Here is a 71,255-nt window from a genome sequence, read left to right on the forward strand (position 1 = left end):
TTTTTTTTTACTTGACCTTTAAACTTGGGCTTTAAACTTGGGATAGGAGTCTGTTTAGAGGGTCCGCTCGAGTTGCGCTTATACCGGAAATGGAGACTATAGGCACAGAAAGCTGAAGCCTGCCATAGCCGAACCTACGCCTCCATGATAGAAAAGAGGTGATGCACGTTATCTTTACTAGCATAATTTGCAAATAGAAACATTATCAATCACTCAATATTTTCCTTGTTCACGTCTTAATTAAATCTGTGCTAATTCTCACGAATGCCTACTCATGCAAATATATTCATGTAGGAGCTTGCCCTTTGATTCCACTACCCTCCAAGTCTGACTCCAAGCTTCATCAGTTTACAGAAGTGCACCTACTCCAAGTACAAATGCAATGAAGAATGAACTATTTATGTATCTTTTGTTTGAGTGAAGAACATGTAATATGTGTTGAACTCAAGGACTTGGTACTGTGATGTGTACTGATCAGTTGTAGATGTCGTCAGCTGCTTTGTGGTGGACCGGCTTGGTCCTGATAAGACTTGTGTTGTGTGTACTCTGGCTGTTCTGTGCATCTATGCCTGCTGTTATGTTTTGAGTCAAAATATGTGATGAACTCCGTACTTTGCTGGTGAGGACTTTATATTAGTAAAGAAGCAATGATCTACTGATGTGTTAAACTATAATTATTGGTGAAATATTTTGCTTGTCTTTATTTTACTGATGCATAGTTCCTTTTTTTTTGCTATTTTTAGTGATATATTCATGATTCATGGTGGGTGTGCCACCTGATATGGATTACTCTTCGGGTACAAATACCCGTGCGGGTACATATGTGGGTAAGTTTTTGTACCCGTGGGTAAGGTTATTGTAGAGGTTAGAATTTCATCCGGTGGGGAAGGTTATTGTAGAGGATAGGTGTGATGTGACAATACCAAGTAAGTATGTGAGATTGGTTTGTTGTCAAAATTTTGGCATGCCAGAGTTTTGGCAAGATAAAAGTTAGAAAAAAAACTTGACAATATTTTGGTAAAATAAATGTAAGAGATGTTGATTACAAATCAAATAGTGGCAAAACTCTTGCATGCCAAAATTTGAGCACCAAATTAATTGGCGATGTATCTTAGTCCAGTGCTTCGGCTGCGTGGCTGGCAGGTCTGGCTTGATGATGGATTTGTTATTACAGTTACTTCGTACACTTCGCGTAGCAGCGTAGGCTCAGTTCCAATAATCTTGCGTACACTAGTCAATTCGTCTTATAAATTCCATACGTACACAAGGAGGAGTCTAACGGGGCTCCTATATAATTTGTGGAAGCTAGATAAGGGTTACAGTTTTAAAGCCTATTTGACCTAAATTAGATGTCTAAATTCAACATTTGAGAAAACTGGACTCAGCATATTTTGAAAAATAGATCAACATTTAGAAACAACTGATTCAACATTTTTCAGAAACATATATCAACATTTTGAAAAAAAAATACTACCTTCAACATTTTTGACAATCTATTTCAACATTTTTGGAGAATAGATTCAACATTTGCTGAAACCTAAATCTAACATTTTAGAAAATAAAAATCCACCATCTCATCTTCTCCGACGTGACGAGAGCGGCTTCTACGGACGGAGGAGGTAGGGGTCGTGCCCGGCGGCGGTGGCGGCGCACGAGGGGGGCCACGGCGGCGGCGGCCGCGCCCAGCATCGGCCCAGGCGGTCGTGGAGGTGGCAAGGCACGAGGGGAGGCAGCCGCAGCGGCGGGGAACAAGGGAGCCACGGCGGCGGTGCTTGTTAGTGGCGCAGGTGGCCACGGAGGCGGGCATGAGGGGACAGCGCCCGGCGCCGGTGGCAGCTGGAGGCGCACGTCAACGAGGGGCCCCTGGCGACAGTGGCATCTAGCAAGGAGACAAAAGCAAGGGGTTGGCGAGAGATGCGTCATCAACGGAGTTGATGACGTAGATGCGAGCACGAATCTCCAAGCACGAATCTCCAGCACCGGAAGTCCAATAACAAACCGGCTTTCGGAAGTTATATAGGAATCCTGGAGTCTAACCGCGGGAGGCCCACCTCACCATAATCGAGAAAAGATCTAACGCCCCTACATTATCCGGTGCTCCCATGCTCCCGGTCGATGTGCACATCGAACGGTGCACATAAAAACAAACCAGCTTTGGATGCACATCGAACGGTGCATCTCATAGACGCAATTGGATGGCGGGTATGATTTCAAAAAACACAAGGGACAAAACGCAAAAGTGCATCTTCGACGGCCACAGCTGCAGCATTCGATGTGCATCAGAAGATCCTCTCTCCGCCATAATCATCTTGCGCAGGCTCAGTTCCAATAATCCGGCCCAAGTTAACATATAGCTGCATCGAACTGGGCCATCTCGAATCTGCGTCTCGCGGCGTATATATTTAACGGGCCAAGTGACCATAAAAGTATTCAGCGAAATGCCGAAATGTCAAAACAACAGCCGGCTAGGCGGCTACGTTCAATATGGGTAGCGTAGCAGTAGCAGCCAAGAGTAAAAGGTTAAAACGCAACAGGGGAAAATAGACGTGGTGCCTCTGCCGCACCCAGAGTTTCGCTTCGTTGCATTGCACGCGCATGTCGCATGAAAAATTCTAGTACAACAAGAATGTGCGAATTTAATGTATCGATCGATTACGTCGAAGAATCTCCTCCTGCCGCTGCTTCCGGATCTACCGATCGTCAGGCACCACTGGCGCTTGACTCGGCGTCCGACGCTTCCCCGCGTCCGGGTCCCGCGCCGACGCCTGCGCCCGCGTTGCCACGCCCCGCCGCGCCGTCGTCTTCAGTCCGCCTCCGCCGCCGAGGAGCCGCCGCCGCCGCGTCATCGCCGTGCAGCTCTAGGAGGACCTTGCCGCACGAGCTGCAGGATGCGAACTCGCCCTCCGCACGGAGGCGGCGGACGGCGCCGCAGTGGCCGCACCAGCACAGCTCCGAGAGTGCCATCGACCCGCCGCGACGCCGGACGTGTCCTGCGGGGATCGACCACTCGCTCACGGGGGTAGTAGATTTATACGACGAGGGGTCAGGGGTGCTACATATTTGGGAAGCGTTCCGTGCGTTTGTGGCGCGGGATCGGGACGCTAGGTCATCTGTGATTGGTTTTCGGCGGCCGAGTATATGGAATGTGCCGCATCGACTTCATGTTCCTTTACATATATACACCACGGACGAGCCAAGGAAACTTGGACGTCATGGGCTCATGGCAGCAGCAGGTTTCTTGGCTGCCCAGCTCCTGTGATTCCTTGCATCCTACCCAATCGAAGATTCAGGTAAAGAAAACAAACGATAAAAGAGTGTCCAAGGCCTGAGGCGTGCTAGCTGCAACTTCACCGGTCATCACGCACCACGAGTAGTGTATTGAATCTTTCGTCTCAACAAATCATCCTCTGTGCATTACCCACATGTTGGCAACTTGTCACTGAGTGCATTTCCATATCTTCAAGAAAATCAATGGTACACCCGGCAATCCTCGAGGATGTTATATATCCTGTTCGTTGGTTACTGCATGGGATATGTGCCATTCTGATGTGCGAGTACCAGAAAAGGTATAAGCAGTACAAGATATATTGTCCTTTTGAAAAGGATTAAAATTGGCATATAAAGGCTGTATCTATACAAGAGTCCCTAACAACTTTGTATGGAAGTGGAGGACTTTTTTGACTCTGTTGTCATATGCACACATGTGCTTCCACAAACTGTGTTGTCTCTCACTGCTCAAGAATACGCCTTCAGTGACCCTAACCCCATTTAGTACCAGTTGTGCAAGTCACGTAATTTTTACGCGTAATATGCGTGTGCGCGGTCCATGGGGTTCGAACCCACGACCTCCAACTTAGCGTGATCCTTCACGTTACCACTCCACCTACACAACACATGTGATGGATGTAGATATGCTTTCCTTTTGAAGTAACCCATGGGAGACCTATGGTACCGGATCGTAACACCATCTGGTACTCAAAGTGACCTGAGGGATATGGGTACCCCATGGGTCCCCACCGACCAGGATATTGGCCGGTCCTGACAAGTGGGCTTGCCCGACCAGACGTGCGGGCCAAGGACGTAAAGATACTTAGAGCACAAGTCAAGGAGGCCGGGTGATTCAAATTAGTCCGGATATTGTGGGATACTTGTTGCAATCCGACTTAAACTGCTTTCCATGTAACAACTGACTAGATTAGATTCAAACCGACTTGTAACCCTAGGTCATCAGCCTATATAAGGCGGCCAAGGGTAACTCCCTAGGGCATCGGAACTCTCCGCGAACCATATCAGCAATACAATCCACCAAAATACACGACGTAGGGTACTACTCTCCGGAGGTCCGAACCTGTCTAAAACCCTCGTGCCCCCTTCGTGTTCTCGTGATTACCTTCGAATTATTGGTTTCGCAATCACCCTCATCTACAAATCAACCATTTGGGTAACCCCCTGGTGGACTGCCAGCCTTATAAATCCAACAGTTGGCGCGCTAGGTAGGGGCGATTGTGAGATCCTCCCCAGCGAGCTCAATGGCATCTCACCCTGGCATCATCTTCCCCGAGAGCATGAAGGACATCCTCGCCAACCCGATCCAGCTTCGCTTCGGGACCATGCCAGCGGATCCCGATTCCGCCGCTTCCTTTGTCGACTCGGCGCCTATCGCCAGCTCGCCGTTCGTAGGATCTGCGCTAGCAGAACAAGACCTCCACCCAAAGACTTCGTGCTGCTCGCCCAGCAGATCGGCAACCTCTCCCTCTCCGAGAGGATTCCCAATATCCTTCCTGTGACCTGCCCACCCACGCCCTCTGACCTGATCGTGGGGCTATAGATTGCATCAGCAACACCATTGTTGAGTGCATTGACCTCTCTGAGATGGCACTACGCCCAACAAAGTCGACGCAGGGTCCTTCCCGCACCCCCTTTGGTTTGGGTGTAACATCCGTAAAATTTACTAACTCAAATCATCCGCTAAAAATTCGTCTTCAAAATCTTTTGACCGTTGAGCTCCCGGAAATCCTTTTCTTCCCGGCGACTTCGCCGTCCTGGCGCCCAACGCCGACAACCATTATTTTCATCCTCCACAAATTTTGCCACGTTTTCCGCATTTTTCGCCGACTCTCCATTTCTTCTCTCTCTCTCTCTTTCTTTTTCCCTTTTTCCTTTTTCTCCTTTTCTTTTCCTTCTCTCTCTTTCTTCCTTCTTCTTCCTTCCTTCCTTCTTCTTCCTTCCTTCTCCTCCTTTCTTCCTGGCTGGCCACACGCCTGCCCCCTAGCACCGGCCCCTCTCCCTAGCCCGCCCGGCGCCCCTGCCGCACGCGCCACGCCCCCCTGCGCTCGCAGCGTCTCCCGCACACCACATCAGCCCTCGACCCCACACACCTCACCCCTGCCCCAGCTCCCCGCGCGCACCAGCGAGACGCGCCGGCCGGCCCCTCCCCCTAGTGTGCCTTCCCATGCCGGCCTTCGCCCTATGCTCCTCGCCGCCCGAGCCTAGCCCCGCCACGCCATCCACGTGGAACTCCACCTCATTAACGCAGATCTCGACCGCCATTAACGCCGCTCACCTGTACGCCATCGTCGTCTTCCCCGGCCACAGCCTATAAAAGGGGGCCATGCTCGGCTGTCCCTCTCTACCACGAGCTTGCCGCCCTCTCCTTGCTCCCCTGCGCGCCTCCCCCAACCGCCGTCGCCCCTCACCTGCGCGCCACCGCAAGGCAGCCCGGCGCCGCCTCCCTGTCCACCACCGGCGCACCCTGTCCCATCGCCACCTGCCCAAGGTGAGGACTAAAAAGGGTCCCACACGACCCCCTCTCCCTTCCCCCACCGTGAGCCTTACCGTCGGCGAGCCTAGGCCGGCCGGCCCCCCATCGGTTTCCCCTCCTCCCCATCTCCATGTCACGGTTCAGGGAAGAAGAAAGGAAAATCCCCCCCAATTTTGATCTAACCCCCAACTCTTCTCTATTCGTGAAACAGCCCTCCCACCTCTCTCAAAGATTCTCTTACAGATAAGGCCTTCCATCTCCCAAAATATTTACAACCAGATCCTGGTTCTTGCAGTTTAGTCCTAAACCTTATTTTAAGCCCCTAATACACGATTATCTCGTCATTTCATGCGCCAAACTTCCTCCAATTAATCCCAAATTCGACCACGGCATCCTCCAATATATTCCCGCCAAGTCATCTCCAAATTCCATGAAAATACTCATTCCTCCTAATTTCTGTTCGCGTTCTCTGTTCGAGCTCAACGGGTAAAATGTTATTCTTCTTTTATTTGTTGTGTGCCCAATTGTGTGTGCCGTAGATCACGGAGTACCCGAGGAGGAGCCTGAGGAGGAGTTTGACCGCAAGCCTGAGCCCAAAGAATAGCACCGCAAGCAAGAACTCCCGGAAGGCTTTGAGGATGGCAAGTCCAATCTCCCCCTTTGATGCATATTTATCCTAATTTTTCAAACACAACCTACTGGCCTGTTTTATAAAATTGCGTATTGTTTTACTGCTAAAACACGGTTGGATAGCCACCCCTTGATTGTTATGATTATTCCTTGATTGTCCTATATTTATCTCTAATTATGATTTGCTCTGTTTGGATGATAATTACTACTAGAATGCTTAGGACCTTGTTACTCAATTCAATCATGACTACAATATGTTTTGTTAAAGAATAAATGTGTGAGTGTTTTAAAAAGGAAAATGGGTTTTCGGAAAATAAAGGAAAGAAATGCTTAGATGAGATGGATGGGTGTTTCTTGTGTGAAATGCCAATAAGTTGGGCTTATAGCTTTGTGGTTGAGCAAGGTTGGGAGATATCCATCTTGTCACAAATTAAGGACTGAGTTGATGTGTCATCTTGCCTAACCCAACCATAGTGCAACCACTCGACTATTGTATGCGGCAACGGCTTAGCATAAATCCCACTAGCTAGTCTATTAGCTATCAGGAGAGCTGGTGAGCAACGGGAGACCATGAAGAAGGAGTAAGAACTGTGTGAACTTAGATCCCGGTTGAGACCTTGTTGGTAGGTCATTAACCCCATGGTTGCTTCTATCTTGGCTAGTCAGACTTAGCTAAGGTGGGTAATGGCTTTGATAGGATCTGCACCGGCACTAAGGTGATCGTGTTGCGGTACCCTACTTGTGGGGAAAGTGTACAACCTCTGCAGAGTTAAAACCTATCCAGGTAGTCGTATCCACGGCATTGGACGAGTTATGGCTTGGTCACATAACTAGTGCTTGGTGATGGATGATTTTCATGGCGTGCGTTGGATTTTGGAAGTGTTCGGCAGTTGTGCCATGAGCTACGGCGGACGGGGAGTCCGGTAGCATTAAAACTTGGATCCTTTGTGTAGGATCAACCCCACTTAATGATTCGGTTACTAAAAGAAATACTTTGCAAAAACTCTTTTGAAAATAAACCCTTGCATGTGTTGAAAATCTAGCTTTATTGCAAATAAACCTTAGCCTTATCCTTGATTTATCCTATGCATATTCTTGATTGTATCCTCCTCCGTGGATGGGGTTGGACTTGTTGAGCATGTTTGTACTCACCCTTGTTTTGTTGCTTCAGAGGAAGACCCGGACTTCATTGCTGAGGATTTCGAGTAGGAGGTCGCTTCCGCACCCAACACTGCCTGTGGTGTTGGCCTTTGCAGAATGCTTCCGCTGTCACTTAGTTCCGATTGCAGCCCAGAGTCTGACTGGATGGCAACTTGGATCTGTATCATTATTGGTTTGTTTCTCCTTTGGGTGTGGCTTGCCCAACCTCTCCTTCGAGAGTTGTACGGTTTATCAACCATCTGTTGGATAAATGTGTTATCAGCCTCCTGGGACTGATATTTGTATCACATTTAGTCTCTACTTATGTGTGGACACTTCAATAGGGAACTCGGCTGTCGTGTTTTCCGCGAAACTCATGCGGTCTCTACAGATCCGATCTGAAGACCCACCCCGACCCGCGCAGTTTTTGGACTATGGCGAGTTCCAAATCCCCCGCATCGTCCGGACTCCGAACCCTTATGGAGACGACATCGAGAGCAACCCCACCACGCCAGATCATGAAGCCTTCGTGGTCTTCGCCAATGATCCACCCATGGATGGCGAAACCACTTCTTAGGAAGAAGGTCGCAACGCCAAGAACCGGGACCGTGCAGTATGATACCAACGGGAGCAAACTGACGCCTAGCAATGCCAACAATCTGCTGCTAACATGGGAGCCGAGGCAGCAGGCAACCAGCGCCAACCACTGCCCGCCGCCAACGCGGACCCACCGCGTGCCAATGATGGTGAAAACACCGATCAGGTCGATGCTTGGGGCAGACGCAGGCACCCTATGCGCGCCAGCAATCTACAAGCCGACCTCGAGGAGGCTGGCCACAATGTCTTCACTACACCCTAGGCCAACTTGGGAGCTACCTTCGCCGACCTAGAAAACCTTCCAGTCTCGGAGCCACTCCGGCGGATCCAGGCACATATCCGCGTCGCCAACGCCCAAACCGAAGAGCGGGCCCACAGCCGGCCAGCACAATCCTGATCCACATCTACATCTACCCGGCACTCTCAAAGCCGATCCGCTCATAGCAGATCCGGTCACCACCGAAGCGACCACGGTAACCGCGTGGGAGGTTGACTGGAGCCCATCCGTGAAGAGGAGGTGGAGCAACCCGCCAACCCACCCGCCAACAACCATGACAACCGCCGCCACGACAGGAGAGGCGATGGCGAGAACCGTGGCAGACAAGATTGGTAATGTGACCTTTCGTGAAGAGTTACGCGACCACTGTGACCTCCGCGCTGACCTCAACAACCGCCACCAAGAACGGGAAGACGCCGAGCTCCACTGCCGCGTCGAGTACGACCGAAACTACAGTGCTCCTGGACTTGGCGGCGGGCTAAACCGTGATGCAGAATGGGAGGACCGCGGACGCCAAGAAGATGAGATGTGCCGCTGTGCCGACTACGACCGCATGTACAGCGCCCCTGAAGACGCCTATGTCCCACCCAGACGCAACAACGGTGGACGCCCCAGGGCACCACCCGTCAAATACAACCTCGAGGATGATGACGACATGGTGATCGATGGTTTCGCCGCCTTCACTCCCCGCTTCAGGACCGTTGGGTGGCCTACCTTGTTCAAGCTAGCTATCAACGAAAAGTATGATCTGTTCCGATCCTGACAGCGAGCTTCAGCCGACCTGGCGTAGTGTTATGACCCGGTACTAAAAGTCTAGGTCTATTAGTATAGTTAGGTCTATTAGTATAGTGTCATAACACCACCCAGTACTAAAAGGTAGTACCAGGTGGTGTTACAACCCGATACTAATAGGCCTCCGGGGACCTCCAATTTTGGACCCGGTACTAATGCTAGCATTAGTACCGGGCAAAAAGCAACCGGTACTAAGGTTAAGGATGAATGTTCATATTTCTCTTATATTATTCCATTTGTGCTGTGCATTTGTCACATGTTTTTCCTTGAATTTTAAATGCTTGGCACACTAAAATTATAAATTATAATAACCACATGGCTACGTGGCACTCGTTCAAATTTCAAGAGTCCTCCCTTACACAAAACTAACATTGCATAATTAAAAAAAAACTAGCTGCACACAGCTATGCATAAGACATTCAAGTTTCAAAAGTGACACATTGCTCATAGCACCAAGATACCATAACAAAACAAACACACTGTAGGCTATGGCTAATAGCATGAAAACAATGTTGCTTTGGCTAATGAATTCACCATATAGTTTCAGTCAATGAATTTATTGCATAATTAAAATTCACCTTCCTTTCTTCTTGCTTTGGCTAGTGGAACTCTGATGGTCTTCCCTGCACTGTTGCATTATGCTCTTCCCCGCCATCTTCTTGTCTCTGGCCACTCCCACACTAGAAATAATGAAATATCAATGGTTACCCCCACCCCAGTCCATCCCAAACAGCGGTCTCCCACCGCCTGTGACCCGTGATGTTCCCGCCACCTCTCACCGTCCTGCCCTACCGCCTTCCGGCAAAGCCTACCCCCATGAACTTTGTAAAAAGAAGAGAAGTAGCAGAGGATACGAGCCGAAACTAAAAGAACAGTCGAAGCCATAGTTTGACAAAGAAGAGAACTGTGTTTTCAGGCGATGGAGGAATTGAACTCGAGTAAAACAAAAGGGGGAAAGTGCGCCGTGCTAGAGCTTTTGCCTTCTTTGCACACAGGCTGGAACAAAAAGAAGATTTAAATGCATCATTAGTACATAAACTTGGCAAGTGGGTGCGTTTAAATACATCATCTCTCAAATTGCTCATTCGAGAACAATAACTTAGCACTTGCGTGCAGATGGGGTAATCGAGATGGCACGTGGGCAAAAAAAGGCCACGCAAGCGGGTTACGTGAGTCAATGTTTTTCTGAAAAAAATCCTTGCTCATCCTGCAATTTATTTAAGTTGAGAAAGGTTTGTTCTTAGGTTTTGTATCCTAGGATTTTGTAGTCATACAATGTTGTAAAATCTTTTAAAAAATCACATATTTTATAAAAAGGAGTTATTTTGTCGAGGTAAAAAATAATAAAAACAAGGCTCATTGACCGTGCATCATATAAGCGCAAAAAGTTAAGCTTTCTATTCATAGCTCAAATGGACGAAATGAAACTGTGGATGTGTAGATCTTCTCAAATCCATTCTATTTGACTACTTGTAGTTTTGGACCTCATACCATGAAGTTATGGACACACAAAGTTTAAATGGCGAGAGAGAATTCAAAAGGAAAATACCATCTCTCTCTACTTCTTGATGTAATCAACGCTTATTTAAATATTTGTTTGTCAAGCTGTAATTAGAGTGTGGCATAGCTCTAAACCAGTTTCTTTTCACAATTCCACTCCATACATTAGCCCTCAACTTATACCATTTTTATCATTGACACTAAAAGAAATCGAAAAAACACTCAAAATAGATAGCGGATAATAATGGAGGGAATCGAGTGGCAAAGGTGGTGTTGATACTCAATGGTGAGGAGATGGCGAGAGAGCTGAGCTCCACTCCACCCTCGCCGATGGCCACTCCGGCCCCGGTGCCCACCTAAGCGCCGGAGCCTCCCCCGCTGGTGACCATCCTGGTCCCGACGTCCACACCCCTCCCTGCTCTCTCCTGCTAGCCATCCTCATCTTCTCCTACGTGGCTCTTTCCAAGGTAAGATCCTATGGGATCCTTCCAGCTCATTCAGAGCCATGGTCTTGCTTTCACGGTCAAGGTGAGGGATTTGCTCGGCTCTCAAGTGACTCCCTCCCCATCCCTAAAGTCTCAATGCTTCAGCTTGGTGGTTGCCTTCAGCAGAAACAACTTCAGGCATTCCTCTCTTTCCATTGGCCTCTGCCTCCAAGTTGTTCTTGGCGGGCATGCTGCTAGGTTTCTTGTCTCACAGCTCGCTCAACAAGTCTTCAGGTTCTCTCTTTTTTCTAAGCATGTGGGCTTTCTCTGTCTGGACCTCAAGGATTTCTTTTGTGATACTTTTCACCTGGGGTTTTTTTCTTCACAATGTGTCTGGTTTAGCTCAGGCCTCTTCTGTTGCTTTGAAAGATTCTAGACCTGCTTATCACTGGGAACTTGCCCGTCCCAGGAGAGGGAAAGCAGCTTCCTCTTCAAACCATGGCACCAAGGATTTTCCTTATGATATTTTGGGATCCTGTGGCAATCATAAGAAGTTGGATTTCATCTCTGGTTTGAAGTATTGGAATCATGGTTTTCTTGGGCATTCAACAATGATACATCATTCTATACAGAATTCTTACTCTTTTGCAGATGTTGTTAAATCCAATGGTGGCAAATCAAACCCTCTAACAGGGGCTAATGTGGCGTCTCTTAGACCCAAAAAGGTTTACCGTAGAGTGGATTCTCTCTCTGACAGATCTGGCACTCTTAGATCTTCAACTGATGATGCTGGAAGAACAAGAATTTCGGTTTTCCAACGTTTGGATTTCAAAAATTCAAACCAACACCCCAAAACGGCTTCTCAGCCGATTCTAGCCCATGGGCCTTTTTCCACTAGACTCAATAGGTCTGCGTCACAGGAGATCCGGGATATCTTATGTTCCCGATGCTTATCTCCCAACCACCTAAGATCTTCCTGTTCAAAGCAAATCCGTTGCTGGCACTGTAAACATGAGGGGCACACGGTTAATGGTTGCAGTGTTTACCACAATCTCCAAGGCTTCATCAGACGTTGTGGCGCTACTTTCGGCTGTAACTTTTCCCCAGGTGTTTTGACCTCCACTTGGCCTCTGGATTGCTCCGCCTCTTGGTTCAAGACACACCCAATTAAGGATTCTGAGCCTAGTTCAAGCAGCCCACCAACATTCACAAGCCTCAAAGAACTGTCGTTACACCTAAACGGCAACACAACCGTCACTCCCTTTGCCCCTTCGTCTCCTCTGCCATCTTCCCCGCAACAACAGTTTTCCCCAACTTCCGAGAGTTCTCTCCATCCCCTTCCTCCAGCACCTCCTTTGGAAGAGTCGATGGCCTTCCTCAACCTTGACCCGCATCCTATGATGCTCCCCGGCTTCCATCGGGTCATCATCCAGGGGAGACAGTAGTTCATGAGGGTGGTCGCTCCTAGGGCTATGCCAAGAAATGAGGATCTTGCCATCGTCACTGTGACGAACCTTCCTCCCGATGAGATCCCTTTTGGTCATCTACGCAATGTCATTTTGGATTTCCTGGTTCAGGATTTGGGTTTAGAAGTAAAGGAGGTTCAGCGGTGTCCTTTTGGCAGGGGGCAAGCTTATGTCAGAATGGGTCGCCCATCAGATAGAGATGCTCTCATCACCCATAGTCCCCACTTTCGCAATGACTTGAACTTTTCATTCGTGCAGCATAATCGTGCCGCCAATGCTCGAAGGGTAGGATTCAACAGAGAATGTTGGCTTATACTCATAGGCTTCCCCCCAGATAGTCGCTCGACTCGTGAAATTGAGGATTCTATCAAGTCCTTCGGTCGAATGATTCTTTGGCAGAACGATAATGTTCTCGCAAGGGTGATTCTGAAAGCCAGAGTAACTGACCTCATTGATATCCCCCATTACCTTATTTTGTCGGAAGGGGATGATTTTGAGGGGGTTTCTTATACTGTTCAGTATGAGATTCTGCAGCAGAATCTATTGGGTGGACAACTTCAAGATGAGGATATCCCTCGTGGAGGTCTAGATGACAACTTTGTTTCCCCTGGTATCCAGATGCATGGGCAACCGGAAGGGCCTGCCTTTCCACAACCAATGGCCTTGGACAATCAGAGAGGGCCAATCAACTATGGAGCAGGGGCCATCCCTGACCTCAATGACAACCCTGAACCTGATAACCAGGATGAAGATCAATAGAATGAGGAGGAAGGCATGGATGGCGAGGAACTACTAGACATCCTTTTGGAAGAAGACCAGGCCTTGCATGAGGAAGAGGAGCCTCAGATGGAGTTGGACTTACACCTCAACTTGTCCCCACCTCCTTACTCTTCCAGCTCTTCTGGTCTTGAAGACATCCCTCTTCCTATAGTGATTTATAATGCTGGCATTCCTCAGGCAATTGCTCAGGAGCTCATGGAGCATGTTGCTACACCCCCCCCCCCGGGTCAGGCATTGGATTTTCATGCACAACAACCTGGGGCTCAACCTGTGCACATGGATATCCACCAGGATGTTGTACTTGGGCTGCCAGCTATCCATCAGGGAGAGCATGCCATTGGGCAGAATCCAGCCCAAGAAGGTTAGGTTATGTTTAACCTTAATGTAAACATGGTACTCACCCCACAGCAATAGGTTAACCCTGAAATTGCAGGCCTGTTTAACAAATGCAGACAGTCAGCTCCTCTGCCAGAGTTTTTCTTTCCATCAGACAGCTACACCAAAAGAGTTCCTGCTACTCCACAGAACCCCAATGTCTACAGGCTCTGGGCCCAGTATTTTTCACCTGCAGGCTGCCTTGATCAAGTGATCCACATCCCGAAAGATTGGGCTGCTTTCTTCATTGCTATGCTCATGTCACCTCAGCACTTCGACTGGGCCAAGAAATTCTTGGCCTCCAAAGCTTGGGAGCTTTTGTTGACCTGCACTGACAAGTCAGCGATGATGGCTTTTGCTATCCCTTCATCCTGCCCCAGTAGCAGTCTACTGCTCTGTATTAGCCAGCCAGAGGAGGTGGGCACCACACCTTCAAAAGATGATATCCCGGGTGAACCTGAACCTGTTGAGCAAAGATGCTCCAAGAAAGCCAGGGTCCGAATGGGGGGCAGGGAAATACCTGAATGTGAATCTAGTGTCAGAAGAAGTGACAGAATCAAGGCCAAGAGTGGTGGCTTTCACAAGACCTCCTGCCATGACAAGAGTTGTTTAGCCTGCAATGTTCTACCTCCAACCATCACCTCTGCAAATATTCAGAACCTAGAGGACAAGGTTTGTGCGATTGACCCCACGAAGACCTCCTATGAACTCTTATCAACCAAAGCAGCACCACAGAAAACCATAGGGGACAGGAAAGGGAAGGACCCAATCGGCACACCGCGCAAGGGGAAGACCTTCAAGACACAAGGCTCCTCAAGCAGTGCCACAGCTCTTGCCAAGAGTGCATAAGCACTACTAAAAGAGTGAAACTTCCACCTTGGGGATTCTGCTCTGGACCTATCTTATTTTGTTTTATCTATGAACTGTCTACTCTTGTATTGGTAGGTTAACAATCCTGGGATCAACCCTATCTATCTGTGGTTAAGATTGGTTATCTCTGCTACCGGGTTTTTATTTTTTGTGCGAATGCTTTGTTGGTTTTTTCAAATGATGCATGGTATGTTGCGTCTTAGTTCGCTGTCTGCTATGCAGCAATGATGCCCATAATGTTATCTTATCTCGTTTAAATGGTTCAGAAAAGATCATGGAATGTTCTATCCTGGAATGTGAGGGGTATCAATTCCGGGAAACGATGGAATGCCATTAAAGTAAGATCGTTGAATCCAAAAGTGATATAATATGCTTACAAGAGACAAAACGGGAGACATTCAATGAATCTTATATCAGAAATTTCTGTCCGCCAAATTTCAATCAGTTTGACTTCGTCCCGTCCAATGGTAATTCGGGAGGGCTTTTAATGACTTGGGATGCAAACAAGTTTCAGGGAGAGCCCATCTTTCAAAACAACTTTGCCCACTCAACAGAACTCCATTGTAAACTCTCGGGTGACTCTTGGATTCTAACCAATATTTATGCGCCTTGCACTCCAGACAGGAAAATTGAATTCTTGGATTGGTTCAAGAGGATTCTGATGCCTGATGATGAAAAATGGTTAATAGTAGGGGATTTCAATCTATTAAGAAAGCTAGAAGATAGAAATAAGCCGGGAGGTAGCGTCCAGGAAATGCTCCTCTTTAATGAAGCTATTAGCTGCCTCAGATTAACAGAGATCCCACTAAAAGGAGTCAAGTTCAAATGGACCAACAAACAGATTAATCCCTTGCTAGAAAGGTTAGACTGGTTCTTCTCTTCCTCTTCTTGGATCACAAACTACCCAAACACGTGTGCCTCTACCTTATCCAGGAACTCATCGGATCACAATCCCTACGTGATCTCCATATCAAACACAATGCCTGCTCCACAAATTTTTCACTTTGAAAACTACTGGCTTCAGCATGAGCAATTCTCATCAGTTATGCAACAGGCCTGGGGTTACCATACTCCTTTCTTTGACAAAGCAAAAGTAATCAGCGCAAAGTTCAAAAACTTGAGAAAAGCACTAAGATCTTGGAAATCACAGGTACCTAGTCTGGCTAAAACAATTCAGAATACCAAAAATGTGCTGCTTTTTCTTGATATTATTGAGGAGTCCAAAGACCTATCTCTTCAAGAATGTACTTTCAGAGAAATAATTTCCTCCCACCTCAACAACCTCTTGCAACAACAGAAACTGTATTGGCAGCAACGCAGTTCAATCAACTGGGCTAAAATGGGAGATGAAAGCACAAGATTTTTCCATGCACGCGCCTCTACCAGAAACAAGGTCAATCACATCTCTTGTCTACATGATTCCAGTGGACAAGCAATCTTTGAACATGAAGCCAAGGCACAGCTTCTACGGGAAGCCTATAAGGAAAGGATGAGGAAATGTGAATTCACTCATATGTATTTTGATCTTTCATCTCTTATAACTCCAATGGAAGGATTGGACTGGTTGGAGGCACCTTTCTCTAGAGAAGAGATAGATAAGATTATCAAGGAATTGCCAAGCAACAAGTCTCCTGGCCCAGATGGTTTCAATGGGGAATTTCTTAAGAAATGCTGGCATGAGGTCGCTGAGGACTTCTACGCCTTATGTGAGGGTTTTTTGACAGGGAAGTATGTGTACAAAGCATCAATGCCTCCTATATCACCCTTATACCGAAAAAAGAATGTCCTGTGGAGGTGGGAGATTTCAGACCTATTTCTCTTCTAAATTTAACAATCAAACTAATCACAAAGATTCTAGCAGAGAGGCTACAGAAAGTTATTTTAAGACTTATCCACCAAAATCAGTATGGCTTCATTAAATCAAGAACAATACAGGATTGCTTGGCATAGGCATTCAAGTATCTGCACATCTGCAAGACCTCCAAAAAGGATCTTATCATCCTAAAACTGGACTTCAAAAAGGCCTTTGATAAGATAGAACATCAGGCAATTCTGGAAATCCTGAGACACAAGGTATTTGGAAACATATGGATTGGATGGATCAAAGACATTTTAAGCTCCGAAACTTCTTCCATTCTGCTCAATGGCGTTCCAGGGAAGGTCTTTCATTGTAGAAGGGAGTCAGGCAAGGGGATCCCCTCTCTCCACTTCTCTTTGTCTTAGTAGCCGACCTTCTCCAATCCATTTTAAACAAAGCCAAGGAAGAAGGTAGGATTAGGCTACCAATCCCAAATAGAGCGGGCAATGATTTTCCAGTGATCCAGTATGCAAATGACACACTTTTAGTTATGGAAGCTGATCCTGACCAGCTTCTACTCCTCAAGCGCATACTTGATATGTTTGCTGATCCCATAGGGCTGAAGGTCAACTACAGCAAATCCGTCATGGTTCCAATAAATACCACTCAGGTCAAGCTAAACCAGCTTGCAAACATGTTTGATTGTCAAGCTAGATCCCTCCCCTTTACGTATCTCGGTTTACCTTTGGGATTGACTAAACCGACGATTGAAGAATTCTTCCCACTCATTAAGAAGGTAGAAAGAAGGTTGGGGAGCATATCTAACATGCTATCTCAGGGAGGTAATTACAACTAGTAAACTCTGTCCTCACATCAACCACAATGTTTCACATGGCCACTGTAAAATTACCTAAAGGAGTGATTGATCAGATTGATAAATATAGAAAACATTGCCTTTGGAGAGGCTCGGACCTTACCTCCAGAAAACCATCAAAAGCTGCCTGGCCACTAGTCTGTTTGCCTAAACAACAAGGAGGTTTGGGAGTCATTAATATCAACACTCAAAATGAGGCTCTTTTATTAAAATCCCTTCATAAGTTCTTCTCCAAGGAGGACCTATCGTGGGTACACCTCCTCTGGGATAACTATTACAGTCGAGGTTCACTCCCGGGGCAGCACAGAAAAGGATCCTTCTGGTGGCGAGATATTGTCAAACTCATTGATAAGTACAAAGGAATACCTTCTGTCTGGGTCTATGATGGTGACACTGTACTCTTCTGGCAGGATACTTGGAACAACCACTTTTTGCCTCTTGAATTTCCACATCTCTTCTCTTTTGCGAAAAATGTGAAGATCACCTACAAGGAGGCTGTTAATGCAACTTCACTCAATGAAGTCCTCCATTTACCACTCTCAGCAGAGGCACATGAGCAACTTCTTCAGTTACAGGACATTCTACAACATATCAACACATAACAATCAAAGGATCTTTGGTCTTACATTTGGGGCAATCCAATTTTCTCAGTTGCTAAAGCATACAAGGCCCTGACTGGTGAAAGGGGGCATTCATCTGATACATCATTGGTTATGGAAGTCAAAATGTCAAAAGAAGCACAAAGTTTTTTTCTAGCTACTAATTAAAGACAGGCTAAGTACAAAAGATATTCTGCACCGAAGATCAATGTTTTTGGATTCCATCACCTGTGAAATGTGCATCTTATAGAAGAGAGAAACGGTGGCGCATCTCTTCCTTATGTGCAACTTTGCCAAGGCTTGTTGGGCATCGATCGGTATCACCTACATGGCTACCAGGGAACCACTCGCTATCTTCACTCATATCAGGAGACGGCTGAATGTTCCTTTTTTCATGGAAGTCATTACTTTGATGACGTGGAGTATCTGGATGACGAGAAACGAATGGACTTTCAATCACTCTGCTCCATCAGTTCAAGGGGTCAAAAGAAAACTCACTGCAGAATTGCTCACAGTTGCCTTGCATAGAGTGAAATCATCGGTTCAACCTCATTTGTTGGATTGGATTAATGCGCTGTAATTTTTGTTTTTTTATTTTTTCCTCTGGGTGTAGTGCTTTTTTGCTTTGTACCTTGGACTTGCTTTGATAATAAATTTCAGTAGGGCCTTACCCCTCCTGTTTCTTAGGAGGAAATCGATGAAACTCACTTAGCTGGGTGTCAGGTTTTCTTCACCTCAATCCTATCACACGGGTGTGACGCACGCCACCCGTCTTTCGTTACAGTAAGCCCAAAACTCTCTCGGCCTCTCCGTCAAAACTTGATCTCCGTCCATGTAAGTTGCTAACATGGAAAATGTACAAGTAAATTCAATTACAAAATGAGCAAACTAGAGGCCAATTTGCAATACTGCTATACCACGGGTTATGTACATGTAAGAGCCAAATGTACACATAAGCTACTTATGTGGTCTTTTTTCCCCACGTGTCATCCAGGTGATCCTATCTGCATCACTTGTCGAGTTGTTATTCTCGAATGCACAATTTGAGATATTATGTAATTAAAAACAGGCCAATTTGATGTACTGACGCATTTAACTCAAAAAGAAAGGTAAAAAAAAGTAGAACGCCATCTTTATTACGATTTTAATAATGCGGTAACATCTAATGCCCCGTTCGGCAGCGCTAGTTGTGGCTGCCGCTGCTGGCTTCTGCTGCCAGCGGCTGCAGCGCAGCTGCTAGCTGCTGCTTGTGGCTTCAGCCGGAAGCGCAGCAGCAGAAGCCCAGCGAACGGGGCATAAATAATCGATTGGTTTGTCAACACACAGTCTGCAGCTGCTTCTGGATCGATCCATCCATCATGCGGTGAGGACGGTGGACTCGGCATCTGATATGTCTCCGCGTCCGGTTCTGGCGCCGACTTCTGGACCCGTATGGGCACGACCCACCGTGCGAGCTTCTCTCCTCCGCCGGCGCCTCCGTTGCAGCAGAGACCGTGGAGCCGCCGCCGCCGACGCGGCGTCCCCCCTCAGCTCCAGGAGGACCCTGCCGCACGAGCTGCAGGACGCGAACTCGCCCTCCGCCCGGAGACGGCGGACCGCGCCGCAGTGAGCGCACCAGCACATCGCCGAGGGTGCCATCGCCACGACGCCCGATGACCTTACCGACGCCGCCAAGGGAGCTTCTCTACTCACGGGGAGGATTTGTTCGCCGGGTTGCTACATTTTTTGGAAGGTTTCCGGGCGTTCGCCTAGGGTTCGGATGGGCTTAGCTTCGCTAACGCATCGTGTTTGTTTTTCCGGTGGACGAGCAACGAGGAAAGTGCCTCCCCGATTTCGTGTTCCTTGTATATATAGTGCGCGGGTGAGTCGGCACCGAGGCGGTTTGGGAACCGAAGACAGGAAACTTGGAGGTCATGGCTGCGGTTTCTTGGCAGCCAAGGTTGCTGCGTTTTCCTTCTTGAATCCTTCACACCGACACGGAGTATACAACTCAATCGAAGATTCACGTTGGTTCATCATTTCATAAAGAAAGGCGAAGACAACGAGGGACAGCCTTTTTATTCCTCAGAAAATACAGTAAACATGGTATTACGAGCCACCTCTATTAGGGACTCGCCCACTGGCGAGTGGGCCTGTTTTGCTCTAGGCCCACGCGCCAGTGGGACGGCTTCATCCTACATCCTACGAACATGTCTTTCAAAAAGACGTTTCGATGAGGAAAAAAAATATGCGCAAATATGAAGTCTAGGAGTGTACGAATCAGAAGCATATATTAGTTGCTACTGCCAGTAAATAATAAATAGATTCAAAAGTGGCTATCTACTTTCGACGTCCATAACCAAAAAGGGGAGGAACTCCACACTAGGTTCATGACAGCGGAAGCACATCGCTCCAGTCGAAATTTACAACAATTGAGTACACCCGTATTTACCTCTTGCTGAACATAGCAAGAACCGTAGGCTCTGCTGGCATGGTTCCGTGCATTTTATCTCTATATTACACGATGCATTTCAGAGTTACCTCTTGTTTTCCAGAAGAGGCTCCACAAGGTTCACTTGTTTTGATGGGTTTGATTCACCTTCAGCAGGTTTCTTCAGAATTCCAGTAGGCTGCTGTCCTTGGCGATTCTGCGCTCCCTGGTGGGACAGCAGGATCAATAGGGTTACTACATAACTCAATATAAGCTATAAATTTGTATGGTAATGCTGGAGTAGTGATGAAAAGTTCACACTAGTACAATAGGTACACCACGAAATGGCACCAATAATTAAAAAAGGAAAAATATAAAACCATCTATACAAAAAAAAGGAAGTATCCTGTCAAAATATGGGGCAAGTATCTCTTGTGAATAATCTGCTAGTCTACAAGTTTGAGTCAAGAGACTATTATTGACAAGTCCATTTAACATGCGATTTGTTAACTAACCGAGCATATATTGTATGATTATAAAAATATAATATTACCAAAACATTAGAAATCACTGTCAGCTAATAGTAACCAATAAAATAATGTGTAAAAACATGTGGAAGAGATTAACAAACAGCAAAACCATCAACAAACAAATGAGCATTTTTTTTAAACACCCACACAGCATATAAGCTATCTTGAAGCTGAACTTAAAAGAATCTCACTCAATCTGAAACTGTTGCTTTTGTTGTCGAAAAGTCCATTCAAGATGAACTTTGCCCATCAAATATTTTTCACAATTTTCAAGTGAGTGAACATTTAACAGGTTGAACCAACTTGTATTGTACAAATGTTTGGACATGAACAATGACTCAATGAGCACCCCACACTGAAATATATGGCTGAGGTGGCTGTGCCTGGTGGTATCCAGGCCAAGGACTTTCAGCTTAATCAAGATATCATCTAAATACTTTAATCTACTCTCCAGAAAAATTACGTTATCATTCTTAAATATCACATATAAATAAATTAAGAATACGCATGCTTCAAATATCTCAATAGCATGATGGCAAACTTGTGCCGATAGCCTAATACTATGAATGCCAGAAACCAAACTTTCTACAGCCCGAATGGGCCGTATTTTACATAACCAGAGCAGAAAAGTGGCACTTACTGCAGCCTTTTGACCCGTTAATCTCCTAACAGATGGAGCCCTTGCAACAGATGATGCAGCAGCAGCAGCAGCCACTCGGATCCTGCAAGGGAATGAGAATCAGCTGTCTTCTACTAAGCAGTTAGCATAAGTTGAAAAATGGCTCAAAAAAGTAGTAATGGTGCAGTTGAGGCACACCTTTTATGAACATCAACATATTCATCAGTCTCATCCACTATCTCCTCCTGCAAAATTAAAAGAATTTGAACTGAGACATGCCATATAAAATGGTACTCCCTCTGTTAAATATATGACGTTTAGGACAAGCTACCAGAGGAATAAATACATTTTTAAACCTCACCTGCAGGAGTTCTTCAAATACATCTTCAAGTGTGATGATACCAACGACCTCACCATCCTCAATATCCTCTGATGACCTAGCCACTGCGTTTGATGCAGGGTTTCCATTAACCTGCCTGTTATGCGGTCTTTCAATATCAACAACCACATTGTCTGCCCTTTCTTCAGCATTAGATAACAAGGGAGCAGTCAACTGTGCTGGCCCAACTGCTTCCCTGTTTGGTTCAGTTTTGTCAGGGGGTGGTTCAGTTTTAGGTTTAGCCTTCACAACAGCAGCCATATGACTACTTCCTTTCTGAAACTCATTGAGTATATCATACAAAGGCATGTCTGATGGAACCCTGGAAAAGTTAGTATTGAGTTATTAACCAAATAGAAGTAACGGAGAAAGCATGTTAGTTTGCTGGCATGGTACAGCAAAGAAAATATTTCAAAACCACTGGAGTAATGGTATCGCATACTGAAACATATAAAGATTCGAGAGCAAGAATAAAATTCAGATGGCCTATTTCAAAAAAAGAAAAAAGATGGTCATACCTTGGAATCCTTCTAATTGAAACAGCACTAACTGGTGTCTCTGTTTCAGCACGAACAGTCAAAAGACTTTTCACCTAATTAAGTTCAAAATGTTTATAAATTAGTCAGAGATACAAAATCACTGTATAATAATCAAAGGCATCGATGAAACCTTGAAACCTACCAACAGGAGACCAATGATATTTTTAGGAGTTCCTGAGTATACAGGAACACGGCTGTGGCCCCGAGCAAGAATTTTTCCAATTGCTTCCCTGTGAACACAAAGACCAATAGACTGCTATAGTTTACAAAAGTTTCTGTTGACAAAATACAAATAATAGTGTCTGGATACATATCATGCAGAAATGTCTATTATGTAGGCCAAACTCAAAACCTAGCATATTCCCTCTCATTATCTTGATGTTTGTCCCCATGCGTTCTCAAAAAAACATAATGGGCTTGCAAGTTGCTACAATAGATCAGAAAGTACAAGATTGCACAACCAGAAAAGTGCCAGTAATGTCAAGTGCTCGTAGCAATCCTACAGCCAACTGAGGCACACGGAGCAGATGATTTCTACCACCTGACCGAGGTACACAGTCACACAGCAAATATGGGATGCACAAATTATTGTGACTCACTTAATCATAAACTCGTAATATAATGAAAGGTAGATTGACATACATGACCAGACTGGCAGGAACAAGTGTGTCCTAAGGTAGAAAAAAGAAGTACAGGAGTCCAGGACAGACCCAACCCGTACAGAGAACCCCACCCCCACGGCAACACACCCCAAGGCACTACGTTACAGACGTGCCACGAGCAGAATGAAAAACTGACCAGACCTCCAGAGGTTATGCTCCCAAAGTCCGGCACTGTGTCTGACTCTGTCTCCAAAGGAAAAATGTAGGATAATATACTAATAATAGTGATACCCCCCCCCCCCCCCCACACACACACAAAAAAAAAAAAAAAAAAAAAAAAACCATCACTACAGCGCCATAATTAGCTATGCAGGGAAATGGAAACGAATAACAAAAGAAAATACGGGCATAGCCTGCAGAAAATGAATTAAGATCAATAATAAGGAATATGAGCATGAGTTGTGGTTTAATATGCGGCGTTGTGGTATTACCAATCCAACTTGGAATCCACGTCTAGTGAGAAAGTTGATTCAATAGGTGTCATAGCTTCTGCAGCAGTCTGCACACACAGAGTAATAAGATTTCTGTCAAATTCAACTAGAAGCATTTAGGGTTCTGTACTTGCCAGCCAATTAAGCGAACTGTTCCTCAGCGTGTGACGCTACAAAACTTGAGTCACCATGCCACTTTGCTTTCTAAGCAGTCAGCACACGTATGAACCGAGGAACCTCGTACCAAACTCAACACAAGAGAACTTGCATGTTGTCATTTGCACAAGAATTGCAACATAGGTCAAACTATTTCCAATTGAGTACCATAACATGCAATTGGAAACCCTTATGCTTATAAGCAAAAAAAAAGAGAGAGATATAAAGAATGAAACAAAATAGAAGTCTAATACAGGATATTACTAGGTATTCTACGTTATTGTTGAAAGTTAACAGATAGAAGACAAAAGGAATTATAGCTCATTTGATCTAATAGCACCAAATTTAGCCATTTTACATAATAGCAAGTGTAGCAACATTTGGCTTTATACCAAGTACATTTGGACCTTCAGATATAAGGATTACTTATATTGTGAAAAAATAGGTCTCAAAGTATGAATATGATATACACCTTTTCAGTCAGATCCAAGGCTCCACTTATGATTGTAGTCTCATCATGAGTAAGCTCTCCACCCTTGCCAGCCTGTCATGGTAAAAGCCGTAACTGTGATATAACCCTGGTTGAGCATGGAAACTTCTGAAGAAGCAGAGTGATATGATAGCATTACCTCTTTGCTATGGATTGAAACTAGAGCTTTCAACTGAGCTCGCCTAAAAAGTGCAGACTCATTGTGCCCAAGAGCACAGTCCAAGAGCTGAGGGGAAAAAAACATAATTCAATCACTTCAGTAACCATGCAATAGACCATAAATCAAGTAAATTTAAAAAACATAAACAAAAGAGCATCTAACAAAAGAGTATCCAAAGATGCATACTGTTATAAAATATGCAATCAGGTGATCTTTTACTAGACACTACGAACATAATGCATTAAAGTCTACAATAAATCAGAGTACAGCCACTCCGATTTATTCACTTTGATATTCAATCTCCAATGAGGTCCCTGCATCATGTCAAAATCTGCACTGAATTGCCTGTATTGAATTGTATAAGAAATTAAATGCAGATTTGCCATGACAGAAACTATGCGTGTTCACATTTTTATACGTAGAAGGGCAACTTATCACAAGATGCTTTAGTAAAAGAAGCTTGGTATCTGCTACACGGAAGGAGATATCAGGCTTATATATTGGCCAACTCTAAGATAATAAAAGATGTTTTTGATGGAGCAGCTCCCTCTCTGCCGAGTGCCGACTGCACAGCACTTCTTCAAAGAGGAGTTGAGGCTCTAGTGTTTCGCTGGTGCTCAAACTCCAGGAGTTATTCTCCGGTTGTGGAGAGGGTATATTGTAGTAGTAAGGTTGGGTCGTTTTATAGTTATACAAAATGTGATAAGTATTTTGTGTTAGTTTGCAACCTTCTGTTATCTCCCTATAATATACACATACGCAGCTCTCCTACGTGTTCAAGAAAAAAAAAGTACGTAGGATAATATCACCTGCTACAATCTTCATAAATGGTAGTTCAAAAGAAAGGCTAATAAGCTTGGCTCATGGTAGCCAAAAGAAATTCACATGCAACTGACCACTATGGGAAAAAGAAAAGGTGAGGACTAGGGTGCACTTTTGTAGGACTTTGATGACATGGGTAAGCAAAAAGCATTTTGCTTAAGTGGGAAGGTGCAGACTTCCTTTGTACAGCTCTGTTAAAGAGCTTGGAAACCTCAGGGGGATACGATTAGTCATCCCACAACCCAGCCCTATTAGGAAGCAATAGAAGTGAAAAGATAGCAGTTTCAGATCGGCATCCCATCTCTGAACTTTTGCTTACCCCTTACTTGGAATGGTAAGTAGGTCCATCCGTAAATCCAGGGGCATCGCATTCTTTATCCATTTGGCAAAAAACGCTAGTTTTGAACCAAAAGAACGGAACCGAAAAGCAAGTTAAAAGAAAGGCTTTACCGATCATTTCAGCATTAAATCTGCAAATATGAAACAGCTTGTAGACTGCTCACTGTTCTACAAAAAATATCATATTTTCAACTGCTCCTATAAAAAGATCATGTTCCTTTGCAGGAACCAAGATCAATATATCAATACTTAGCTACTTACCAACAGAAACAGACAAGAAATCAAGAATACATATAGACATAAGGAGAAGCAACTTTTTTGCAGGAAACAAATATACGTAATTTGTAAATATTCACTAAATCCACCACTAAGAGAACTATCTGTGCATATAAATATAACTAATTAGCATCTTTCATATTTTCAAAGTTTGTAGTATCTCTTTTTACCTTGGAAGCATAACAGCACTGCTTCTAGTGTAGCAACTACTAATCAAATTAAATTTTGTTTTCCTCAGAGTACTAAAAATATTTAGTAGGCAATATATAGAAACTGACAAGTGACAAGAATGAAATTTTGCTGACATAGAAGTGAAATAACAAATATTAAAACAAGCATAAGCTATGAGGCCTAATAGGTTGTCAAATAACTCGCATGCAAGCTGCTGGGGTTTTGAAGGACAGTGGAAATCAAAATATCGCTCTGTAACCAAGTTCATCAGCTATTCCATAAAACTGAACGAAAACATGACTCTGAAGTAAAAGCTTTATCATAATGTAATTCATGGGATTCAAAATATATGCCATGACAGGAGCTCATAGAATTGCAGTACAGTAGGAACACAGAATTTAATCATGTCATTTCGTTGATTTACCTTCCCAATGGGGTAAGAAATTGGATAGCACATGACCATGAGGATGCGTACGAGCCATACAAAGTTAGCGCCCACTGCTAGACCATATCTGGTACAGATTGCTTGTGGTATAACCTGGTGTAACAACACTACATGATCAATCAGACAATCCAATGAGCAAATAGTGAATTTTGGACATCAGATGAATACCTCTCCAAAGGCAAGAACAAATGTCACTGACAATATTACAGCAACAACAGGATGAAAAATCCTATCAAGAAATATAGGAAGTGCCTGCAATGGTCACAATGAGGTAAATGGAAGAGTCAATGGTTGAAGATATTACAGAAAATAATACGTAACCTATGCGCTACCTATCAACTGCTTTACAATAAGGTGGATGATGACAGAAAGGAATAAAGGGTACATAAGCGTCAACTAAGTGAAAGAACGCGAACAGGCCTCTAGCTGAGCTGGTTAGGTGGCTCTACTAGCACTCCTCATGTCCTGGGTTCGACTCCCCGTGGGAGCGAACTTCAGGCTGGGGTTAAAAATCCCCTTGTCTGTCCCACGCCAAAGCATAGGTCTAAGGCCCAGCCCAGGTTGTTGGTCATCTCACATGAGCTACGGTGCCGCTATGTAAGGGTAGAGTAGGGGTTCGGGGGTTTTCTCGACCTGCGTGAGAAGGTCTTCTTCTTCGCAAAATGCCCGAGGGCTGTCTTACCCCCCGCAGGTCGAGTTTTTTTTTTCTAAGTGAAAGAACACCCTCCTATGAGAAGCGCGATAGTAGATTTAGAACAAACGAAACAATAATGATTGGACATACATGCACCAACAGTGATGCATTCGGATTAACACCAACTTCCCACGCCGGAGTTGGATGATGAAAGAAACTAGTAATAAACATGCATGATCACCGGAAGAAAGAACTTTACATGGTAAATGCAATACATATTACACTCAATCTTATCTAAGCTTCATCAGTTCCCAGTTTCCAACATGTAAGATAACCATAAAATGGATCATGGAAAATTGTGCTAAGATATGATGAAAAAAAATAGTTGAACAGACAGAGGAAACTTCAGAACACCATGTTTATCTCAATAGTGAGTTAAAAAGTCAAAGTGTTGATGCCTGGATAATTCATTAGAAGCTTCAAACAGAAAGTTCTGATACTACCTTACATTCTTTTGGCAAAATGTACAACTATGAGTGCAAAATAGTGTAATAGTCGATAAGATTTCAATCCAGATACTCTACCTCCATGGCAGCAGCGTTACACAACAGCAGGGTGACAAGAAGCTGGTGCTGCTTTTGAACAACTGGAAGGATGGCAGCTGTAGAAACAAAGAAGATAACTAAACAACAAATGCGAACAGCTTAACCATCAATCAAAGAGAAAATATAATAACAGCACTGGATTTCAAAAGGAGAAGACCAATTGAAAGTTGATAACTAGAATGACGTGCTAAAAGAGGCAATGTGTAGCCGGTCAAAGTGACTAAGTAGCATTATTGCCACATTTGAACTGAAAATCGCCCACGGATGCATGATGAAGAAGAGATGCGCAGATACGTTAAGGCCTGGTTTGGTTCACTGACTTAAATTTAAGCACCCGTCACATCGAATGTTTAGATACTAATTAGGAGTATTAAAGGTAGACTATTTACAAAACCGATTACATAAGTGGAGGCTAAACGGCGAGACGAATCTATTAAGCCTAATTAGTCCATGATTTGACAATGTATTGCTACAGTAAACATTTGCTAATGATGGATTAATTAGGCTTAATAGATTCGTCTGGCTGTTTAACCTCCACTTATGTAATGGGTTTTGTAAATAGTCTACGTTTAATACCTCTAATTAGTATCTAAACATTCGATGTGACACGTGCTAAAAATAAGCAAAGGGAACCAAACGACCACCTTACTTCAGTGACTAGAACAACCCAAGGAGATCAGCAAGGCAAACAAAAATGATAAAAAAATTGCAGAATATATTCTGAAAAGCTATGACAGCACGCTACCCTTGGTAAACAAACATGGCAGATACAAGAATCTCCAGGGCAGACACCTTTTTGCTAGCCATTGCATACTACTTCCAATCCCCAGTTGCCTGATGTATCATTAAATATCTCACCAGAAAGAGGTGAATTGATAAAGACAAATCCAATCCACACTGCCTTTTCTTATTCCCTGATTTCCTTACTAGCTTTTTTGTTTGTTCTACTTTCCTTGCCAAACACTTTTATACGTAATATGTCAGCATTAGCATCCCATCTTATCCTCACTGCCATTAACGCTACATACACAACCTAGCAGCCCTACAATGGGCCAGAAAAATTCATCACAAAACAAAAAGAAATTCTAATACTCAAATTCGCAGAGAAACTTGACAATTCGGTATGGTGCTCTTATCCCCATTCCCCAATGTAACCTGCCACAACACCAGACTACCAAAGATCACAAAACCCCCTCCTAAAAAACAGCAATCAGATCGAGCAGAACGAGGGGAACAGGGGTGGGGGGAATGGTAGGGTTTCGGATCGGACCAGCCTGCGCCTTCTCGGCGTCCGTGCCGCTGCGCTGGAGGATCTCCAGCTCGACGAGGCCGAGCGACATGAGCCCCAGGGTGAGCCCGGACATGATCCCGGCGAAGAGCACGAGGAAGCAGGAGGTGCCCGCGTACGCCCACCACTCCAGCGACCCGAAGGCCGTGTCCTCCCCCTGCACGATCAGCGACATCGCGCCCACCCCCGCCGCCGCTGCCGCGCTCGTCGCCGGCCGCGCCGTCGCCGCCACCACCCGCACCGCCGCAGCCAGGCTCACCGCCCGCGCCCTCCCCGCCGCCGCCGCCATCGCCCCCTCGCCCGCGACGAAGAGTCAGAGTCAGAATCAGAACCGAGGCCCCGCCCCCGACGGACGGATGCGTGGGCACCGTATAAAGCAGGTCCAGGTCCAGGAACCGGGGGAGGCTAGCGAGGAAGAGGACAAGATGGCGCGGCGTGGAAGCCGTGGGATGCGGCAGCGGCCAGACTTTGGCCTGGCGGTCGATCGGACGGCCAGGCGGACGCCACGCGGGCGCAACGGTGGGCACCTGGGCCCACTCCACGGCTCCCCCTGTGCACCCGGACGAAGGGACACGGCGACACGCACGTCGTTGGCGTTCAGAGAGTCTGGAGGCCGTAGCTGCGTGCGTCGTGCTCACAGCTGCGCTCGAGTTCGCGAAAGGGGCATATGAAAAAGAAGGCTTTATGATGGCTTAGATTGGTAATGGTGACTTGATTGGGGCACCGCCTTGCTAATTCAGTTAGTTGTCTCCGTAATGGAAAATGTTGACATAAAAAATGTCTATTTGTAAAAGCTATATAATGCAACCATCAGTTGCACCACATTTTTCAAACTTATACGGAAGAAGAAATTATTTACACAAAAATTGGTGCTCTTCAACAACTTTTTTTTTGTTGCAGACACGCTCTTGGTAATGTGCAAGCGGTGCCTACTGCATCAATGATCAATGTGCCAGTGCGGATTTAGTAAGCGTAGGCCACATCTACAAACAGTTTTGGAATTAAGTCACATCAACTTTAGCTTTCAGACAAGTCACACATCTATATGACGTGGCTCATGTCAAACAAATACTCTATCCATTCCAAATTATAAGTCATTCCAACTTTCTTGGAGAGTCAAAATATCTCAAATTTGATCAAATTTATACAATAAAGTACTAACATTCATGATACCAAATATGTACCATTATTTTTTTCTTTAAATATATTTTTATAGTATATCTATTCGGTGTCATAAACTTTTGTGATCTTTTCTATAATTTTGATCAAACATAAAATAGTTTGACTCTCCAAGAAAATTGAAATGACTTGTAATTTGGAACGGAGGGAGTATATCATAAAAAACGAGGTGATAAACCTTCGTTGTATCTGTGCTATGGCAATGACGGATTGCTAAACGCATATTGTATTGTTTCTTTCGTTTTGGAAAAAAAAAAAGAAGAAGAAGAAGAAAAAGTCTATCTGGCCTTTTGTTGAGTACCGTTAATCTTGTTTTTTATAACCATGGAATCGCGTAAAAGTGGTTTTATATTGCGTGCGACGCTAATGCTGTATTCATGCTTAGGGAGCCATAAGAAGGTACTTTACGAATAAAAAAACAGTTCATGGCAGCTTTCACCTACCCAAGACGCTTCTCCATAGGATACTGGTAGCGTGAATGCATATTGGACGCAAATAGTGTCGATGTGTTGTTAACACTCTCGGCAGTCATTAAGAAAGCATAGATACTTCAAAACAGTTTTTTATTCTTTCCTTAAAAAAACTAGCACGAGTAGATCGACATCAAACATGACTGAAATTAAATAGTTTTTATGCAATGAATAAAAGAGTTCTGAAGCTTACGGATAACTAATCCCATTTTAACCTGCCCCATCCCTTTTTATTTCTGGAAAACCTGCCCCATCCTGGATTCCTGATCGTGTGTTCTGCTCCTTCATCCCAAATTACTCACTTTTCTAGTAGATCCCATTTGGTACCTGTCACATTGAATATTTAGATACTAATTAGAAGTATTAAATATAAACCATTTACAAAACCTATTGCACGGAGGCTAAACGGCGAGACAAATCTATTAAGCCTAATTAGTTCATGATCTGACAATGTGCTGCTACAGTAAACATTTGCTAATGATGGATTAATTAGGCTTAATAGATTCGTCTCGCCGTTTAGCCTCCATCTGTGCAATTAGTTTTATAATTAACTCATATCTAGTCCTACTAATTAGCCTCCGAATATTCGATGTGACACGGATTAAACTTTAGCTCGAGGAACCAAACGCCCCCATATTATGTCTAGATATGTAAAAGTTATATATCTAGAAAAGTAAAAATAAATTGTAATTTGGAATGAGGAGTACTACGGTACTACCCAGCACCAGCAGCCCTAGAAAAGACGTCCCTCTGCTTTCAAGCTTACAAGAGCTAGTTTCAAAAAAAGAAAAACAATTACAAGGGCTAGCCCGATTGCATTTACAGCTCGGATCGCACAAGGAAGCGGAAGCCAGCAGCAGAGATCTTCCTTTTATTCTCTCTTTGGGACTGGAAGCTATTTGTCAAGGTATTATTTCAAGTTCTACCCGGGGCTTGTGGTTTTTGGTTTAAGGATTGAGAATTTGAGATGATGTATTATCTTCTTACTCATCTCAATTTTTTTTATTTAGAAATGAAATGATTGATCAATTACTCTCTACACTGGTAGAAAAACGACCTTCCATCCTTAATAAAAATCTCAGTTATTTTTGGATCCGGGACTAAAGGTGATCCTCAATAAAAAGCTCGTCCGTGGATACACCTTTAGTCCCGGTTGGTGTTACAACCCGAACTAAAACCCTACCAACCAAGACTAAAGGGTGAAGGTCACCCTTTAATTTCGGTTGGTGTTACCAATCAAGACTAAAGGGTCCCTCACGAGTTACTACAAAAAGGATTGCATCCCCTACTTAGTTAGATGTGCTATGTAAGTGAGATGGTAAGGAAGCTATGTGCGAGCGTTGAGGTTGTGGGTTCGAATCCCACGCACCGCGCACGCGTATATTTCGCGTGAAAAATCGCGTGACTTGTGACTTGCTGCGCGTGTGGGGGGGCTCCTGGGAATTTCTAATTTTTTTCAGAGAACTTTAGTTCCGAATGATTAGTTTCGGTTGGGAAAATCGAGATTTACGAGCAGTGTGACTAACTTTGTTCAAACTTCTAATAGTTCGACAGTAGTTAGTGACTCAATGTCCATGCTGCTATCATCTTGATTCAACCTCGTATAAGCATCTTCAGCAGATTACCGATATCCTATACCCCAAAGCACATGTAGAGTAATCTCTCATTATTGGTTTTAGCCTCCTTTAGCAGATTACCAATATCTCATCTCCAATACATTAATTAATGGGCTAGCATTCTGGGCCACAATCCATGTGAGACACAGATGCAGCCCATATCTCCTCCTTCCGACATGCACCCAGCTGCAGCTCCTCCTTATCACTACTCCTCTTTCCTAATCCCAGCTGATGCAGCAGCTTCTTTATCCTTCTAATTTCAGCGAGCAACCACGTCCGCAACAGACCAGCTCCATCCTTTATTCCATTCCTTCCACGGCAAATACACTAGAAGCATTATTGTCTGCAAGCAAGAAGAGAAGAACACCACGGCAAACATGAGTTTCATCAAATTAGATCACACCATATAGAACAACAAAGAAGCTGCTCTGCCTCCGAACAACATGTCAATCAAGCAATGAAACAAGGTCTGAATGCTCAAAATAGAGTTCTTGGCTACAAATCGCATTAATAAAGTAGATCTGGTACAGAGGTAACTAATTTTCTTTTACCTTGCATGTAGTCTTGGGGGAGATCAGGGGCGTTCGGTCCCTTGTGCTCGGTGGAGGTTCAGCTCCTCTGCTGCGTCAGGTGACCCGGCGAGTGCGTCCTCCCTATACGCCACCGTGCCCCTACTCTGCGACCTAGCGAGCACGGCATGGCCTGGATGCCTGACCTGACGAGCGTGCCGCAGGAGGCGGCGTCCGTTGGCGAGGCGGGAAGGCCGTCGGTTGCTTCTCTCACCTCGGATGAGTCCGGACCGGGGGCTCCTAGATGTGGGAGTTCCGGGCTTCCAGACGAGAGCCCTCCCAAATTTAGAAACCAGATGAGAGCTCTATTGGAGACGTTTTTTACGTTTCTCTCTCCTAAACAAAGAGTAGGGAGTGCGATGAGAGGGGGTTGGAGTTGGCTCTTAGCAAGGCCGAACATACGTTTTCAATCAAAAGTGGTTCTTCTGAAATGAGCTGGTGAATATGTTTATGACATACTCCATACGACACCTGTCACCTGTGCATTGTTTGGCCCCAGGTTTTTTGGCCACAAACTTCTCACCGAGCATTTGCGCACGATTTTGTGGGCTGTGGGCTGTGGCCTCGTTCTACTTGAATTTTGATCCACCACGCAGTGACACGTCACACCTTTGACTGTCTGACTGACAGGGATCCCTGATCCCTCACCCTAAGAGCATCTCCAGCAGAGCACATATAGGGTGATCTTCTATTATTGCTGGTGCACTTTTTAGCCTCCTCCTTTGGCGGCAAATTACCAATATCTCATCTCCAATACTTTATTGGGCTGGCATCCTGGGCCATAATCCACCTGAAACACAGATGCAGCCCATCTCTCCTCCGTTCTCCATGCGCACAGATGCAGCTCCTCCTAATCACTACTACTGTTCCCTAATCCTAGCTGCAATAGCTTCTTCTTCATCCTTCTAATTTCAGCGAGCGAGCACAACAATCCAGGTCCATCCTTTATTCCATTCCTTCCGCTACAAAATGCTAGAAGCATTATTGTTTATTTGCCTACAAGCAAGAAAAGAACACCACGAGCTCCCATTTTTTACTGTCAGACACTAGGAGGACGATCATCATCAGAATGCACACACAACAAAATCTATCATGAGATGAGAAGGCTCAATCCACATATTGAACTGTCCCTTCATATCTGAATGTATCTTGACATACAGATTAGAAATACATGCAAATAGAAATGATCCTTCAAAATGAAGGAAGCTAACTATCCCAAAACAAAAGGAAGAAATCTATTGTCCAAGACGCTGCCACAAATGCTCAACAAGGTCGTCGCGGAGTTGATCATGTGTCTCTCGGTCTTCAATCTTGCGATGCACTTCGAGAAATCTCTTGATACGGTCTTTATCCTTCTCTGGGTCCACAGTTGTTCCCACATGCTCATAAAGTCTTCCGGCTGACCTCTCTCATCCTCTGTTATCATGTTGTGCATAATCACGCAGGCTGTCATGATACGCCATAGGGTCTTTTGGTCCCAAAATCGTGCAGGCATGCGAACAATTGCAAACCTTGGTTGCAGCACCCCAAATGCTCTCTCAATGTCCATCCTAGCTGCTTCTTGAGCCTGGGCAAAATAAACTCTCTTGTTACCCTGAGGTTTACTAATTATCTTGACAAATGTGGACCATGAAGGATATATGCCATCTGCAAGATAGTAGCCCATTGTGTAATGGTGACCATTGACTTCAAAGTTCACTGGCGGAGCTTCCCCAGCAGCTAACCGTGCAAACAAATGAGATCTTTGCAGGATGTTGATGTCATTGTGAGAGCCAGGCAACCCAAAGTATGCATGCCAAATCCATAGATCCTCCGATGCAACAGCCTCAGGAATGATTGTTGGATCATGACAATGCCCAGTGAATTGCCCATGCCATGCCGCGGGACAATTCTTCCACTGCCAGTGCACGCAATCAATGCATCCAAGCATACCCGGGAACCCCCTTGCTGCACCCATTTGCACAAGCCTTGCAGTGTCCTCTTCAGTTGGTGCTCGCAAGTACTGCTGCCCAAAGATCTCAATTACAGCTTTCACAAACTTCTTCAAACTCAGAATGGTGGTACTCTCTGCAATGTGAAGCCAATCATCAAGACTATCAGCAGGGACACCATAAGCGAGCATGTGCAGTGCTGCCGTAATCTTCTTCAGAGCACTATGTCCAAGGTCCCCAGCAGCATTCCTTTTCTGCTTGAAGTATGGACAGTGAGCTTCCACAGCTGCTGCAATTCACAAAAACAGCTCTTTGGACATTCTGAACCGTCGTCTGAAAGTGACCGGACCGAACACCGGGTCATCTGCAAAGTAATCATCAAAGAGCTTTTCATGGCCTTGCTGCTTGTTCCAACGAACCACCACACGCCCTGGCACGGAACCACCATACTTGTGCCACTTGTTGCTATCCATCTCCTCCATCTCGGCAATCAAAACTGCTGCCATCTCCAAGTCATCATCCGGACTCATCGTCAAAAAACATATCAAGAAGTGAACTCATCTGCACAAAATGGAAAACAAGAGTTAACATATACTAGTTTACTCAAACTGAACTGAAGGAGGTTATTCAGATGTCATTCAGTTATGGGTGCCCTTCAGTTATTCACATCAAACTAGTTAGCACAGATTCTCTTCACGTACTAGCTGTTTGTGTGAGATATATGCCAGTCTACACACTGAATAACTAAATCCACACACTGTTTTTTTTTGTGAGAGAATATGTCAGTATTCATATATATCAGTATGAATCGGCACAGATGCAACAAGTTAGTATGTGTGAGAGAGGTTATTCATGAAGAGAATATGTCAGTATGAAAAACTTCAAGCTGAATAACTGAATCGATAATATTATCCTTAAGGAAATTAAAAATAGCTGCACAACAGTAGCCGTATGTATGTCGAATACATATGGTGATAGCTTATTTTGTTTGTTTCATCAAATTAGATCAGACCACATGCTAGTACAACAAAGAAGCTACTCTGGCTAACAACAACACGTCAATGAAGCAATGAAAAAAAGACATGAATGCTAAAAATAGAGTTCATGGTCTCCTAATCGCATTAATAAAGCAGATCTGGCACAGAGGCAGCTAATTTTCTTTTACCTTGCCTGTAGTCTGGGGGGAGATCAAGGGCGTTCAGTCCCGAGGTCGATTCAGATGAGCAGGCTCTCGATCCAGAGTGTGGGGTGGTGCTAGGGCGAAGCAAGGCGAGCGGCGGCGCGGGGATGGAGCAGGGCGAGCAGCGGCGCTCGGGACGGAGAGAGGCGAGCGGCGGCGCGGGACGGGGAAATATCCCCGCGCCAAAAGAAACGGTGGATAGGGGAGAGAGGGCATTGTTTTTGGCGATTGCCAAAAAAAATTTGGTATTGGGTGCAATTTCTATCCCCTAAATGATAGTTTTTTTATATTGTGGAGAGGATAAGCAATCTGCTGGAGATGCTGTCAGTTCCTCCCACCTTCGGGATAAGGAGCGAGATTCGGTGCGTGCCTTTCCCCTCCGTATCCAATGGCTCATAGATTTTGCAAGCAAGGTTCAAGGACTTGTTTTTTTTTCAGCAGCGTAGAGAGGTCGGAGACTGTCTTCAGTGGCTCCCGCGCCGCGCTGTTCATCTTCTTGCTCATGTTCCCCGCCTCCAGTTCCATCGGGTGCGGCCGCTCGATCTGCTCCCCCGCTCCCATCTCGTGCTCGCCTCACTGAATCCCAGCACTCGCACAGGCTCCAGCTCGGGAAGCGCGCTCTGATGTGTCTGACGCCCGGACCGCGGCGTGGTGGGCCTAGCAGGCACGATGTCAGCAGGCACGATGTCGTGTGCGCGCACCACGGCGAGCTGGGGATGCGTGATGGCCCTTGCCTTCCCCGTGGCCTCCACCTCGTCTTGTGCCATGGGCTGTGCACATGGCAAAGCTGGCGCGTGAGCTTCCACCTCCCACCTTGTCGCCGTTCGCCGTGGCCGCGCGGAACTGCTGGACGAGGCCGTCCAGCTGCTGGTGGCGCGAGAGGCCGAGAGCGCTCAGGTGGTTCTCTGCTCTCTCGCGGATGCTGGCGTCTCGAACAAGCTCGACTGCCCCGAGAGGATGAGGAGCCAGCTGCCTGCGTGCCACCGAACCAAGCGGAAGAAGCTGCTAAGTCTTAAAGTTTTTGCTTTGGAACGCTGTGAGCCATTGGATCGAAAACGTAGGCTGGAGATCAAGAGGAAAGTTACGTTGTGACTCGATGAGGTAAAGTTAGGGCGACTTTGGTAGGGCTCAGGAATGACTTCATAAGGAGTCCTACCATACATCCTTTTCCAAAAAGGATTGAAGCCGTGTCGGAGTTGGAGCCAAAATTGTCCTGGGCGACCGGAGCCCGAAATACTAGCTCCTTCGGCTCCATCTCGGTCCCTGCACTGACACAAATGGAACTGCTACCCAACTTCGACAAACTTACACCCCAATCTGCCACCACCCTTTTCCTCCGCTCACCTGTTGGTTAACCCGTCGGCAGCACATCGGGTGTGAGTGGCGGCGGCACTTGGTACGAAGAAGCGGCCGCGCTAGGAACGGGGCTCCACCCGCCATGCAGCCTCAGCTGGAGCCAGCGCCAGCAATGCGCCTGGGCTTGTGCTACCGCGGAACGACCGCGGCTCCGAGACGAAGCGGCCCGGCGAGGCCCCTGCCTGGGCGGGCGGCGCGGAGTAGCAGCAGCAACAATAATGATGGAGATGAGCGGAGGGCTAGAGATTACTATGGTGAGACAGCTGAGGCCAGAGCGAGAAGGCACGGTAGCTGGAGTCATGCCGCTGCTTGCAGGCAGACGGTGGAGTGAAGCGAAAATGGATGAGGACCAATGGGATAAGGAGGGGAAAAAGATAATAAAAGAAGAAAGAATATAAAGAGGAAAACGAAGAGAAGGTAAAAACAAGAAGAGAAAAAAATTATAGGTTAATCCATATTATACTTTTTATTTTTTTTCATCACCCACCCTAAAAAAATATTTCTATTTACTTTTTTATTTTACATGAACTAAAAATATAAACCGATTAAGCTTAACAACCAAGTCATTCATCACGAGGTATATTGGACATTTGACCTCTCCATCCATTGATTAAAGCAGGTGAAGTCGTTTCGCCAAACACTTTTCAAAACGGCTCCGTCTACATTAGAGAAGTCGCTCCACCAGAGAAGCTTAACCGGAACCATTTTAGGAGAAGCTAAAGCCCTGCCACCAAACGGGCCTTACTGAGGCCCTCTTTGGTAGGGCTTCGGCGGGGGGGGGGGGGGGGGGGGCTTCTCCACCGGCTTCACTCGACCTACCAAATAGCAGTAGCGCAAACGGCTTCGAGGAAAAGCCCCTGAAATCCCGCTGATCAGAGCCCAGAGACGGAGCGAGAGCAAAAAAATCGGCTCCCCGCGGCTTCTTCCCCTCCCGCAGCTGCCCTAGTAGTATGTGCTCCTTAAATTCACGAAAATTACACTCAAAATGCCATTTTGTGCAAGATTGAACTAACCTGAGAACTCTGCGGCTCGCCGGACCTGCCATGGCTAACCTTAGCGCACGGCCTGGCAGCCCCGGGGTCGCAGCAATGCGGTGGTGCTAGAGCAACAGGGAGCCTATGACGCAGGGCGGTGAGGTAGCGCCATGGCGGGGTTGGAGCAGCAGAGGAGCACGCGCAACATGGGGGCAAAGCAGTGCGGCACGCCAGGGAGTGGAGTAAGCGATGCGAATGAAAGAGATGGACGAGCAGGACCGAAGAAGATAAGGTTGCCAGCACCAGAGGGAGAGTGGAATAAGAATAAAGGGAGGGAGGGAAAAAAAAGAAAGGGAATGGAGAAAAAAGAAAAAAAGAAAAAAAGAAAAATAAGGAAAAAAAAGACCTCTCACATAGCTACATAATTATGGGTAGACAGCACATTTCACTCATATTTATTTTTTAAATTTCTAATGAACTTAAATTTTAAAATAATGCTAATCATCCAATTTATCAATTCAAACAATTCACATAGCTAAGGGCACAGGATATTTGATCTCTCATGTTCATTCCTAAGAATACAGAAGAAGCTATTTTGCCAAATACTTTATCGAGCGGTTTTAGCTTCAACGGAGAAGATACTCCACCAGAGAAACCACACCCGGATCCATTTCAGCCACAGCCCCAACCCTCACCTAACTAGCCCCTGAATCCTCCTCCCGCGACAAAGGGGACAGGGCCAGGCAGACAAGCTCTCACGCATCTCGGATTCTCGCATCGCCTCGCCTCGCCGACGCCGCGCAAGATGCCGCTACGCGCGCCGCCTCTCCTCCTCCACCTTATACTGCTCCTCCTCGTTCCCGCTCTCGCCGACGTCCCCGACCGCTACTCCTCTCCGCGCACGGGCGCGAGCGCCGGCGGCGGGCTCGGTAATTCGCCCGCGCGGGAGTACCTCGACCCCACCTACCCGGCCCCGCGGCCGCCGCCGTTGGCGCCGTCCTGCGTCGTGCCCGTGCTCTCCTACTCCTTCGCCAACACCTACGGCGCCCCCCCCGCCACGGCCGCGTACGCGCCGCCCGCGGGGTGCCCCGCGCCCTGGTCTCTCGTCGTGCTCTCCTTCTCCGTCGCCATCGCCGGGGACCAGTACGACCGCGTCGCCGCCGTCTGGCTCGACGGCGCCGAGCTCCTCCGCACCACCACCGCTGAGCCTACCCCCGACGGCGTCCGCTGGACAGTCCGCAAGGACGTGACCCGCCACTCCGCGCTCCTCCGTTCCCCAACTGGCGGCGTGCTCTCCGTCATGCTCGAGAACCTCGTCAACGACCAGTACACCGGCGTGTACAACGTCAGCATCTCCTTCGAGTTCCATGGCGCCCCTTCTTACCTCGCGGACGCGGGATTCTCCGCCGGCGCCGGCGCCGTCGATCGCAAGCCGGCGACTCCGACGCTGCCGGAGTCGTACTTCCAGCCGGCGGACCTGATCCTGCCGGTATCGGAGGCCACGGGCAACAGCAGCGGCTTCTGGTTCCGCATCCAGAACTCGTCGGACTCGCGCTCCAAGATCGTGACCATTCCGTCGAGCACCTACCGCGCGGTCCTGGAAGTCTTCGTGTCCCCGCACTCCAACGACGAGTTCTGGTACTCCAACCCGCCGGACATCTACATCCGCGAGAACAACCTCACCACTGGGCGGGGCAACGCCGCGTACCGCGAGGTCGTCGTGAGCGTGGACCGCCACTTCGCCGGCTCGTTCGTGCCGTTCCCGGTCATCTACACGGGCGGCATCAACCCGCTGTTCTGGCAGCCCGTGGCGGCGCTGGGCGCGTTCGACCTCCCGACCTACGACGTCGAGCTGACCCCGTTCCTGGGCCTCCTGGTCGACGGCAAGCCCCACGAGATCGCCCTCAGCGTGGTGGACGGCATCGCCGAGTGGCTCGTCGACGCCAACCTGCACCTGTGGCTGGACCCGGCTTCGTCGAGCGTGTCGGCCGCGCTCGGCTCGCACAGCACGCCGCGGCTGTCCATCACCCGCCGGTACATCACGCGGCTCCTGGACGGGAGCTTCGAGATCGGCGCCAAGAGGAAGTACCGCTTCAGCGGGTGGGTGAAGTCGTCGTTCGGCAACTTCACGACGGAGGTGGAGGCAGAGCTGAAGGCGACGAGCCTGGTGGAGTTCAGCGACCAGGGCCGGAACAAGACCGTCCGTCTGCAGGCGGAGCAGGACACGGAGGTCACCGTCCGGTCGTCCGAGACGCGGCGGGAGGTGGGCAAGGTGGAGACGGAGGCCAAGTTCCCGCTGTGGCTGGAGATGGTGACCGAGGACGGCGAGAACGGCACGTACGTGATGAGGACGAACCTGACGCACTCCCTGAGGGTCGAGACGGAGGCCGAGGCACAAGGGCTGTTCGAGCGCGAGACGAAGCTCGCCGACGAGCAGGCCGCCGTGGGGTGGATGCTCGTGAGGGATCACAGCGTGCTCAACGGGTCCGCGGCCACGACGCAGGCTTACCGGTACAGCGACGACGCCGGGCGGTACGAGCGGGCCATCGACACGCTGGACGGCGCCGTGCTGAGCGACAACGTGACAGAGAGCTCCCGCGGGCTGGATGTCGCTGCCTCGAACGCTTGCTGCCGCGGGAGGAGGTGCCATGGCATCGTGGCGGCCAAGTGCTCGGACATTGCTGCGATGTGAGAGGCCATCTATGGCATGGGAATCAAATTCCTCATACTTCAGAGTGAGTCGTTCCTCATGCAAAGATGGCGGTTTTGCTTCCGGTGTGAAACCAGTGTACTTGAGCTTTTTGGGTGCCTGCTGTTTGTACTATGAGTAGCGAAGTGCACGCGTGGCCGAAATTGTCAGTAGTTTTGTATACCCTGGATAAAATAAGATGTTTCCGAAAAAGTTAATAAAACGGGGGTTGCTTTGTTGGCTAGGGCCTGTTCGCTTCAGCTTATTCAGCCGGCTTATCAGTCACCAAACAGTGTTTTCCTCTCACAACAAATCGACCGTTTCAGCTTTTCAACCGATGAAGGGAACTAATCTTTTAGGCGAGTTGGTCAGGCTGCAAATTTTGTCCATGTGTTTTGCCTATGTTCTCGACAAGCAAACATTACAAAATCCTGATTGATCCAATCTGGTGGTACTCCTAATCCTATTTGGTTTGATTACCTTTGTGATCAGGTAACTGATCCAGCCAAACCAAACGGAACGGCACAACAACAGCGACGAGCCGAAAAAATCAGCCATAGGCAAACCGTTCGCCTTTCGACCTTCGTCGCAGAGCAAATGGAAAAAGGAGCGTGCCGTGAAGGGGGACCCTGGTACGTACAATAATTATGCGATCGCAGTGTACAATGTGTAATGGACACCGTACGGTCAGCTGAGCAAGGGGCGGCAGCAGAGCACCAATAGGCCGCCGTGCGCCTCCTCGTCTCCCGGCCCGCGCGCCAATAGGCCCCACCTCAGGACCGATTGCGCCAACGCTTTCCCAGTTCCCTACGCCCCGCGTTGCGTGACTACCCTGCCCTTCAATAAGTAGCAACTAGCAACTGCAACAGCTCCGCCGCCCAAGCCAAAAACCCTCTCCACCTTCCGGACTCCTCAACGAATTCCCCGTCCAAATCCTCTGTCTGCTTCCCGGCGGCCGCGCCCGATCAAGACGAGCGCGCGCACGACGGGCGCGTCTTCTTCCTCCGAGGTTAGGTCGACCCCGATTCCTGCTGCCTGATTCGCTACTCCTTGGGGCTAGCGATCTCTAATACTCGATCGCCTGCGATTTCGCTTGTGGTTTGCAGGGTGGGGTAACGATGGCGGAGAACTTAGTCCTCGACGGACTCCTCGAGGTGTTCCCGCATGTGAGTTCCTGCCGAATAATCCAGTCCGTGGTTACCTCCTCGGTTCCTCTTGATCGATTGATTCCGGTTGTCTGCTGCTGAGCTTAGATGAGTAATAAATAAAGAAAAAAAAATACTGATCTGCTGCATGGAGTAGTGCGCGGTGTTTTATCTGGACAGTTTGTCAAGTTGTGGTGCGAATGCGCGATCGAGTATCGGGGTAGTAACGCTGCTGATTGTGTGTCATTGTCTGCGTTGACAAAGTCCAAACCAACTATTAAGCATACTTAGCGAAGAAGGTTATATTGACCGGTTTTTAAATTCGAAGAGGACATTTGTAACCAAACGGCAGACGACTAGGGAATGCCATTCGGCATAGCTTTAGCTGTGGAATCATGATCACGATGAACTTCTAATGGACGCCTCTTAATAAAAGTTTATACCTTTTTTACTGTGTTTGCCATACTTGTTCATCATTTATCAAACTGATATAGAGAGAATCGTGTAGTTCATTTTTTTATTGAGCTTGTTATTCTAATAAACTATATACTCTTTCATACTGCTGGTGATTATATTATATCAGGAAACTGGAACGTTTTGGGTTACTATTTGCTCATACATTGGACAATTAAAGATCTTTCAGCCTATTTAAAGTATCCATCGATCTAGTTGTCTGCTTTTCTGAAAGTAAAAATTAGGCAACCTTTTCTGGAATCTTATATGTTTCACACTGAAATTTTGTAAAACGTAGGACAGTCTCTAGATTTTATTAGGTGACACTCTCTTTGGATTTACCATTATTTCAGTTTATTAGTTGTATGTGCTCTTAGAAATTTCCTGTTTCTTGAATCCTAATTTGATATATATATGCAGATTGACTTCTCGACACTAATAGAAGTTTCCATACAATTTAAGGATGACATTGATAGGGCTGCAGATTATGTCATCCAGAATGTCCTCCCAAATGTCGTAGATATTCATCCAAACACAAATGAAGATATTCATGGTAAAGTTCAATCATATTATTTTAAGTACTTGTTGCTTACTTTAAAGAATATTAAACAAAACACCATTCAGTTTATATCATTTATATCTTTTTATGCTGCATGTTATTTTTGTTTGACTAAAACATGCCAAAACCTACCTTGATGCATATTTATCTTTCTGTTGATACGTTGGATCAATGGTTTGCTGGACAGTTCTCTCTACCCGATAAAACACAGTGCTTTTCCCTGTGGGTTGATTGATCTCCAGCAAACCTTTTCCTGTGGATTTGATGTTATCTCTTTGTTTTTGGCTCCTGGAAATTTGACATATTCTGACTGTCAATGACTACTTGGCATATATTCTTCCAGTGCTTCTAATATGGAATACTAGCTTTACTGCTAGTGCTGCCATATATCCTTGGAATTGTAATCCTTTATAAAATGTGTTGCTCAATGAAGAAGTAAAATATGTTAATGTCATTGCTTCATTTTTCTTTGCATTTCACTTTTGGTGTTGACAAAATTCTGTCTCAGGACATCAGCAGGCATTTGATGACACAAACACTCAGTTAGGGCTCGATCCAGACAATACAGCTTCAAGTTCGGTACAGTTTGACCAGACCAACAAAACCGCAGTTGAAAAGGAAGATACCCTCATGGAAAAACAATTGAAGCCATCACTGACTGGTTTATGCCCTGAAGTTTTTGATGTTCCATCAACATCTGGTCAAAATTGCATATCTGAAGAATTCAGTTCTGACTGCCTGCTAGCTGATTCCCACCTGCATGCCTCTTCTGAGAGGTACTCAGAAAATTCTGCTTCTGAAGGTGACATGTCGCTGCATGATGATGGTTCACCTCATGTGGCCCTAAGATCAAGCTATTCTTTTAACCTTGAGGCCCTTGATAATGTTATTGCTGATGAACATTACAAAAAGGTAAACTATTCTCTTTTCTTTTAAGTGAGACAACATAATAACTCGTAGAGTTGTATCAAATGAAAACAATCTTTCACAATTGAGAAGAGTTGTGGAACCAATGCTAATTTCATGCAGTATGCCAGTATGTAACAATGATCCGAGAGCACCAGAATCTTCATGCAGTTGACTGTGCAGGCATATATTTATTATGCGGTTTCTTTGTGAGCTGACTGGTATTTCTCTATTTATGTATGACACAGAATGCTTTGATGTCAAATGTTGCTGCAATAAGTGAAATGCTACAGGAGGTAGAGCTAAATGAAAAAAACACAAAACGTGCTATTTCAGAAGCTAGCCTAGCTGGCAATGATATCCTTGTGAAGGTGGAGGAACTAAAAGAGATGACAACTCTTGCAGTGGAAAATAACAACAAGGTTGTACATCTGATAACTTTCTTATGAGTACTGTTAACATTTTTGTGGTACTTATTATATATATTGTTTTGTTGGTTGTCTGAAAAAGTAAATGTTTTTTATGCAGGTGGCAGGGGAGATTTTTGCTGAAAAATCTATTCTTGAAACAGAAGCACAGGAGCTTCAAACTCGGCTGTTCAACATTTCTGAAGAAACAAAAAGCTTCGTGTTGACTATCGATGAGGTAAATTGGAATTGCACAGTGTTATTCATGTGTTTTTTTTTAAATTGTAAATATAGAAAATAAACACTTTCTAAGTCAGTATAGGGTACGCTAAAACAAAGGGTAGTTTAAAACTTCCAAATTAAGTGATGTTTCATTTGGACCTTCCTTTCTGGTGCATAATTGTCAATAGCTCCCCAACTTATGCGTTCTCTGCGCTTGCCTATACTGGTAATGCCGGTCGTGTTCAGATCATGGATGCACCTCCAATTTTAAGTTGAGGCTCATTGCACATTTGGAAATTGTGTTAGTTTTTATTTTCCTTGTTTCAATTGCCATTTTTCTGGACATTACTTTTAATCCAAGTCAGGTGGTGAATGGAAATGTTTTTCTAGTACTATATGAGTTTATTCATATTAGGAATCTCTGTCTAAGTTCTTGACATCATAATATAACTTAGATTCTTCTGGTTCAAACGTTCTTCTTAAAAGCATACTTGGAATCTCTGTCTAAGTTCTTGACATCATAATGTAACTTAGATTCTTCTGGTTCAAACGTTCTTCTTAAAATCATACATTCATACTTCTCATTGATGCTATGAAGATGCATAACACTCTTCAAACAAGACTTGCTGCCGCGGAAGCAGAAAGAGTGGCTGCTGAGAAGGCAAAACTTGAAAGAGAAGCATTAGCTCAGAAAAGTCTAAAAGAACAGGAACTCTCACTTGAAGCTGCACAAGGGCACTATAAAAGGCTGGAACAACAAGCACAGGAGAATGCAAAGGTAACATCACTGAATTTTCGTCAGAATAACAGTATAGCTTGATTCATACTTTAGTAACCAATGGCTAATATGCATGAATTTGATTTGATACAGCTGAGAGAGTTACTGACAGACAGAGGCCATGTTGTTGATGCATTGCAGTAAGTTTTCTAAAAGTTTGATATGGTTCTAAATATTGGAACCTTTTTTTAAAAAAAACTGATATACCTTTTTCTTTAATCTAGTGGGGAAATGCTTGGAATCTTTGAGAGCATAACGCAACTTAAGCCAAGAGTGGATATGCAGCTTCCAGTTGATGAACAATGGCAACATGTTTCGTCAATCTTGTCTAGCACTGCTGTTGATGAAACAGTACAACAAGTTCCAGTGGTCTTGTCTAGCTCGGCTGTTGATAAACCACTACAACAACCTCCATCGATCTTGTCTAGCTCGGCTGTGGATGAACCACTGCGGCAAGTTTCACCGATCTCGGTTTTTGATGAACAACTGCATCAAGTTTCATCAATCTTGTCTAGCTCAGTTTCATCAATCTTGTCTAGCTCGGCCTATGACAAGCCACTACAACTAGTTTCATCAAGATTGTCAAGTTCGGTGAGATCAGCCAGATCAGACGGAAGTTTCGTTGCATCATTAGCATCCAAGAGCAGCTGGTCGTCTGCTGAAGAATCGAATGTAAGTTTGATGGATGATGAGAGGACTGCTGGTGTTTCTGTTGGCGATTTTGCGTTGGACGACAGCTGGGATGTAGTCGACGATGTAGAGACCATCGAGGCCCCAATTAGAGTCAAGAGTACACCTATGCTGCTCTAGGTTTACTAACCAGTATTTTCTCTCTTCAAGGACAATTTATTGGCAGTTGTGCCTTAAATCGTATCTTTGTCGGGTTGTACACTAAAGAGTCTATTCGAACGCTAATTAGGAGGATTAAACATGAGCTAATTATAAAACTAACTGCAGAACTCCTATACTAATTCGTGAGATGAATCTATTAAGCTTAATTAATCCATCGTTAGTAAATGGTTACTGTAGCACCACATTGTCAAATCATGGACTAATTAGGCTTAATATATTTGTCTCGCGAATTAGACTCCATCTGTGCAATTAGTTTTATAATTAGACTATATTTAATACTTCTGGACTAATTAGGCTTAATATATTCTATAATTAGACTATATTTAATACTTCTGGACTAATTAGGCTTAATATATTCGTCTCGCGAATTAGACTCCATCTGTGCAATTAGTTTTATAATTAGACTATATTTAATACTTCTAATTAGTATCCAAACATCCGATGTGATAGGTACGAGGGTGTATCTAAACGCCCCCTAAGGCATGTTTGGATGGGGGTGTTAAAAGGGATGTGTTAAATTTTAACACCTCAATTTCATAAACACCTCAAGGGGGTGTTAAAAGTTGTTAAACTTATTAAAAGTGGTCCTCCTCTTCATTTTTTCCCACCATTGCCTCCTTCTCTCCTCCCTCACTCTCCGCCGGCCATAAATGAGGGGGTAACGGAGTTATTTTCCACCAAAGGTGTTAAAGTTTAACACACCATCCAAACACCCCAACGTGTTAAACTTTAGCACTCCATTTGAGAGTGTTAAAACTTTAACACTTCTTAAACTTTAACACAGGGTATCCAAACAGGCCCTAAGAAGTTGTAATTTATAGTGTTTATGGGCCTGTTTGGGAAGGGGTGTTAAAGTTTAACACCCCATTTAACACATTTTTAACAAAATGGCTGCCAAACACTTGTGTTAAAAGAGTACTGTTAAAATTTAACACCTATTTTCATAAACACATGGAGGGGGTGTTAAAATTTGCTAAAGGTGTTAAAAGTGGTCCCCTTCCCACTTATTCCCTGGTTGCCCCCCTCTCTCTCCTTCTCTCTCCTACCCACCGCCAGCGCGTCCTCCCTCCCGCATCTGTCCCCCACTCCTTCCCCTCCCGCATCTGTTCCCCACCCTCCCCTCCCGCATCGCTTCCTCCGCGCCCGCCGCCATCTTCCTTCACGCCCGCATCTATCTCGATAACTAATTGGTGGAGAATTTAGAGACTAAGGCCTTGTTTGGATACCCTGTGTTAAAGTTTAACAAGTGTTAAAGTTTTAACACTCTCAAATGGAGTGCTAAAGTTTAACACATTGGGGTGTTTGGATGTTGTAGTAAACTTTAACACCTTTGGTGGGAAATGACTCTATTGCCCCCGCATTTATGGCCGGCGGAGAGAGAGGGAGGAGAGAGAAGGGGGCAATGCTGGGAAAAAGTGGAGAGGGGACCACTTTTAACAAGTTTAACAACTTTAACACCCCTTGAGGTGTTTATGAAATTGAGGGTGTTAAACTTTAACACATCCCTTTTAACATACGTGTTTGGGAGGCAATGTGATAAAAAGATGTTAAAAGTCCAAACAGGACCTGATATACTGCCGCCGCCCTGTATCATGGCGATATCTTGATGCTGTTTACACGTTGCTTCCAATCGTTGTTCATTCTGGAACTGGCTGACGTACGTGAGGCAAGGCACGGCGTAAAGACTTGCGCAGCAGAGGTTCCGAGGAGCAGAAAACTGACTATCTATGTTCTAGTTGTAACTGGCAATGAAAAACTAATATCTAGTGTCAATATAAGTGCAAGCAGTTCACAGCGCCACAGCGGGAATTCTGTTCCTAGGACTAAGGACATCACACAGAAACTGCATTGAATCCGTTGATCAACTTGCTAACATGAACAGCGGAACTGCATCTTCAATGCATTAGTGCTGCGCCTCCCCAGCAGAGGGACTCACCCACTTTCACGCTGAATGGGCTTTCTACGGTTGATGCACGTTACGCCGTGTCATACCGTGCCTCTCCTACCTTAGAGGAGCCGGTTCCGTTTATTCTTGGTGTTGTTGGCCTGCACAGCGATTGCTTCTGCTACGGGAGCGTTTGGTTCCCTTTGCTTATTTTTAGCACGTGTCATATCAAATATTTAGATACTAATTAGGAGTATTAAACGCACACTATTTACAAAATCCATTACATAAGTGGAGGCTAAACGGCGAGATGAATCTATTAAGCCTAATTAATTCATCATTAGCAAATATTTACTGTAGCAACACATTGTCAAATTATGAACTAATTAGGTTTAATAGATTCGTCTCACCGTTTAGCCTCCACTTATGTAATGAGTTTTGTAAATAGTCTACGTTTAATATTTCTAATTAGTATATAAACATTCGATGTGACGGGTGCTAAAAATAAGCAAAAGGAATCAAACCAGGCAGTAGTTTATTGTACTTTGTGTTGCTAGTCTTCCTGTCAGCAAAAATAGCACGCAAGACATCTCGCGGATCGCGGGGGTTAGCAATCTCTCTCTCTAAAAAAAGAAAAATAGCACGCAAGATTGCAAGAATGAAAATTCTCTGTACCAATGGAGGGTGCAGGCCTGCAGGGTGCTTTATTGCATTGGATCTTGCTTGCAAGGAAAGTCCCAATCACACGCGCGGATTACTTTACCATAATCAGATTATGCCATAGCTAGCCTCTTCTACTTCTACATATAAAGGAGAGGCGGGGACGGTTCCAGGCTTCCAGCTCACATCCAACCCAGTCTTCTGGGAGGGAGGAGCTAAACTTTAGCCCTGTCATATCGAATGTTCGGATGCTAATTAAGAGGATTAAACATGAGCTAATTACAAAACTAATAGCAAAACCCCTAGGATAAATCGCGAGGAATCTATTAAGCCTAATTAATCCATCATTAGCGAATGGTTACTGTAGCGCCACATTGTCAAATCATGAACTAATTAGGCTTAATAGATTTGTCTCGCGATTTAACCTAGAGGTTGTGCAATTAGTTTTGTAATTAATTTATATTTAATACTCCTAATTAGTGTTCAAACATCCGATGTGAATCTCCCAGACACCATAGTCCAAAATCCAACGATCCAATATGAGGGACAACCGGCGTGCTGGTCTGGCCTACGTGATGACTATGTTCTTGTCCGTTGCGATCTCTGGATGCCTATTGTTTCCTGCAATGAGTAAGGCTCCGTTCAGATACCTCATGCTAAAGTTTAGCACCTGTCATATCAAATGTTTGGATACTAATTAGGAGTATTAAACATAGACTAATTATAAAACTAATTGCACAGATGGAGTCTAATTCGCGAGACGAATCTATCAAATCTAATTAGTCCATGATTTGACAATATGCTGCTATACAGTAACCATTTGCTAATGATGGATTAATTAGGCTTAATAGATTTGTCTCGCGAATTAGCACAGGGGTTCTGCAATTAGTTTTATAATTAGCTCATGTTTAGTCCGAACATCCGATGTGACACTGCTAAAGTTTAGCATCTGATATCCAAACAACCCTGAGTATACATCATCATCTTGTTTTCTTGACATCCAAATTGTAGTATGCAAGTATAAACTGTGTATTGACAAAGAGACAAATACTGTAGCAGGTCGCCCTAAGCTGTTACTGGCCGAAGCTACTGTTGCTACTACTTCCGCCAACTCACTAGATGAAAGCAACAAGGTTTACGTGATATTTTGTGAGGCGTTGCAGTGCGATTACTTCGGTCATGGATTGCAGAATTGCTACTGTTGCCCGGATGGACATTCCAAAGAGAATTGCCACTTGACCATGGAAGACTGCAGGGCTACATGTGCGGTGTGCAACCCTAGATGTCCGACACAGCCGTCCCTTCAATGATCAAGAAGATCAACTGCCGCATGCAGCAAGGAAGGATTACATTACATGAATAAGGTGATGCGTGATTCTAAAATTAACCGTGCTGCCCAACACAATTAATGCTCTTATAGTCTTATGCATGTAATATATACAAGATTGATGAACCTATCGTTTGTTATCAAAGATTAATGCTACATGGTCTATCTTACACCATTATGCCGCATCCCTGCTGGAATGTTAGAGATTTCATGAATCTTAATGGCGTGGTTGGTTGCATACACCCCAGCCAGACTCGTGGTATGCAGGCTCCTGCTGTTTGGTTGCCTCTGTTACCTTCTAGGCCTGGCTCAGAGAACGCAAAATGGGCCTCTCGTCCTGGCATCCTGCCGATAGGGAGCCAGGCTCGCTATTGGAAGCACTTCCCCAATTATTGATGTAATCATAAGTGATTAGTGAATATATCAAGTGATATTAGTATATTTTAAAGAATATTAATTAAGATGTAATAAGATCGAATAACAGATATACGACAATAGTTACACAAAATAAGTATCAAAATGATAATGTTTTATCCTTTTTATCTCATGCAAATGCAACATATTTTCGTGGACAACCATACGTCATCTCTTCTCAGTTAGGTTAATCAAACCAAACAATGTGCCATTACATGCACACAACTCGGCTAAGCTAAGTCTGGTTCCCGGATAAGAGGTAAATTTTTTATATAATCATAATCATAAGTGTAGGATGAAAGTAACGAAGTATCTAATAGGATCATACATTGATAGTAACAACGAATTAAACTTTACAATACTACATTCCAAAATCCCGATCTAGTCTCGAAGTCCAATCAATTGCGCTAACCATGACGGGCGAGGTCGGCGACGGCACGAGCGCGAGCGGCGCCAGCCGCAAACACGTCATCTCGGCTCGTCCTCGCGCAGTTCGTGGGAACGGGAAGGCATCCGAATATCCGATGATGTCCTGGTCGCCAGGCGCGCGACGTCACCGGATAAGTGACTGGCCTCCGCCTTCCGGGGCGCATCAGCCACCGCGTGGGGCACGCCTCGTCGCGTGTGGGCGCGGCCAGCACCGGCCGGCGGGCACACTTGGTGGCCGAAGCTCCAAGCGTCGGCCGCCGGGCCACTATATATTGCCCCCATCTACTCAAACGCTACATGCCTGAAGCAGATGCCTCAGCGTAACACACGGGATCGGAGGAGGGAGTTGTCCAAGTTTCTTGTCACTTGTTCCTTCGGCTTCAGGTACATCTCTTTTGTCTTTTGCCCCCGATCTCGGTTCTGTTTCTTAAGGGAGAGTTGGTTCTGTTTCTTCAGGGAGAGTTTGTTTACTGATACGCCTTGTTTGGATGGACAGGGAGAAATTTTGGTCTAAATTTAAGCACCTGGCAGTTCGTCCCAGACAAGCAAACTGTGATATGATCAAATATTCAATTTTGATGTAAAATATGGATCCGGATCAGTTTATTTTTGTTCAGGTCTCACATGACACTCAGGTCAGCATAGAACTAAGGAAAGCTTACATTCCATCGGTGTTTTGAGAGGTGTACTGTTTAGCATTTGGGAGCATACAGAAGAACTATTCAGCATTTAAGCATATCACGTTCTAAAAAAAATTTGGTAGTGCTTTGTGCTAGCTTGTCGCAAAATCAAACTGCCCAAAAAAAATTCTTTTTAATTTAAAATGTTAGTAAGCATATTTCTATGTTTCCTTGCGTGACAATGAAAAGCTTGGCGATTGACTTCCAGTACTGGTCGGAACCCCTTCAGTACTGGAGGTCCGACCAGTATCGCTTCTTCGGTATTAAATGTCATGGATGAATGCTCAATTTTTTAGTAGTGCACGTAGATTTTCCTTGTTTTAGTTTCTGTATATATCATGCCATACGGTACAATTAGTTATCCAGCTTTATCATGTTTTATGAAATACCTTCTGCTTTGTTCTAAAGGGGTTTAAACTCCCACAAGGTAAAACTTTGTTCCCTTTGAAATTGAAGTAGATATGTTAGCCCCCTGTTTCTGTTTGTTTCCACCATCACCCCCTCCTTCAGACTACAAACCAGATGCTCGCCATTGGGGCTCTGGTCTTGAATGTTCTCGGTACACATGCAGAAAAAGAATGTTAATGGACCGTACCCTGAATTGCATCACCAGTGTGGCACATTCAATCAAGTGCATATGCATAACAGGAATTCTGGCGGCCAAGCTACTCTGTTTGCAACATGCATAAACCTCGTGGCTGGGTGGCTTCAACCTGTCACTTTCCAGTAACACCTAGTGTCCTAGTTGTGCTTCTTAGCGGTCACTGACACACCACGTTGCCAGGATGAACTCCGTTCACTTTCCAGTAACACCTAGTGTCCTAGTTGTGCTTCTTAGCGGTCACTGACACACCACGTTGCCAGGATGAACTCCGCTCGTAATGATAAACCTGCGAGGCTTTTATCTGTATAATCCTTTAGTTAACCAAATCAGCTTTGAATCACTGGCGTCCGGGTGACATTCAGAGACTTTGGCTCGCGTCGATTATTCTAGAAATCGAGCCCGGTGAACACAGGGAGATTTAACAGTGTCACGCCGCTGGCTTAGGTTATATATCATCGTGCGTGCGTGATGTGAAGCAGCATCTAGGATTTAATTTACTAGATTATAGCTTCACCCTCAATCAAAGAAAAAGAATCTCAAGAGAGATTTCGAAGAGATCCTCGACTAGGAAAAGGGAACGTCCTACTGTGCTGTCCACTGCCGCGGTGCTGTGTGGCGAAAGCTCGTAGCACCACACGCATTCGCTGCAAGAGACTGTCGTCGTGCCGTTAGTCGCTCTCGGTCGGGCACCCTCGTCGATCGATCGGGTTGGAGCCGGACTGGCCACACAGCACCGCGCGCGCGAACAGTTCCCAACCGTCCCCTTTCCACGATCCGAGGGTATATAAAAAGTTTCGGGTGCGGCGAATGATGAAGCTGCAACCTCGAGTGTGACCAGAATTAGCTAAGCCGCCATGGGATTGGGGAAGGGGAAGAAGAAGAAGAAGAAGAAGAAGCAGCTGCTGGTGGAGAAGGTGCGGTGCGCGGCGCGGCAGCAGGTGGGCAAGCTCTACATCATCGCCGCCTGCCTCGCGCTGCTCGTCTGCGGCTGCAGCAGCAGCAGCAGCAGCAGTCACACGAAGCGTACGTGCGTGTGTGTAGATGCTATAGCTGCATTATTACTCTGTTTTTCCTTACGCATAGATGATATGCACGATCGAGCATCAGGGAGCTCCAGTACCTGCATTACGCATTTACGCTCCGGCCAGTCTCCACATTTAATTGCTTGGCTTCAACTTGCTCCAGGACTTTGGCGTGCATGCGTACCACGCTAGGTAGCTTCAACCAGCTGCATAGGCAGGGGTGGAACGAGAAACTCACTTTTTTCACTGTTAGCGGGGCCAATAGTGTTAAATTTTTCAAAATGTGGTTGAATTCAAGTTTTCAATGAAAAACTGCAAGGCATAGGAAGGCCTTTGAACTACTAGTTTCATACATTGATGGAGCCATGCAGAGCGGGGATTAGGCGGGTTCCATATTGGAGGACAACACTAACCACTCCTAGTGGAGAGCAATGCATGCCGTCGGCAACAGGGGCCACATACGCGGGATAGGCACCGAAGCACGGCGACAGAGAGAATCGCACGCGACCCCCCCGATCGACGGGGATCGGAGCAGCGGCACTGCACGAGCAGTCCTGCTGCCTGATCCTTTCTTTCCTCGAATCGCTCCGCTCCATTCTCTCCCGTGCGGCCGTGCGCATCGGCCCGAGCAACCTCCTCATGCGCGCGCACGGGCGCACGGCGGCCTCGCACGCACAAACCACGACGAATGTTATGCCGGCCTCCTCAAAAACTACGACGAATGTTATGCCTTGGGCGTTTGGGCCGCAACAAACCGCGAATGTGTTGCTGCGCAAGTCTGTTCCACATGGGCTGGTAGCAATCGCCTCGGCCCTATATACCCCAAGTCCCAAACCAAGGAGGCTTCTGCATTACATTAGTTTACGTCCGTTGAACTAATGAACTATTCTCTAATTCTTCTTTTGATATATATAAGATAATAACGTAACTTTATTCTGGCCTATCATGCTGCATGCATTTTACAGAAATCGAATCTTGAATGATTGCAGGGAATAAAATCAAGAAACAGGGCAAGAGCAGCAATATCTAAGGCCTGAGGAGTCCTTTATAATAAAAAAAAAGGCCTGAGGAGTCCTTTATCAAAAAAAGGCCTGAGGAGTAGGGCTATGTATCACTCTGATACTAGTATATCTTTGTCCAGCATATATAGCTGCATCATTACAGCCGGTTTTGTCGCATGCCTGTTTGCTGCCAGTAAGCAGTGTGTGCTGGACAGCACAATGAGACGAAGAAAACGGCGGGAATAATGCTTATACATGAAATGTGCTGGACAGTGGACAAGTGGCGTACATCCGTAGATGCCACTGTCACGTAGGGATTCTGGTGTACGTACATATACCATATGAGATGTCATGGTGATTCATGAGGGCAAGTCTGTCTATACATTGTGGTGTGACTTATTGGGAGCCAGCGACAGGGAAATCGTGTCAGGACTCAGGTTCCTGATACAGGATCTGACGATAAATTGGGGGAAATTTGGGGGAAGAAGAGATGGATATAAAGGAGAAAGTTAGGATTCTAAGCTATGACGCAAGTAAGAGAAAGGAAATAGCAGCAGCAATGACTGTTACCTGTTACTGTCACCGGTTATATTCTCGTTTTTTTACAGAGGAGCAGTGGTCAATGACTGTTAGATATGTGCAGGTAGATCAACGAAGATTACTGAACAAAGGGAATGATAAATCAACGATACAAGTAGATTCGACCATTCCTCTCTGTCGCCATTTTTGGAGCCTATTTCTTCAGACTTGGTGGTGCTTCTCTTCTTCAGAACCTGACAAAAGGCGTTTGGAATCATCCTTTTCTTAGTTTGTGTTCAATGCTGGATGCAAAATTTATATAAGCTTGTAAGGATCATTCGTGTGATGCTTGAGCCTTGAGTTGCTAAACATCATGTGCTCTCCCGTTCCAAATTACAAGTTGTTTCCAACTTAAAATGTTAGATCAAAATTATAGAAAAGATCATAAAAGTTTATGGCAGTGAATAGATATACTATGAAAATATATTTAATGAAGAAACTAATCATACTTATTTGGTACGATGAATGTTAGAATTTTGAGTGTTTTGACTCTCAAAAAAATTAGAATGACTTATAATTTAGAATAGAAGGAGTAACTTTTTATTTAACTTGTTATCTGACTAAGCTTCCTACTGCTTATCAGAAGCTGCAATTCGGTAATATAGTTCATCGGTCATCACATGATGCTGCAGTGGTCTGGATGTTGTTTCCATTACCTTATTAAAAGTACAACATGTCGCATCCTAAGCATATTTTAAGCACGTCATATCGTTTGAAAAATCGATAGATCGACCAGCAGTGATTTCATGGAGCACAGAATAGCAGTCACGGGCCCATGCAGAAGGAAGATCTTGACTAAGGAATAGATACATCTTTCCTAGGCTGTTTGGATGTTTAGTCCTACTAAAATTCATGTCACATCGAATATTCGGGATTTAATTAGGAGGATTAAATATAAGTTAATTATAAAACTAATTACACAGATGGAGGCTAATTCCCGAGACGAATCTATTAAGCCTAATTAATCTATCATTAGCACAAGTTTACTGTAGCACCACATTGTCAAATCATGAACTAATTAGGATTAATAGATTCATCTCGTAAATTAGCCTCCATCTGTGCAATTGGTTTTGTAATTAGTTTATGTTTAATACTACTAATTAGTATATAAACATTCGATGTGACAGAAATTTTATAAGGTACTAAAGAAATAAACGGGCCTAACCTAATTAGACTCGATGCGGAATCATCACCTGATTTGATATGATCTGATCAGCATGCAGTAGCTCAATAGGATTAAGACCAGTTAATAATTAAGACACTGGCGGAAAATTGAGCTTTAGTCCCGGTTGAAGAGACGCATATGTTTCGAAAATTCAACCGGGACTAAAGGGTTTTGCGAAAAAATATTAGAAATTTTCGGAAGGCTACCACACACGCGCACGTGTCAGTTTAAGATGCATTTTTTCACGAGTCACACGATATTTCACGCGAAATATGCGCGTGCGCGGGATTCAAACCTGCAACCTCTTGCCTTGCGCATAGCTTCCTTACCATCTCACATACACAGCACATCTAATTGAGCAGGGGATGCTATTCTTTTGTATTCACCTGTGGGGACCCTTTAGTTCCGGGAACTAAAGGCACTACGCCATAATTCATTTGTGCTGGCTTAGGGAATTTAGCATGCTGACGAGCGTGATTGGCACTCGCCAGCACAAAACTTCCCTGGGGCCGGCGGGGGAGCACCCGCCAGCAGAGACGCCACTGTGCTGGCGGGCGACATAAGCACCCACCAGCACAGATGCACCCCATCTGTGCTGGCGGGTAGCTTATGTCTCCCGCCAGCACAGATCCTGCTCAGATAAGGCCTCGGACAACTTCTTACCCAACCAACCTTCCATTTAGAACTTGCTCGAGAGGAGCTCGGGAAAAGCTCCAAAAATACCAAATCTAAGGGGAAGGTTTTTCTCTTGATTTCTTTGGAGAAGGTGGCTATATAAGGTGAGTTTGTGCGATTCCAACCTTCCTTTTCAACTTGTATCCATCATTTTTAGCTTCATTAGGTTGTCATCTAGATCTAGATCTAGACTGAGGAGGGAAGATAGAGAAAATAATTAGAGATAGAGTATTTGTAAATAAAATTCTATGGTCATATTATAATCATTGCAATGCTATGTTTGTCATTTTAATGTAATATAGAATTGAGTTCCTACTTATTAATTATTAGATCCATAGTTTTAATTAATGATGTTGATTGAATTTAATATATAATCGAGTTTGATTTTTTTATTCCTACTTATTAGTTATATATCCATGGTTTAATTGAGTTTCATTAAATGTAATATAGAATTGAGTTTGATTAATTTAGTATAGAATTAATTTTGATTATTTTTTCTTCGTACTTATAGATTATTGCACCCATAGCTCATTAAATTAGTTAATATAATATACAATTATTGGCACAGGTAGTTAAAGATGGATCAAATGGAATGGATGTATGGCATATGGAGACATTCGCATATATTCATGTTAGAGGTATCAAAGTTTATCGAGGCTGCGGAAAAGCACGCTCACAGTTGCAAGACAAAGCAAATACGTTGTCCGTGTTTTGACTGCAACAACAATATTGTATGGGAGGATACTGATGTCATCAAGGGGTATTTGATAAAGCGAGGTTTTGTGGATGGATACACAATTTGGTCCCACCATGGTGAGGCAGGAGGTACTTTCAACAACATAGACATCAACACTGACTATAATGAAGTGGGTGGTGATGATGCAAATGAAAATGATCATGTTATGATGGATGATGATTATGACCGATGTTGACACCGATTTTTGACCAGAGTCAACGAAAGAAGATAAGGTTCTGATAGTCGATGAAGAAGAGAGAAAAGAGCTTATTGATGACCGTGCATTGACCAAGGCCCACCATAGGTGATTGGGTTCTAGAAGCCGATAGAAGACCGAGAGGATGCGATCCGAAGCGGAAACGACTCCACCAAAGAAGGAAAAGCGTGGAGATTTATCTTTAGTAGTTTTAGGCTAGTTTGTACCAGTTCATATCATAACCAACTAGGATTTTAGCTTGCACTGGGGTATAAATATAAACCCATAAGCCTTGTAACAGAAGAATGAATCAAACAATTAATACAACCTTTCGACGCCACACCGCCAAAACCCTAGGAGTAGGAGTAGAGTAGATTCAACAAGTTCCTTCCTGTGCACACGGCTGCATTGGCTTCGATCTCAAGCGAGCTTGTAAGTACCATCACCCGGTCATCATGTGCTCTATCGGAACTTTCTAAGTTAAGTCTTATATTCTGATATTCGTGCTTGTGGCTAGTTATTAAGTTATCTTAGATTGCAAGTAGAACTTCTAGGTTTTGTCCAATGTTCTGCTTGTCTTCGACGTTGCTCACAGTTATCATGTTGTTTGGTTTCATTAAGTGCATCGTACCGATCTCTTAGTCTTATCAAACACTCACAGTTATCGAATGGCTTAGATCAGGTTAGGTTGTCTTCATTGGCTCCTTGATCTTGTTTAACTGTTCACTAGTTATCTGATTGTATCGGCTGGTTAGATATTGCATGCTTTTATTGCTTTATATATGCTAGGTCTGATAGATCTTTACTCTTGCCCCTTGTATTGCTAGCCGTCGGATCCTTAACATCAGAACGCTACTGTTGAGAGCTGATGCATCGACTGGGTATCATCCATATCTCATAGAAGCATGATGACATCATTGAGCTGATAGGTACACGTACGAGGCCTTGCTGCCGCAAGCCTGTTTGTTAAGTTAGTGGGGCCAAAGTTAATGTCCTCTCATTCGTATTACGTTGTCTATGTTCAATACACTTATCCTAACATTGATTAGATCTATTAGCTTAATCAGCTTGTAGGTGGTAGGCAAGAGGTCCTTATTGTTGTGTTCTAATCTTTTAGATTAATTGATTGATGTCAATGACCTCTCATTTGTGTTACCTTATCTAAGTTCAATACACTTATCAAGACATTGATTAGATCTGTTAGTTTCTTTGGTGTGCGCATGGTGGCAAGGGCTCCTTTTATGGCTATTGTTTTACATTGTTTCTATCTTAGCCCGTCAGCTCATATAGCCTATGGCACATGCCATTAATGCTTCTATTTATTTACACCATATGATTACATTGAAAATCTGTCTGTCATGGTGTTTATTCCAAGAACGCCTACCCATGAGTTCGAAAGGCCTCGCCGCCGATCGGTTCAGGAATTTAATGTTTACCTTATCAATTTTAGGTCAAATTGACTGGCACGCCTTGCACCACTCGCGAGCCTATTTGGAGCCTGCACTGAAGTTAAGCAGATCTCCCAGGTCCTTCGTGTTGTTCAACGCAAAAGCCTGAAGTCCAGATTTTGCGTCAACAACCGTGGAGATCAAAATGGTGATCAAATAGATGTGCGTGTGGAACCACAGGTGGACAAGGAATGTGATGTTGATATGGAGGATATGTTGTGCCACATTGAACCAGAAGTGTTGGTAGGGAGTGCTAAAGGGTTAGAGAATTTTGAGACGCTCAAGAAGGCAACAAAGCACTGTATGTATGAGGGCTGTGGGAAGGAGTGGTCAGTCTTGCATTTCATCCTTCATCTTCTGATCCTGAAGTCTAAATTCGGCTGGTCAGATAATAGTTTCAATGATCTCCTTACTCTGCTGGGCAAATTGCTCCCGAAGCCTAACTTTGTGTCAAAAAACACATGCGAAGCAAAGAAGATTATCAATCCATTGAAGATGCGTGTGCAAAGAATACACGCGTGTAGGAACCACTGCATATTGTACCACAGTGAATACGCAACATTGGAAAAGTGTCCAAATTGCGATGCTAGCCGTTACAAAAGTAATGCCGATTTTTGTGAGTACCGTGCCGGTTCCTCCATCGGGAATAAGACGAAGAAGTGTGCACTACAAGAAATGTGTTGATAGATGATGAAAATTTTATGATACATTTATACTCATCATAGATCTATGATGTTTCTGGTTAAAACCGTCATAAAGTTTCACATCCGAGCAAATTTAGTGAAAAAGTTATGAAACGTCATAAAAGTTGCCATTGTAGCCAAAAAGAAATCATCACTCGTTGTTACATGGTGGTTTTGTGATGATATAACCTCCATGAAAATGTCATTAACTAACAAGGGTCCCACATTTAAGTTTAAGCTGATAAATAGGATAATAAAATAAAATGGAAAACATGCTCCTCCCGTGGGTCGAACCTTTGGTGGTAGAAGTTTTGGTTAGTTATGTTAGTCTGAGATGAAAAAAAGGGAAGAAAAGTAAAAAGGAAAGACTGTCCATAGCAAGGATCGAACCTGTGACCTCTTGATTGTGCTAAGATAGCACTACCATTGAGACATGAACTATGTATATTTTTTTTGGATAGGATAAATTTTATATATCTTGCTTCTAATAAGTGTGGTCCACATGCCAGTTGCAGGCCTATCCATCGGCTAGATATTTCTCATTTCTCGACATGGCGTACACTACTGCAAGGGACTCGCTGGCACCATACTCCTGTTGGTTGTGGCAAAGACTAGAGCTAGCGTTGGTGCGCAGATCTGCAATGGCCCGCGGCGGGAATGGCGCATCTTAGCAGTGACGGGAGGAGGACCTGTAGTTAGGTCAATCCCCTATTTTGTGCCACTACTTTCCCCTATCATCCTAGGGAAGGGGATTTCTGGATTTAGGGATCTGGGTTGAATTTACTGGATTCCGATTTCATCGTACCCTTAGATTTGCATTCTGTTTGGTGTTAGAAGTTGATAGGCTATATGACTTTGGTGATGCAGTTAGTTTATAATTTGATAGGTTATTGTATTTTACTAGCTTCTAGAGGTGCTTGGAGTCATTGGTGGCAACAGATCGGGATCTCCTGACCATGATGTTATTGTTGTGGATCCGGAAAATAACTGCAAGCACGGGTATGCTCTCCAAGTGAGGTATGATTGGACATTTGATAATCCTGGGCGCTGGTATGCATCCTGCTATGAGGTAATCGATAACTTATTTTAATTCCAATAAACCTTGCTTGTACTCTTGATGTTAGTGTTGTAAATGGTGAATTGTATAAACGTAATCGGTGTCTGCAGCCTGAAGGGGTTAAATGCACGGCGTTTAAGTGGGTTGATCCTAAACAGGATGCTAGGACTAAAGGTATTCTGGTCAAGCTGATGAAGATGAACAAAAAAGCTGAAGATGAAGCAAGGTCGTGGGAAGAAGAATGGAGAATTGCTAAGAAGGAGGCCAATGACAAAATTTATGAGGTTCACATGATGAAGCGAGAAGACTTTGGGGGTATAACCAATGAGCTAATGAACACGGAGAAGAGAATTAGACACGATGCAGTGATGTCTTACCTAAAAATGGGAAATGATAACATGAATGTGAATGCTGAAAATGATGCAAGGATGTGGAAGGAAAAATACACAAAGGCTAATAAGGAGCTTGAAGCAACTACCATTGAGCTGCAGAAGGTGAAGCGACACCTGGATTAGGCCACCAATGTGGTGAAGAAGGTCAAGCAATCACTACTGCAGGCCTCATATAGAAGGTCATTCAGGGACGATGGCGAGGCATAATGTGATGTTTGGTGTTATTGCTAGGTAGACGGTTGAGAGGTGGGATCATGCTTGTATTTTGGTAGCTGATGATACTATCTGACAAATTATGATAGATATTAATGACAATTATGAACTTTGTAATGATGAGTGGCTATGACATGCCATCTTATGAAACCTGTTACTGCTGCTTGTTGCTGCTGTGATGTTTGTTGTTATTGTTGAAGTCTCATAGAGTGTTGGCGAACACATCCTTTGATGATTCGGAGTATGTGGAACAAATGGAAATCGCCGATCAGGTGCCTCTCCGATGTCACACCATCCACAAGTTAGCCAGAGGTGGCTGTGGTCAGGGGCGCTGAAGCATTGCCACTCGCCGGGGCACCACTGTCATCAAGTGCGGGGCCCGAGGAGGCATGAAAGAACCACCATCATTCTCGTCAGTCAGCGGTCAAGGAGGTCCGCGATCTTCCACGGGCAGTGGCAATGGAGGTCCGCCATCTTCCACGTGTGGCGGCAATGGAGGTACGTGTTCTTCCACGGGCGGTGGCAATGGAGGGACGGCCTCATCTGCGAGTGGTGGCCAAGGAGGTCTGCTATCTTCCACGGGTGCCTCGTCCTCAGGTAGCTACATCAAGGCCGCGGACACACCATCGACCAAGAAGCCACGCCTCGAGTAGTGGTAGCAGCAGTAGAAGAAGAAGTAGTAGTGGTAGTAGTAGTAACAATTGTGATATGGTTTTATCTTCGATCTTGATCCCATTGTGATGCGGTTTTCTCTTTTCGATCTAGGTCCAATTGCTGCGGTTTTCTTTTGCTAGTAAGATGGCTTTAATTAATTAGCATTATTATTGTTAATCTTTCATTCGGTTTGTTCAAATACAAACCAACGGACTTTCATCTGGGTTACATTCGGTCAGTTCAAAAATAGAGCTATGGACTTTCCCGCTTCCTCAATTGTTGTTAGATCCACTGCTTACCAGCACCATATTCATAGATCACAGTATACATAGGCATAGATCCAATACTCAGAGAACATTATATATGCAATGGAATACATATAACCAGTCTCACAAGTTCTTACATCAATACTTAAGGTCTTAGAGAGAACGAGTTCAAATCCATAGGAAAAGGGTAGGGGGTACATCCATGCTACATATTTCATATTCCATTAAGCTTCCTTAGATATGCAACATAGTTTAAGTCTCCAATCCTAAAGCCTAGAATTTCATCAATATAAACTAGAGCATGAATTAGTGCACTCTCTATCGCTTCGCATTGACGGTCGCATGCATTTCCATAAATCTCGAACAACGGAGAGGTAAACTCTATGCCCTGTAGAAAGTGAGATGAGCTTGGAGCTTGAAATCTCTGGTGCATATTGGATTTCCATCAGTGTAACTATAATTTAACACATCCAAGGCTTGAGCCAAAATCGCATAAAAGTTCTTTGCCGCAATGGTTTGACCAAAGATATCCTAAAAGAAATGTGATGAAAGTTAAAAAATGTAACATAACTCGTAAAAGAATGATTAGATATGTTCCATACCATGTCATGTAAATTGAGCTGACAAACCCTCTTAGTAGTCATAGTCACATTGCTTTCTCCCTCCTCAAGCGCCTTTATTCGAAAATATGAGAAATCTGGCACAAAGTACCCATGATCCTTAATCTGTTGTAGACAGGCCTCCATGGTGGACTTTTCAAAAATGCTCCTAGTTGGTGCTTCTTTACCCCATGCAGCAATTGATACCATCCGGATGGCCTATCCTGGCTGCATCGAGTTAGCCTGTCCTTCTTGAACATGTACTTGAAAAGAGATCTTTACTCTCATAAAATTCCTTGCACCAACAACCTCGGATTGCACTAAAGGAGAAGTACCACCTAGAGCTTCGTCAACATCTTTGAGCCATCTAATAGGTTTGATACGCTACATTGTATGTAAGTATTTAGGAATTATTGATGTGTAGCACCAAAAAAAAACAATTACAAGAGGGAAATAATATTACTATGTGGGGCATTGATCCATGGCTTCGATCACTGGTAGGCAAGTCAATGACATAATTGGGGAAGCAAATTCCTAGAGGATGAGCCAACGGTGGCTTCTTGAGAATATAGCATCTGCGGCCACCTCCACGGCCACCACCATCATGGTCAAAAGAATGACCAATTGCCATAGTTAGCGATGCAGAGGCTCGGCGGCGGAGGTGCGGCCGGCGGTGCAGTAGAGGTCGGAGAGGAGGGGCTCGGCACTGGAGCCCTCGAGGGAAGAGGGTGCTGCCGGCACTGCGGAGGCCCGTCAGCAGGAGCTCGCGGGGGAGGGAGGGGGTGTGGCGCTGGATCTGGTTTGTTCAAATGCCTAACAATGGACTTTCCCCCCTGTCCAACTTTACACAACTGTTGTGAGACCAAGAAGGCCTATTTCTACGACTTTCATCTGGTCAGTTCAAAAACATAGCAACGGACTTTCCCCCTTCCTCAGTAAAGATGTCTTGGGCCATGTCAACGTACCAATCACAAATGCAACAATGTGTGTTAGAAAATAGATAAACATGACCATTTTTATTACCAGCACCACATTCATAGGCCACAGCAGAAAGGATTGTGTGATGCCTAGAGGGGGGGGTGAATAGGCTTGATCTGAACACCTGAAAATTCTTCGCAGCGGAATTAAATACGTCAGAACTTTCGACATCATGCCGGAACTTCCAGTACAGGGACAGAACTTACAATAGAGTAAAAAGTACTCTACGAAATTCAAATTTAAACAGGTTTCAGTAGAAACTATTTGAATCAAAATTTTAGCAAAGATGTATAGAGACTGCTGGAGGTGATCTTTATGAGAGAAACTTCACAAGAATATAGATCGACACAAATCAAGCTCTAGGTCAACAAGAACTTGAAGAACACAAGAAGCACACGAGACAAAGTATTTGTTTACCGAAGTTCAATCCCACAAAGGAAGCTATGTCTCCATTGAGGAGCTCACAAAGAGCCGGGTGTAGGGATACGAGGTAGGCTACGATAGCGCAAAATAAAATTTTCTACCGCGTAAACCAGGAATAAGCTGTTATAGATCACAGAATTACCACTCGACGCACAGGTGCGGAAGTTGTAGATACGCGTTGGGGCATCAAAGTCAATCACACATTGATGCAGTGTAGTCAAACACGTCGACGTCGAGCAGCTCCTTAGTAGCTTGTCCACGTGCAGTGACTACCTCCTCATGCCACAGCTCGTCAGGCTCGTCAGGTTCCTCGTCGAAGCTCTCGTGCGGCGGCTCGTCCAAGTGCTGCACATGCAACACCTCCAAGGTATCCACAGGTGCGGGGAGGAAGCGTCGCAAGCCGGACTGCTAGGTCCGTGAATTGCAACAAGGCGAGGGTGTGGTAGGCACGGCTGCTGGTCGTGCGAAAGGGATTAAACCCTAGGGCGTCCCCACCCCTCAATATATAGGGGTTCCTAACGGGTCTCTAGGTCTGAGGCCCATTAGTACTCCTAAACGTAGTCCAATTCAGATCACATCTGAATTGGGCTTCCAGTCCTTTAAGTGTGTGACCCTATAGGTTCATATACGTATAGACATGGCTCGAGTACTCCTACTCGGCCAATAGTTAGTAGCAGCCTCTAGCAAGATGTGCCAACTCCTATACGCACACGAAGATCATATTAGACGAACCATCATAACATCACGTACATGCTATTCCCTTTGCCTCATGATATTTGGTCTAGCTCCAAGCCGACCACTCTTTCTCGATTCTGTGATTTGGAATCCCTTTCTAGGTTAACTCTTAACCTCACATAGCATGGCCATGCATTTCCGGATCCGATCACTCGAGGGCCCCAGAGATATCTCTCTCAAATAGAGAGGGGCAAATTCCATCTTGACTGACCATGCCTCACAGCATGCTTCTTGACAAACCCGAAAGCTACCTTTATGATTACCTAGTTACGGTGTAGCGTTTGATAGCCCCTAAGTAAGTCGATCCACATCTTGAGTACAAGTGACAGTCTTAGGTCTAAGGACAAAGCGTACATGTTGTGTAAAGAGAGAACTACGTAACTCGTATTGGGTCAGTCCTAGCACATGTCTTTAGACATGCCCACATTATTAGTTTGACATCTCCATGTCCATGACTTGTGAAACATAGTCATCAACTAATACATGTGCTAGTCTAATATTCATGTGTTTCCTCACATAAATTTTGACTAGGGACAACTTTTAGAATAACCATACAAGTAAAAAGTTTCACACACAATTTACATAATTGCAAATAAATTCAAGTAGCCTTGAATGGATATTCAAGGAACACAATACAAAACATGGATACAAAGGAATATCATCATCTCTATGATTGCCTCTAGGGCATACCTCCAATAGTCTCCCACTTGCACTAGAGTCAATCTAGAAGATATCTAATACCCATAGCTCTTATGTGCGCATCATGCTTAGACTGCGGGAGAGGCTTTGTCAATGGATCAAAAATATTCAAATTCGTCTGTATTTTGCATATCTTGATCTCACCCGGATTATCGAAGTCTCGAACGAGATGAAATCACCGCATTACGTGTTTGTTCTTCTGGTGATTCCTTGGCTCCTTTACTTGCGCAATAGCCCCATTATTATCACAGTAGATATTCAATGGGTTAGACGTATTCGGGAACACACCAAGCTCAATAAGAAAATTCCTTATCCAAACACCCTCCTTCGTGGCTTCTGAAGCCGCGATGTATTCAGCTTCTGTCATAGAATCAGCCACCGTCTCCTGCTTGGAACTCTTCCAGCTAACAGCACCACCGTTTAGCGTAAACACAAATTCTGATTGTGATTTTGAATCGTCTTTGTCGGTTTGGAAACTAGCATCAGTGTAACCTATTACAACGAGCTCTTCCTCACCTCCATAGACGAGGAACATATCTTTAGTCCTTCTAAAGTACTTAAGAATGTTTTTCACCACTGTCCAGTGTCTCTCAGCCGGATCAGACTGGTGTCTGCTTGTCATACTTAGCACATATGAAACATCTGGGCGAGTAGTTATCATTGCATACATGATAGATCCGATAGCCGAAGCATATGACACTTTACTCATGCGATCCTGCTCATCAGCAGTTGAAGGACACTGAGTCTTGCTAAGGTGTATGCCACGTGACATAGGCAAAAACCCTTTCTTCGCCTCTTCCATGTTGAACCGTTTCAACACTTTGTCAATGTAAGTATCTTGGATTAATCCTATAAGCCTTCTCGATCTATCTCTATAGATTTTGATGCCCAAAATATATGCCGCTTCCCCTAAGTCCTTCATAAAAAAACTATTTTTCAGTGAAGTCTTTACGGACTCAAGCATAGGAATGTTGTTTCCAATCAGTAATATGTTATCCACATATAAGATTAGAAATACTACAGAGAGTCCGTTCGTATCGAGAGCTTGAACCCCATATTGATCTTTGCTTCATCCTTATTTGCAATTTCAGATTGCGTGTTTATCGTTCTCTTGCTTGTGTTATTCGATTCACTTGCAGGGAAAGCCTTTTCGGCGAGGTCAATCAAGTTGTGCTTGGTTGATAACCAACGGAGCAGTGGTGTAGCAGTTGTAGGGTTCGAATCGTTTTTGATTTGAAGCCAGATTGTCAACATCGGGTCTCCACCAAATTGAGTGTATCTATACCTATCGGAAGATCAGGCCAGTGCTACATCAATAACAGGACATGAAGACTACGCTGCAGGGCAACGTAGACTACCTGGAACTCTTGAAAGGACTAGTTGGAATACAAGAAAACTACTCTGCCGAATTAGAGTAGGACTGTGTAGTCTTGTCCAACTAGTACTCTTGTACCAAAGACTACACTGTAACCCTACTCCCTGATATATAAGGGCGGGTAGGGACCCCCTCAAAACAAGTTCAATCAAATACAAGCATACACCACACAGAATGTAGGGTTTTTCGCGATCTAGCGGTCCGAACCTGTCTAAATCGTGTTCTTGTGTCATGATTGACTCCTTGATTTTGGTGACACGCACCAACCAAAACACTATCTTGGGTACTCCCTTGATAGGTTTCCAGGTTAAAACACCGACAAGCTACGTCGGCTACGACGAGGAAGGGGCATGGCTACGACGAGGAAGGGGCGTGGCAGCAGGCGAGGTAGGGCTCCGGCGATGGGCACTGTGAGGTGGGGATCCAGTGGTACTCGGTGAGGTAAGGCTCCTCCACCTCCTCTCCCCTTCCCATCTCCTTTCTCTCTCTTCCCCAGGCGACGGCAGCCGGCTCCCCTCTTAGAGACAGCTGCTGGCTAGGACGAGGGGCGGCCGGTGGGTCGCGGGGTAGGCGTGGCCGGCGGGGACAAGGTGTAGTGGCAGGTTGCGTGGAGGCGCGGCAGTGGGATGCGGCCAGTGGGGCCAGCGGGTCATGTTTTTTATTTTTTTAATTGGCATCATCGCCGGTTCTGGGTCCGGCGGTGATGGGCGCGGTGATGGGATTCCCCATCACCACTGACCTATTTACGACGACCACTAAAACCAGTGGTGATATCGGATTTGAGGTCGGTGATGATGAAGTTTTGTGTAGTAGTGGTATTTTTATGATATGCTTGTACACATTAGCTTCTTTATTAGTAGCATATGTACATAGTTTTTGCGGCATTGACCCTTAGGCTTCGATCTGGATGAATCTAGCTGGGTCGCGTTCCACATATTCCCAATGCAGAGAGGTATAACCCCTTTTAACCACAATTCGACCCTCGATCGTCGATCCTGTTACTTGACTTGATCGACTTGACAACTTTTTTGTGACTATGGATGGGAGTTCCCTAGTCTTCCCTCCTGCATGCATGCTTTGAGCCGTAAAAAGTATCAAAGCTTTGCCGTCAGCGTGGTGGAGATGGGCTGGGACGATCATTCGCCATGTCCGAACCGGAGTACTCCTAAGACATGATCACAAGTGGGTACACTATTGGAAAACTCGGCATTCGTCCTGAGGCTTAGTACTGGTTGGTTTTTGATCCGATACTAATGTGAGCATTAGTATCGGGTCTATCGATTAGTTCTCCAGGAGCCCCCCGTGACCCCCTTTAGTACTAGGTGGAGGCTTCAACCGGTACTAATATGCCTGAGGGCTTTTAGTACCGGATGGAGGCTTCAACTGGTACTAATGTGCAACCTTTAGTATCGGATGAAGCCTCCACCCGATACTAACTTCCCTCCTATAAATCAAGTGTCTTCTTCCTCCTGCCCGAGCTATTTCCTCCAGCTCAGGCTTCATCCATTCATGGCGAAATAGGGGAGGTGCTACCGGATTTTTGACCATTTTGTGGGGATTTCACTCATGCAAGTGTTCTAATGGTTAGAAACTTCATCCTCCCCTGATACATGATTTGTATACTAAGTTTTATGCTTTAGAGATAGAGTAATTTTTGATTTTTAGAATAAGGTACAATGGCAAAAATTTTCAGTTATTGCCGGTGTTATATATGTTTGAGCTACAATTTTTTGGATGCTATGTTTCGTATTAGTCAAAGAAATTGACCAATATGAGGTTAGAGGAATAATTTCATAGTTTAGTCCTTTACAAATACAAGCTAAATAAATTGTTTGGAAAAATATAATTTGTTCATATTTTAGTCATTTGCAAATATGAGCGAGATAAACTATGGTACATAGAGATAATAAGATTAAATAGAGGTATGTATTTAGCTATTGTTAGAATAAGTTACAATGAAGAAATTTTTCATTTATATGTTATGTTTGAGCTATATAAATTGTGGGGAAAAATATAATTTGTTCATAGTTTAGTCATTTGCAATTATGAGCTAAATAAATTGTGGTACATAGAGATGGCTTTAGTCATAGCTATTGTTGGAGGTAGTGGCGATGGTGGGGCGATTGTCGTTCCTCTAGCGGTAAGGGGGAAAACCATAGTTGGCCATCATTATAAGCCGAAGAAAATGAGCATGTGGGAGAGAGTAATGCTTCGTTATTTGGAAAGATGTCATGAAGATGCTGTTGCGGCAGGTTAGGAACCTCCTTTTGGTGGTCGTTATGCTCCACTGTCAGTGCCGGGTGTTTTAGGTCCACCGAGTACTACCATCGTAGGAGGCACAAATAAACCACAGGATGAGGCTAGGTCAGCTAAACTTTCGTCTTCGCTGCCCAATGATGCTTAAAGTCCTCCTAGATAGTACTCAGTGGATGGTTTCGTCGTAATGTATCATGTTGTTTGGGTCTGAAATTTAAATTTGTGTATTTCTATCTAAACTTTCAGCAACATTTGAGTTTGTCGTAGAGTATCATTTTGTTTGGGTCTGAACTTTAAATTTGTGTATTTCTATATAAATTTTTAGTAACATTTGAGTTTGTCATAGTGTATCATGTTGTTTGGGTTTGAACTTTAAATTTGTGTATTTCTATCTAAAATTTCAACAATATTTGAGTTTTATGAGATTTGTATGATGTTTGTTATGCTTCAATAATTGTATGCATGATCAGAAAATCTTTGGTTCACTAATACTTTGTAGATGAATTGGCAATGGATGTACAACGCAGACAAACGCTCTATGAAGTACATTAATGGCTTGCGTGATTTTCTCGATCTGGCAGAATCCAACAAGTCGCCATCCGGTTTCATTTATTGTCCATGTAGAAATTGCAAAAATGAGAAGGATTACTCATCCAGAAAGGCTATTCACACCCACATATACAGTTCTGGATTCATGCCTAACTATTTTCTTTGGGCCAAGCATGGGGAAAAAGGAGTTATGATGCAAGATGATGATGATGAAGAAGATGACAACATTCCTGACTGGACTCAAGGAGGTGCCTTTGCAGATGCTCCAATGGGCGAGGCTGAAGAAGAGATGAGTGAGGCAGAAGGTCCTATCGATGATCCAGGTCAAGTGTTGCGAGATGCAAAGGAAGACTGCGAGAATGTGAAGTCAAAAAATTTCGAGTGTATGTTAGATGATCAAAGAAGTTTCTGACAAGGGTTTTGATGAGTTAATAAAAATTATAAAGAACATGTTTCCCGAGGGGAATTAGTTGCCGTCCTCAACGTACGAAGCGAAAAAGGTTGTTTGTCCTCTGTGTTTGGAGGTAAAAAAGATACATGCATGTCCTAATGACTGTATCCTCTATCGCGGTGAGGAATACAAGAAATTGGAGACTTGTCCTGTGTGTGAAGCGATGCATTATAAGATTAGGCAAGATGACCTGGGTGATGTTGAGGGGCAGGCCATCAAGAAGAAAGTTCCTGCGAAAGTAATGTGGTATTTTCCTGTAATACTGAGCTTGAAGCATTTGTTCAGAAATAAGGGACATGCAAAGTTGATGCGTTGGCACAAAGAAGAACGTAAGCAAGATGAAATGATTAGACACCCCGCTGATGGGTCCTAGTGGAGAACAGTTGATAGAGAATTTCCCGAGTTTGAAAAGGATGCAAGGAATATAAGGTTTGGTTTAAGTACAGATGAATTCAATCCATTCGGTGAGTTCACTAGTGATCACAACACTTGACCTGTGACCTTATCTATGTTCAACCTTCTGCCCTGGATGTGCATGAAGCGGAAGTTTATTATGATGCTGGTAATTATCCAAGGTCCAAAGCAACCTGGCAACGATATTGATGTTTACCTAAGACGATTGGTTGATGAACTTTTACTATTATGGAAGGAAGAAAGTGTACTTGTGTGGGATGAGGACAAAACAGAGGCTTTTAAGGTACGAGCATTGCTGTTCGTAACCATCAATGATTGGCCGGCGCTTGGTAATTTGTCCAGATAGACAAATAAGGGATATCGAGTCTGCACGCAATGTTTAGATGATACTTGTAGCATGTATTGAAACACTGTTAGAAGGTCGTGTATACGGGCCATCATCGATTTTTTCTTGCTAAGCACTCGTTAAGAAAGAAAGGGAAGCATTTTGAAGGGGAGGAAGAAAACGTACTAAGCCCTAATGGTAAACGTGTATTTTCTATGATAAAGGATGTGAGGGTAATC

At 44.9% G+C, this 71,255-nt stretch overlaps 4 protein-coding genes and 1 long non-coding RNA gene across 7 annotated transcripts; 3 read left to right on the forward strand and 2 right to left on the reverse strand.

The window, feature by feature from the left end:
• Positions 1-20,135: 20,135 nt before the first annotated feature.
• Positions 20,136-29,189, reverse strand: LOC101776579 (DUF21 domain-containing protein At4g14240). Its single transcript, XM_004962112.3, has 13 exons — positions 28,823-29,189; positions 27,532-27,608; positions 26,482-26,565; positions 26,293-26,406; positions 24,240-24,326; positions 24,083-24,154; positions 23,455-23,522; positions 22,504-22,591; positions 22,341-22,414; positions 21,805-22,144; positions 21,642-21,688; positions 21,465-21,546; positions 20,136-20,520 (listed from the first exon to the last, which is right to left on the reverse strand). The coding sequence occupies exons 1-13, from the start codon at positions 29,127-29,129 to the stop codon at positions 20,401-20,403; spliced, it is 1,560 nt and encodes a 519-aa protein (XP_004962169.1). The 5' UTR covers positions 29,130-29,189; the 3' UTR covers positions 20,136-20,400.
• A 4,549-nt stretch (positions 29,190-33,738) lies between these two features.
• LOC101777000 lies at positions 33,739-36,751 on the reverse strand. Its single transcript, XM_004962113.2, has 2 exons — positions 35,771-36,751; positions 33,739-35,166 (listed from the first exon to the last, which is right to left on the reverse strand). Exon 2 carries the CDS (start codon positions 34,794-34,796, stop codon positions 33,885-33,887), a length of 912 nt encoding a protein of 303 aa, XP_004962170.1. The 5' UTR covers positions 34,797-35,166; positions 35,771-36,751; the 3' UTR covers positions 33,739-33,884.
• Positions 36,752-38,807: 2,056 nt separating this feature from the next.
• On the forward strand, positions 38,808-41,048 carry LOC101777411 (peptide-N4-(N-acetyl-beta-glucosaminyl)asparagine amidase A). Its single transcript, XM_004962114.4, has one exon. It carries the CDS (start codon positions 38,921-38,923, stop codon positions 40,805-40,807), a length of 1,887 nt encoding a protein of 628 aa, XP_004962171.1. The 5' UTR covers positions 38,808-38,920; the 3' UTR covers positions 40,808-41,048.
• Positions 41,049-41,628: 580 nt separating this feature from the next.
• Positions 41,629-46,189, forward strand: LOC101777817. Of its 2 annotated transcripts, none has more exons than XM_022825173.1 (9): positions 41,629-41,818; positions 41,911-41,970; positions 42,823-42,955; positions 43,470-43,873; positions 44,116-44,289; positions 44,396-44,512; positions 45,095-45,274; positions 45,368-45,414; positions 45,499-46,189. In XM_022825173.1, the coding sequence occupies exons 2-9, from the start codon at positions 41,923-41,925 to the stop codon at positions 46,082-46,084; spliced, it is 1,689 nt and encodes a 562-aa protein (XP_022680908.1). In that variant the 5' UTR covers positions 41,629-41,818; positions 41,911-41,922; the 3' UTR covers positions 46,085-46,189. The 2 variants fall into 2 exon arrangements, with proteins under 2 accessions (XP_022680908.1, XP_004962172.1); XM_004962115.2 differs by having other exon boundaries at positions 41,630-41,813.
• A 4,682-nt stretch (positions 46,190-50,871) lies between these two features.
• LOC101778495 lies at positions 50,872-55,004 on the forward strand. Of its 2 annotated transcripts, none has more exons than XR_002676728.1 (3): positions 50,872-51,225; positions 51,338-53,148; positions 54,137-55,004. It is a non-coding gene; the product is annotated as an uncharacterized LOC101778495 (long non-coding RNA). The 2 variants fall into 2 exon arrangements; XR_001163541.3 differs by having other exon boundaries at positions 50,873-51,225; positions 51,338-53,063.
• Positions 55,005-71,255: the final 16,251 nt, after the last annotated feature.

Source organism: Setaria italica, chromosome III (genome assembly GCF_000263155.2).
Source record: "Setaria italica strain Yugu1 chromosome III, Setaria_italica_v2.0, whole genome shotgun sequence".
NCBI lineage: Eukaryota > Viridiplantae > Streptophyta > Magnoliopsida > Poales > Poaceae > Setaria > Setaria italica.

Excerpts from the sequence above, each read along its gene's own strand:
- LOC101776579 (XM_004962112.3), bottom strand. The coding sequence starts at position 29,129 with ATGGCGGCGGCGGCGGGGAGGGCGCGGGCGGTGAGCCTGGCTGCGGCG. Across the intron at positions 26,407-26,481 it reads TTGTTCTTGCCTTTGGAGAG|GTTATACCACAAGCAATCTG; the intron begins GTATTCATCTGA and ends TTGTTACACCAG. Across the intron at positions 23,523-24,082 it reads CCTTGGATCTGACTGAAAAG|ACTGCTGCAGAAGCTATGAC; the intron begins GTGTATATCATA and ends CTGTGTGTGCAG.
- LOC101777000 (XM_004962113.2), bottom strand. The coding sequence starts at position 34,796 with ATGCTCGCTTATGGTGTCCCTGCTGATAGTCTTGATGATTGGCTTCAC.
- LOC101777411 (XM_004962114.4), top strand. The coding sequence starts at position 38,921 with ATGCCGCTACGCGCGCCGCCTCTCCTCCTCCACCTTATACTGCTCCTC.
- LOC101777817 (XM_022825173.1), top strand. The coding sequence starts at position 41,923 with ATGGCGGAGAACTTAGTCCTCGACGGACTCCTCGAGGTGTTCCCGCAT. Across the intron at positions 43,874-44,115 it reads CTGATGAACATTACAAAAAG|AATGCTTTGATGTCAAATGT; the intron begins GTAAACTATTCT and ends TGTATGACACAG. Across the intron at positions 45,415-45,498 it reads CATGTTGTTGATGCATTGCA|TGGGGAAATGCTTGGAATCT; the intron begins GTAAGTTTTCTA and ends TCTTTAATCTAG.